Source organism: Epinephelus lanceolatus, chromosome 2 (genome assembly GCF_041903045.1).
Source record: "Epinephelus lanceolatus isolate andai-2023 chromosome 2, ASM4190304v1, whole genome shotgun sequence".
Lineage (NCBI taxonomy): Eukaryota > Metazoa > Chordata > Actinopteri > Perciformes > Serranidae > Epinephelus > Epinephelus lanceolatus.
Genome location: NC_135735.1, coordinates 46,601,679 through 46,673,767, shown reverse-complemented (window position 1 = coordinate 46,673,767; position 72,089 = coordinate 46,601,679). Strand labels below are relative to the sequence as shown.

Below are 72,089 nucleotides of genomic sequence, written 5' to 3'. Positions count from 1 at the left end.
TGATGACGGAAAAGGTGATTCATATGAAAGGGACATCATGAAATAAATGAATAGGACGCTTAACAAAGACTTTCAACTTCATAAAAGACCTGAAGATTTTTCTATCTTATGAGATGTTTGAGATTATTGTATTATGGTACTGACAAAGAATAATGTAAAGGGAAAAAAAAAGAGAGCGAATCACTGCCTTGTGTTGGTATGCCCCCACAAACCTGTCAAGTGCAGTTACAGTGTATATCCATGTCTGTGAAAACACTGATGTGTCAAGTTAATTATTGAATCAGAGTATTCCCTCAAAGTGTTCAGATAATGCACTCACAAGAATGTGACAGACAAGGTCACAGTGACCTTTGACCACAAAGTTCTAATCAGTTGACGCAGAGTGGAAATTTGTGCCAAAATTATAAGAGTTTCCTCAAGGTGTTCTTGAGATATTGCTTTCATGAGAATGAGATGAATGCGGTGTCACAGTGACATTGATCTTTGACCACCAAATTGTAATTATTTCATGCTTGAGTCTGAGTGGACTTTTGTGCCAGATTTGAGAAAATTCCCTGAAGGCCCTCTTGAGATATCACATTTACGAGAATGAGATGGATGCAAGGTCACAGTGACATTGACCTTTGACCACCAAATTGTAATCAGTTTATCTTTGAGTCCAAGTGGATGTTTGCGCAAAACTGGAGCAAATCCCCTTGAGGCGTTCTTGAGATATTGTTTTCACAAGAATGAGACAGATGAGATCACAGCGACCTTGACCTTTGACCACCAAAATCTAATTAGTTTGTCCTTAAGTCCACATTCTTGAGATATCATGTTCACAAGAATGGAATGGATGGACGGACGGACAACCTGAAAACATAATGCTTTCAGCTATGGCTATTTACTGGTGCGTAGGCATAATTTTTTTTTTTTTTTAATATTTTCAAACTACTTACACCATAATAATACAACATACTTTCCCTTCAAATCAAATCAAACTTTATTTGTATAGCACTTTTCATACATTAAAAATGCAGCACAAAGTGCTTCACAGAATAAAAACAAACAAAAATAATACATACATATTGAAAACCCGCCCCTCCCACCCCCACATATAAACACACACACACACACACACACACACACACACACACACACACACACACACACACAGAGTCAATATAGTCAATAACATGGCTGGGCACTGAGGAACCAGGTGAGGAAAGAACCACCTATGGGGAGCCATCCACACTGAGAGGCGCCACAGCCGATGGCCACAGGGAACGCCACCACAGAGACCACCCTGACCCAGACAGACTGGGGTGGACTCCACACATGGTGCAGAGCCCCCCAGTCCTCTGGGCCTGAGGGATCTCCAGGGCAACGTCCCCGCGGGCAGACCAGACACACCTCTCAGTGTGGAGGCCCCCCATGAGGAAACACTGGAGCTAAAAACTAAAAAACTAAAAGACTAAAAGGTAATATGATAAGATAAAACAAGTATGAGATAAAATAATGATAAAATGCATAAAAATGTAAGATTAGGAAAAATTAAAGATTTAAAGAATAAAATATTATTAATAATAATAAATAAATAAATAAATGAAGATTTAGAAACTAAAATTCATAAAGATTTAAAAATAAATCATTCAAAAGCATTAGAAAGTAAAAATAACATATAATAGAAGAATTAAAAGAGTAAAAGAAATCAGTTAAAAGCTAAATTAAAAAGGTGAGTCTTGAGCCTCCTTTTAAAAACATCAGCAGTCTCTGCAGTCCTGATGTTCTCCGGCAGGCTGTTCCATAAGTGAGGGCCATAATGGCTGAATGCAGCCTCCCCGTGGGTTTTTGTTCTAACTCTTGGAATGATTAAAAGGCCGGTGCCGGAGGACCTCAGGATCTGCGAGGGTTGATATGATAAAAGCAGGTCAGATAAATAAGATGGCCCAAGACCGTTAAGACATTTAAAAACTAATAAAAGAACCTTAAAAATCGATCCTGAAACACACGGGGAGCCAATGCAGCGATTCTAAAACTGGTGTAATGTGCTCCCGCCCTCTGGTCCTCGTCAGCACTCGTACGGCTGAGTTTTGGAGTAGCTGCAGGTTAGAGGTGGTCTTTTTGGGAAGACCAGAGAGCAGGGCATTACAGTAATCTAAACGACAAGAGATAAAAGCATGCATCAGCACCTCCGTGTTAGCCTGAGAGAGAAACGGGCGGACTCTGGCTATATTCTTATGATAAAAACCTATCTTTGTTACATTTTTGATGTGTGGAATAAAGCTAAGCTCAGAGTCAAAAATGACGCCCAGGTTCTTTACACATTGTGAAGGTTTAAAATCCTGTAGTTTTGGTAAAACTTTCTCTCTCTGGCCTTCAGGACCAATAATTAAAACCTCTGTTTTGTCCTGGTTGAGCTGCAGGAAGTTCACTGCCATCCATGACTTTATATCTAAAACGCAGTTAAAAAGGGTATCAACTGGCCCTGTGTCATCAGGAGACACGGCGATGTACAGCTGTGTGTCATCTGCGTAACTGTGGAAGCTGAAGCCGTGCCTCCTGATGACATCCCCAAGGGGGAGCATGTATAGATTAAAAAGAATTGGACCTAAAATTGACCCTTGGGGCACCCCACACCTAATTTCATGCGTTCTGGAGGAACATGTATCCATACTTACAAAGAAACAACGATCTGTGAGATAAGAGCTGAACCAGTTAAAAACAGTGCAAGAGAGGCCCACCAGGTTTCTGAGTCTGTTTAATAAAATGCGATGGTTTACTGTATTGAAGACGGCGCTTAGATCCAGTAGTACCAAGACTGTGAGTTTTTGTGAATCAACATTCAACCTGATATCATTTAAAATGTTTAAAAGGGCTGTCTCGGTACTGTGGTTTATCCTAAAACCAGATTGATATTTCTCTAAAATACTGTTTCTTTTTAAAAAATCATTTACTTGGTTAAAAACCAGTTTTTCTAAAATCTTACTTAAAAACGGTAAGTTGGATACAGGTCGGTAATTATTAAAAATGTTGGGATCTAAATTACTCTTCTTCAGAAGGGGCTTCACCACCGCTGTTTTGAAGGCAGCGGGGAAGACACCCGTCTGAAGAGAGTAATTCACTATATTTAAAATTTGTTCCTCAAAAAATCCATAAAATGTTTTTAAAAGTGATGTGGGAATCGGATCTAAAAGGCAGGTTGTGGGCTTTACTTGGGAGAAAACTCGACCAAGTGTCCTCGCATCAACCAGGACAAAACTCTCCAGTGTTTCCTCAGGTAAAAGCAATGATCCAGGTGTGTTAAAAATTACATTCTGTTGGGATAAAAGATTGGACCTGATATCATTGATTTTACTTCTGAAGTGGTCTGCAAAGTCCTCGCAGAGGGCAGCTGTTGATATGTTGGATGGTTTATTAAAATTGGTGCTGGTTAAAAGATCGAAGGTCGAGAAAAGAAATTTGGGGTTGTTTTTATGATCGGAAATGAGTTTTGAAAAGTGGGATATTCTTGCCTGTTTGACTGTTTTATTGTAGGATTTGAGTTGTTTGCGTAATATTTCAAAATGAAATGTCAGTTTGGTTTTTCTCCACCTCCTTTCTGCACTCCTGCATTTTCTTTTCAGTCTTTTGATGTTATCATTTCTCCACAGGGGTGTACGTTTTGTTTTTATCATTTTGGTTAAAAGTGGAGCCACTGAGTCAAGTGTTGACTTTAATTTACTGTTAAAATTGTCCACAATAAAATCACAGGGTGCAGGTAAAATTTTAGCAGGAGTGCTCTGTAAAATCTGGATAAAATTTGCAGCCACTTTAGGTTAGTTAGGTAGCATTCCCTCACCGCTCTCACCGGGGCCTCCTGATGGCTAAAACTGGTGATGTTAAAATACGCACAGTAGTGGTCAGACACAGCCAGGTCAACAACAGAGGACACACCCACGGACAGGGCATAGATTAGGACCAGTTTCAGGGTGTGTCCTCTGTTGTGAGTCGGCTGTGTGACGTGCTGTTTCAAATCCATGCAGGTTAAAAGGTTTAAAAATTCTCTGGACATTGGATCCGAGGTATTATCAACATGTAAATTAAAATCACCAGTTATTAAGATTCTGTTATAGGTTGTGTGTACTGATTGATTTTATCACTGAAAAATCAGTGATAAAAGAGGTGGAATGGTGGGGTGGCCTGTAAACTGTGATGCAAAGAATAGGAGGACTGCTAAAGGCATGATACTCAAATGATGAGTAGCTTTTAAAAGAAACTTCAGTAGAGTGCATTGAATTTTTAGTGACTGAAGCAGTTCCGCCTCCTTTGCCCCCATGGGGCACACTGAACAGCGTGCTGAATGTTAGCCGCTAACATGCGGCTGCCCAGCCTGCTCGGGCGAAGCCCGTCAGCCCTGTAAAAAGAGGACCGGTTCCAAAATAAGTTAAAATTGTCGATAAAAGTGAAACCATAGGTGCTACAGGCAGCCTGGACCCATGAATTGAGGGAGAGGAGCCGACTGAAGCGTTCTGCCCCGCGGGACAGTGTTGGCAGGGGACCACTGATAAAAACCGACTTACCACAGGTTTTGTAAAAGGTTAAAAAGAGCAACAAAATCCATTTTTGTCAGCTCTGATTGCCGTGTCATTTGAGCCCAAATGGAAAATCAGCTGGTTTATGGAGGAAGGAAGTGAATGAAGCAGTTCTGGAAGTTTGTCAACAATGACCGGAACTGTGGCTCCAGGAAAGCAGTGAGTTGTGGTGTTGAAAAAACAAATATTCCTGATGATGCTGTCTCCAAACAACACAGTGGAAGGAGGGAAAAGTGGACGAAGAGGAACACGATGGGGACTGGGGGACCTACATGAGGCAGGTGGACGGTCCATGCTGCGTGACCGGGGGGACAGGAGCTGCAGTGACTCGGCGGTCCCGGCCCCGGTAGGAGCAGCGCCATCCCGGCTGTGGGAGAGGAGTCCTCCGGAGCGTCTCCGTACAGCCTCCTTTAGGAGCCTCCGACGCGCCGCGGAAGCCGATGTCCAGGATGGGAGTCGATGGTCGGGTCCTGCAGCCGCGGCACTCCGGTCCACAGGTGCCAGCGAGGAAGACGCGGATCCATCTGTGCAGGGCGCCGCAGGAGTACCACCGGCCGGCGGAGAGGGAGCCACAGCACCGTTAGATGCCGAGGACGACTCCTCCAAGTGGGGAGCGGCTGGAACAGCACCGGTTGGCGGGGAAGGAGCCGCAGCGGCAGCGTCTGCAGTGCCAGCATCTGGATCTCCGTCCGATGCCAAGGCGCTGTAGCGGTTTGACAGGCTGAAGCGGGGAGGTGAGGCAGGACAGCCAGGGGCTCTCTTACCCCTGCCGACCACCTCCACCCAGGACCACCGGCGACTCGGTGTTGAGCTGGAGGATGGCGGAGGCCAAGCGCTGGGATCCCAGTGCACCGTGTCCTGAAGGGCCGCCGTGAGTGAGGCGATCTGGAGCGACTATTCATGAGCCACCTCCTGAGGGCAGTCAGCATGGAGGATTTGATGTTTAGCTCACCAGAGAGCCGGCGAATGTCCTCTTTCAGGTCAGAAATCTTTGTGTCTGCTTTTACAAGCTGGGGGTCCACATCTGTGTGCATAGATGTAGCCATAGATATAGGCTATCGCTGTGCTGTCAGCTGGCAGAAGTTTTCCCACCTGTCAAGCAGGCTGTGTCTGGCTGTTTAGACCCCTAATGCTTGGACATCCAGTGATTAAAATAACGTCCAATTAAAAGAGATAAATAAAAACAAAAATAAAAACAACTGATGTCCAAGCAGATAGCTTAAAAGTCACTCCAAAGCTAAAATAAATCAGTTTAAAATCACAGGTTAGGGAGAGCACAGACAGGCAGCTACAGACACCGACACATGCACACAGAGCTTATCTTGTGTAACTCCACCATTTCACAAAACTATAGCAAGGTAAAACCAGTGTTAATTTTGTTCACAGAAACTGTTTACCTCTTTTACACCTTTGAATGCATCTGGTATCATTTATACATCATTTCACCCGGGAATTAATATGTGCCTCCAGTGTCCACACGCAGATCCAGTTGAGATCAGACATTTCTGTCCAGCTCAAACAACAAAACACTTGTAGCTGTTATTAACCATTGGCTTAGCCAGTGCTTCATAAGTGGCTTGGTTGCAGATATCAATAGCCAAGTTTCGCTTTCATGCTCTTATCAGAGCAAAGTGAAAGCAGACAGTTGGTCTCGTCTTGATTCCATCCGCGAGTATACTGAATATCGATAAGCTTTTGTTACTGCTGTCTCAATAAGGGTTTAGCTCACTAAGTGGCTAATGGCTTCTACCTTGCTGGTTTGGATCAATTGTGTGTAATTTAGTATCTCCACCCACGTAGTTGTTGTATGTTTGAAAACGCAATTGCATCTACAATTGAATGTGGTCACATTGTTTCCCTTATCACACAAAAATTGGTGGCAGACCAACTAATTTCTCATCTTAACTCAAGTCAGCTCCTACATCCCATGTAACACGGCTTTAGGGCCCACCACTCAAAGAGAAACGGCAACTGCCGACTTTATTGAAAGGGTTAACTCTGTATTTGACAGAGGGGGTGTTGTTGGCGCCATTTTTTTAGATCTTCAAAAAGCCTTTGACAACGTTAATCATACTATCCTTCAGTCTAAATTTGGTCAATTTAATTTTTCTCTGTTTACTTCGAACTGGTTCAAATCATATCTCACTACCCGACCTCAGTGTGTTAAAATACAAAATACAAAATCCACTTTCAAAGATCTTGCTACAGGTGTCCCCCAAGGTTCAATCTTGGGTGCAATCCTTTTCAGCCTGTACATAAACAATCTACCATCTGTGTGCCAAGGCTGTAAGGTTGTTATGTACGCAGATGATATCGTGATTTTTGTACAGGGTAAAGACCACTCTGAGGCTGCTGCTCAGCTTACAAAGGTTATGGTCAACGTTTCAAACTGGTTGAATAACTGTCATTTACATCTTAAAGGCGCTGTATGTAAGAATGTGGCCAAAACGGTTACTGCACTCAAATTCAAAATACTGCCCCGAGTTTTGTCCGCCCCCCCTCCCCTACAGATTCGAGGTTGCTGGACAGCGATTTGTTTGCCCATGGGCGGCTGCCGTGGCAGGGCCGCGTCGCTGCGTCCTTGACCTTCGGTTTTCCAGCGGACCATTCAAGCAAGTCCGGCTTCTCTGCTGCTAACGCTGCTGCCGGGATACAGCTGAGGAGGAGCCGGCTGCTAATGCTATGTACTGGGACACTGCTAATGCTGCTTGCCGTGCTGCTGTAGCTCAGTCGTAACTGTAACTGATGCTGAGACTCTACTGACTGTGTGACTGGTAGATGGCGGTGGGTGGCGCAACAGGCCAAAACACAAATTCAAAACATAAACATGATTTGCAGACTGTAAAAAAAAATTTTTAGATGCAGATATTCTGGCTGTACTATTGCTGTCGGTGAGATCAGTATGTTATGTGGTGAGGAGGAGAAGGATCCACCAAAAAAAACAGAAATCAACTTATATCACCAGACACACGTGGCAGACACACACTCAGTGAAGTAACCCACTCCCAGGAACACAGCAGACAAGACAGAAGGGTGCCAACACCAGATCACCAACACGGCCACCACCGGCCTCCAGCCACTGAAAAGAAGGGAAGATAAAACATATTAATGGGGTTGCAACAAAAACACAAAGCAAAATCTAACAAAATTATAATTAAAGGGGCAGGGCACAAACTTAAACTTAACAAAATATATCAACCAATAACTACCCAATTCGGATTCAAACAAATATAGCCCAAACGAAAAAGAAATAAGGCTAAAGAACAGAAAAACAAAACAATTTCCTAATTGCATCAAGGACCTTTCAAATTAATTCAATTAATTAGCAAATGAGTTACCCAAACAGACCGAATCAAGTTCAACCCAAACAAAACATACAAATAAACCTATACAAATAACCAAAAATAATGGTGTAAACCCACGCTTTCACACATGCATTCCATATAAATAGAGAACCGTGCCCCGGCGTGCGGCCGAGCAAGTGCCCGCACCGGACGTTGAAACAGTCACCAAGGGTCTATTTTGTTGAAGCAGAGCTACAAAGCGGTTTATAAGACCGCCGCGTGGCGCAGTGCCATAAAAGCGAAGCCGCAGCAGAGACACACCACAGACGCGGTGGAGGCAAAGCAGCAGCCACAGCGGAGACAAACAGCAGACAAAACAGCAGAAGCAGGGGAGACAGCAGCAGCCGCAGTGGAGACAAAGCAGCAGCGCCCCAATAAGCTGGTTACAGTAATTCCTAATCAAGAAAAATACTATTAGCAATATTAAGTACACTGATGATGACGCGGTGCACGTTATGCTACACATACATACCTTTTTAGCAGCGATGGACACACACACACACTCACGAGAGGAGGGAGGGAGAGAGGACCCCTGGCAGCCACCAGCATTTACCTGTGACCACACTAGCATTAGCCACCGGATAGCATCAACCATACCGCAGAGAGAGAGGACACCTACCACAGACACACGCAGCAGCGCATACAGGGGGGGCCGGAGCAGCACACAGGCAGTCGTCCTACAACACAACACCAACGCCTTAAGCACATTGAGAGACACAAACAACCAGCGAGGTGAAGCAGCATGCAGCCATACCTGTCTGATCAAATGACCGCTGACCCAGAAGTGACGCAGAGGTGACGGAGGCGCAAAGGAAGAACTGGTGGGTGGACTGCCGCTTTTATACTGGCCCACCTCATCAGCCACCAGCAGCGCTCATTATAAACAGTGGCAAATCACAAAGGATAAACACCTCTATGCTGCTACAGTTATATGAACATTATTCCTTAGTCTCTGTGACATATTAGGAGGATTTTACGACTATTTGCTTTAGATTTCTTACATATAGCTCCTTTAACTCCTCTAAAAATGTTGCTATGTTTTTTGCCAAAACAAACAAATCATACACAGAACCTGATGTTTTAATTTAATCTCTCTAACTCCGCCCGGACGCCGATGTCCTCGCTCCCTCCCTCCTCTGTTAAATGGTATCTCCCAGGCACATTACGTCATCAAACCATGTGATGTTTGGTATTGCCGGATTCAGGAAGCTCTCGACTTTTCAAAAATGACATCGTTTTTCTTTTATTTCTTATGGATTTTGCACCAGAGCAGCCTAAACACACGAAGTCCAAAATCGCGATGAGTGGTGACAAGTCATGTCATGCCGTTTTCCGAGGGGAAAAGTTAAAGGATTACTCACGATCTTAAGTGGAGCTGCGAGTGGAGACTTAGATCTTTTATAAAAGTCTCACTCCTACCACTATTTTTGGCTGAGATATACTGCGTAGAAAGTGGGATCATAACTTTCACGTTTCATATGGCTTTATTTGGTGATATTTTATGATGTTTCTGTGTCATAAACAACATCAGCGATCACAATCACACCTGATTTCAATAAGGTACAATATTTTAAGCTGGCTGAGTGTTGTTTGATCACTGATAGTACTGTTTTGAAGCGGAGTGAGGGCTCTTGTCTTGTGGAGCTCCGCCTGGATCTTTTCATGGAAAAAACACTGTAGAATGGTCATACTTTGAGCAATTTTCTTCAAATTTGAGACAAAAGTTCATTGATAGTGTTCCTACAGCCCCACAGTGTCATTTACCTGCTCAGATGAAGCCACAGACAGTTATTCATCCTGAAAATCTGTTTTTTAGGCAAACATTTTTAGACTTTAGAGGCCCATTACTCTGTCTCTGTATCACCTAGAGTGTTCAGACGCTACAGTCATTTTAATTTGAGTATGTCATTTTAGGCGATTTCGCTACAAAATGGGGGTGGAGTGCAAGAGGTTTAACCAGAGAATTCAAATTGTAAACGAATACAAATATCTTGGTATTAGGTTGGACTGTAATCTCACTTTTAAACTCAAATTTACACTTGCAAACTTCAGGCATCTCAGAAATCATATGGCTACAGAAACTGCAAAAATGTACATGTTTTCTCTTATAATATCTCATATTAATTACTGTTAACCCTGGGCCACTGCAAACTCCACTACTCTAAATTCGGTCATATCCTTACATAAACAAGCTCTCAAAGTTCTGGATAAAAAATCAAGATCGTTTCATCATTACACAATCCTCAATAAATATAGGCTTCTAACCTGGAACAATCTTGTCATTTTCAAAAACTGCTGCCTAATATACAAAATCTGTCACAGCCTAGCTCAGCCTCCACTCTGCAGCCTTGTGCAATTTAGATCACCTGCAACAAATGTCACCAGAGGGGCAGCTAGAGGAGATTGTGAGATTCCCTTCAGGAAAACTTAATTCGGCCAATCAGTTTTTACCTATAGGGCAGGTAATGAGTGGAATACAATCCCACAACACATAAGAGAGTCCACCTCATACAGATCATTTAAAAAAAATATTATATTCAAGTATTATATTTATTTGTAATGTTGCTGTTTTTCTAAAATATTGTACCTTGTTGCCATATTAAACCTATAACATTTATTTCTTTTTACTGTAATTTGTTGCTTTTATTACCAGGTCATTTAGCCATGTTCCTTCTGGCAGGGGGACTGCCAATGGAAATTAGCTTTTTGGCTATAAATGTTTATTAATGTACATTGTCCCTCTATAACAAATAAAGGTAAATGAAAAAAAAAAAACCCAAAGCAGATACTTGGTCTTCTCTTGATTCCATCCGCGAGTATATTGAATATCCATAAGCTTTTGTTACTGCTGTCTCACTAGTGGTTTAGCTCACTAACTGGCAGTTGGCTTCTACCTTGCTGGTTTGGATCAATTGTACGTAATTATGTATCTTCATCCACGTAGTTGTTGTATGTTTGAAAACGCAATTGCATCTTCACTTGTGTTGAATGTGGTCATATTGTGGACATTGAAAATGTGTCACCACAGGCAGTTTTTAGTCTGCTTGAAGTAGAACATATGTAGCACTTAAGGAAAACCTTGCAGGGTCAAAAAGTGTGTTATGTTGCTATTTCAAGCTGTACTTAAAAGTACTAAAAAGATATATTATGATAATAAAATATATTAGGGTAAAGTTTCCCCTCAGTAACCTTGAAGGGACATACTGGTGTTGTCATGTTAGAGACAAACTTTGTAAACCCAACAATCAGGGGCGAAAATCCCATTTCATAGCTGGGGGGACAATAAACAGTAAAATTTTAGAGAATAATTCCAGGGGGGGCATGGAAAAAAAGTTGTAGCCTGTCTTTTATACAGCATCTTTTACTGCAATTTGACGCTTTAATCTTCTCTCTATCTCTCCAACAGGCAGAGTGAATGTCTATACTAACTAAACTAAAACTAAAACTAAACATTTCCTGAAATGAAACTGGTAAAGTGGTTTATAAACAGTGTGCTGTGAGATCAGCCGCTGCGCACCTCACAACCGTGCGTAATAGTCGCGCGTAATGACCGCTCCGCGTCTGCACGTCTTTGATGTTTGTCTCACTAACAGGTGGAGAGCCTACAGACAGGTTCCCATATGAGCTGCTCCACCACAACCGTGCGTAACAGTCGCGCGTAATGACCGCTCCTCGTCTGCACGTCTTTCGTGTTTGTCTCACTGACAGGTGGAGAGCCTACAGACAGGTACCCATTGCTCCGCCACTGACTGCTCTTGTCCTGTCCTCTCTATCACTAAACTCTGAGCTTAATCATTAGCTTTTAGCTTAGCAACACTCGTAACTGAGTAGGCTTTTGAACAATGCAGGAGAAATGTTGCAGACAGTTTATATTATCAGCCTGGGCCTGGGGCTGGTTGTAACAGTAAATGGGATGTGTTGTAACTTGTGAAAGTTAAACTGTGTCTGTGTGAGTGAACATCTTACCCTGCGATGCGTGACGTGGACAGCGGTTCCAGCCACATGCTGCTACTGCTGCCAAGCAGCCCCGCCCGTTGGAAAGAGTGTGGGATATACCACTACTAGGAATGGGAGGGGGGGACTCAATCTTTTAAGATTTAAATAGCACATTATTGCGTGATTATAATGAGCACTGCTTACATTGTGCTTTTAATAAATACTACTGCATTGTTCAAAAATTAATTGTGTCTCAAATGATTCTAGGGGGGTACAGCTTTACTGAAGGGGGATTCATGTCCCCCCGTCCCCCCCGGGATTTCCGCCCCTGCCAACAATGTAGATCACTTTATACAAAGCACTGGTTTCCTAGCTGGTAAACTCACTTTGGTTTCATTTAAATTCAGTACAGAATGAAAATCTGCTTTTCAAAAATGTCCAATAAGATTATAAGCCTTATTGGTAATTGTATTGCCTTTATATTTTTGTCAAAATATCACTCACAAGTTCTCCAGAAATACTGAGAGACATGGTGCTGTTACTTAGACATCTGTCTATATGTTGCATGTGCTACTCTAAATCTGTCTGTGAGATGAATAAAATGACTTAAGTAGCACACATGCAGTCCAGTGCTGCGCTGCATGTGTGGGTGACAGAGCTGCTTAATTGTGTCAGGTGAGCGTTTGTTTCCTAGTTTGTCTGTTAGGTGGATCATAGCACACTGCTGTTCCTCTTGGTAGTTGTAGTCTAATGTGTGACACTGAGACCATGCCTGCATGCAGGTGACAGATGTGTTTTTTAAAAAATGCAGTGACAACACAGACATCTTATATACAAAACATATAAAACATGGACAAAATGTCTCTCACTCCTTCCCTCCCTCAGCCTCTATGTGCATAAATAAGATTAATAGCCTAAATAAATGAAATCTTTTTAACTCCCCACATGAAGAGTTTTAATCGTTCCAAACTACAATGGATTTAGGCCTTGATACTTGAAAGTTAACATACAGCCCTGCTATTTATTTTATACAATTTGTTATTTACATGTTGAGCAGCTGTGTATTTTCAAACAGGGAAAAAAATCCCAGTCTTTGCATTTTGTTTTGATCACAGTCTGCTTTTAAAAAAGTGCTTGTGAGATCCTACATGTGTTATTGACTTGCAACTGAATATGTAGTCCATTATGTAGAAAATGCAGAGATATTATATATTGCTATTCAGCCTTAAAAACACTGAGATAAGGATTTTTGTCCATATCGCCCAGCCCTAATAATAAGTATGCTAGGTATGTGTATGTGGCTCAAAGGTAGAGTGGGTCGTCCACCAATTGGAAGATCAAAGGTTCAATGCCCGGCATGTTGAAGTATCCTTGAGCAAGATACTAAACCCCAAATTGCTCCTGGTGATGCTTCCATCGTTGTGTGAGTGTGTTAAAAACAGGAGGTGGCACCTTGTATGGTAGCCTCGGCCACCAGTGTATGAATGTGTGTGTGAATCGGTGAATGTGACTTGTAGTGTAAAAAGCGCTTTGAGTGGTCAGATGACTAGAAAGGCACTATACAAATGCAGGTCCATTTACCATTTAGTGTATAATCACCTGAAAATAAGAATCATTGTGTTGTCATCACCTTAGAATGAGCTGTTTACATCTACATAGTGAGCAAGATTGCCTTGTTGCTTTGCCATGTTTTATTAATCCAAAACGGACAAATCAAACACTGGCTTTAGATAGGGCTATTTGTGTTTCTGTGTTTTTCCATCAGCCACTGTAGTTAGCAGCCCCTCAGTGAATCACCAGGTCAGTTTGTTTTGGAGAGGGGGAGTCCTCTGCTGATAATTTGGCTTCCAGCAAAAACCTCCTGAACATCTGAATCTTAATTTATCAGAGAGAAAAGGTAAGCACACATTAGCAGGTGCTGGGCTAGCAGCATGTCTGCAAAATGTTGAATATTTATATATTATATTTATTAATTATTTGGTCAAAAAGGATCATTACAGGTTCACCACATAGCAAAAAATATGTCAGTCAGATTTGCTGTGAAATGTACATACAATCTAGAATACTGCCATTTTATTTAGTGAGGCATCCATAACAATATGTTCTCTAGAATTTCAATATTTCACTCAGTTTGAATGCAATGGGGCTTCAATCAGTCAGTGGAACAGAATGTGCTACATTTCAACAGAGCTAAAAGAAATGTGTAATCGAACTCTGAAGCTACTGAAGGGAATTTAAAGGGATTATGGGAACATACGGGCTCAGAGTGAGACATGTAAGGTTTAAACAGTATAGGGGATTTCTCATTTACAGTTCAAACAAAAAGCCATTTGAGAAAACAGAGGCTTTAATCACACTGTAATGTGCGCTGCTGTTATAAAGTATATTTTCTGTGGAAGCAGGCAGATCAGTGGCGGGTGTCAGGTAATACAGAATAAAAAGTTGATTATAAAATTCTGCATGTAGCAGGAATACTCTAATTTAATGTCAAATTAATCATCTTCATTACATTTCAACAATATCCCTGACAACATGGCCTTGTGGAAAGGATACAGCGCTACTTCAATAATAACTTAAACACTGAATTGTGTTCCTTTTCTTCCAGCTCCCCCACTGAGAGCCGTTTTCTTAATGAAAGTTCCAACAATGCACAAAGATGTCCCATTATTTTTATGTATATGTACAGAGAAAATCTTCTCTTGAATCTTTCATCCTCACCTTTCTGCAAAGGAAGGAAACAATAATCAGGACGGGAAGCACTATCGAGACTCAGTGCTTCATTCACAACTCAGCCGTCCTCTTGGTGAGTAGAAAAACACAATTTATTCAACAATTTATTCAACTCACTCAGGAGAGAGTCTTATCTGCGAGGCAGAATAAAAGGGAATTAATGAGATGCGCACACACACTGAGTGCCGCAGTGATGAGCTCCAATCAGCTGGCTTGGACCTCTCTGATGTAGCTGCTTTCCATTCCTGTATTCCTCCTTCTGACCATATTCACAGCAGCTTTAAATCCAGCCATAATCTACATCTTTTGAGTTTCTATTAAACAGTGTCATATTTTAGTCATGAGATATTAATTACACTGTAAATTATTTACTGATTAAAATGGCTCAAGAGTTTAGTCAAATTGAATTTGAGTTTTCTGCTTTTGATCTCTAAGCATGTTAATGGTATATCATCCTCTTGAGAAGCTGCTGTGGCTAACGTGTTAGCAAACAGTGGTTTGTTCACACATCTAGCAGCCACATGATCATCCTGTTGGAGTTGTGTTTGTGTCCAACCAGTGAATGTAAGTCCAATATTTTTTGTCTTTTTGGGGCTATGACCCAGTCATTTAAAAATTACTTACAAAATTAAGTATGGTAAAAGACATCAACAGTAGTTTAACAGTAACTTGAATTGTTGCATTAGTAACACATAAGCTCTAGACAGCGAGTATATTGGCTAGCTTGGTTAGCAGTGGGATCCCAGGAAGTGAAGTTTTCAGTGACAACTGGCTGAAAGCTCTTTAAAGCTGCCGAGTTAGTAAGAATTCTCTGGATTTTTTTTACTTTATGTGACTCCTTTCACTTTATATATATATATATAGAGAGAGAGAGACAGACAGACAGACAGACAGATAGATATATACAAAAATGTTGATTAGTGTAGGTTTAGGCTGTAAATGGACAGTTTGTTTTGGTGTTGGAGGAAACAGGTTGTCCCACTGTCACCATGATGAATTCTTCACAGATAATGTGGGCTGAGATTCACACTGGGTTTTTAAACAGAGGATTTAATCTCGGCTGTAATTAAACCAAGAAAAATCAGTATGCATTAGATTTAAATTCATTTGAGTGACACAGTAGAGTAATAATCTTGCCTCTGATTGCATTTTTTCGTATTTTCCATTACCTGTCTGACATTGTCTGACACTAATATAACAACAATCAAAAGAAAATGAAAAACACTGACGCATTCATGATCCTCTCCTCTGTTTCTTTTTACTTCATGTGCTGTGTTTGGATTGCCTCTTATGGGTAAATGAGGAGTTTATGGAAACACTGTTTTATCCCAGCTGCATCAGATAGAGTTTAATGTGAACATGCAGCCACCTTATCAGCATACATCACAGAATGAAGCTGTGACAGAGAACAGCGTCCTCTGAGCCGCCTCAATTCACATTCATCCTGTTTGCTCAACTTAAATTCCAGCCTTATCAGTGGACGCCGGTGAGAAATCTTCCCCATGTGGAGTAACAAATTGGAAAAAGATTGAAATCCAGCGCCCTCCTCAACAGCACCAATAAATGAGTCCAAGGAAAGTTGTTGGACTTGACAAATATACTAAACAGAGAGGAAGATTTCTGACTTCTATTAAACTGAATATGTGCTTCACTCAATATTTAACTGTCAGCAACTCTGATCATTGTGGTAAACATTTTTGGGGCCTGTGATGGCAGATGGCATTTTTTTCCTTAGCGCCAGCATCAGAGCCTTTTTTGTGCAGCTGTTCTAAGGGTTCCTACTTGAAAATCTCTTAAATTTTCAGAAAAGTGCTGGTGATGGCTCTCCCGCTTCTATAGGTAGGCTACTGTTTATTGTCACAACAAAGACAGAAAAGCTCATTTTTTGGGAGCAGATCAGACGGCAGACACTAAGTGGTGAGTGTTGTGCTTTGATCACCCTTCGCTTTGTAAGCTTGTTGTTGACTGTGTAGTCAACCCTTTGGTAATGTGGCAAAAATTAGCTACCTAGCTAATGTTGGTGTCAAGATATTTTTGTCACAGAAACAAACCCATGCATGATGATTCACATATAAAATGTCCAAACGCCAAACTAAAATAAAGCCAACATCTAAGTGCCAAAAACTGCAGTTCTTCTAATGACCACTTGAGCCTGGCTCCAGAAACCAGTCAGTCCCCCCAGATCCCCATGTTAAAATGTTAAACTTAACAGCAGAAATAAACATGTTTACAGCCTGGTATAAAAAAACTATTTTGGTCTCTATAGCAAATTTCGCAGTATGTATGTATATATAGTACAGTTCCAATCTGGTTTCCACCCACGTCACAGCACAGAGACAGCTCTCCTAAAAATCATCCAACAACCTCTTGATGGCAGCTGACTACTAACCATCCTCATCCTCCTTGACCTGAGTGCAGCCTTCAACACCATCTCCCACACCATCCTCCTCGACAGGCTAGCAACTATTGGTATATCTGACACACCCTGGACTGGTTCAAATGCTATCTCTCTGGACGCACTCAGTTCATTCAGTTGAAAACCTTAACATCCCAACCATCTCTCCTCTCCTCAGGTGTTCCCTAAGGCTCTGTCCTCGGTCCCATCCTGTTTATCATCTATCTCCTCCCTCTTGGTCATGTATTCCGTAAATACAATATCCATTTCCACTGTTACGTGGATGACATTCAACTCTACATTTCCACCAAACCCACCTCCACCTTCCCGCCCTCCTCCCTCTGTGACTGTTTGCAGGAAATCAAATCCTGGTTTTCTTCAAATTTCCTAAAACTCAACAGTGACAAAACCGAGGTTCTCCTCGTTGGCTCTAAATCCACCCTCACTAACACTCCCAGTTTCACCATCACCATTTACAACTCCTCTGTTTCTCCTTTCCCTCAGGTTAAGAGACTGGGTGTCATCCTTGACAGCACTCTGTCGTTCCAAACCCACATCAATAACATTATCCAATCAGCATTATCCATTATCCAATTAATTGTCTCCGTCCGTCCCTCACCCCAAACGGCGCTGCCATCCTGGTCCGCACTCCGTCTGGATTACTGCAACTCCCATCTCTTTGGTCTCCCCCACAAAGCTATCCATAAGCTCCATTTGGTCCAGAACTCTGCTACCCATATCATAACCAGAACTCCATCCATCAACCACATCACACCCATCCTACAACAACTTCACTGGCTTCCAGTCAAATACTGCATGGACTTTAAAATTCTGCTCCACACTTTCAAGGCCATCCATAACCTCGCTCCCCCATACCTCTCTGATCTCCTCCACATCAACACTCCCTCCCGGTCACTCAGGTCGGCCTCTTCCATCAGCCTCATTGTGCCTTCTGCCCGTCTGTCCGCCATGGGGTCCAGAGCCTTCAACCACTCTGCCCCCCGCCTCTGGAAGTCCCTTCCTCCCGACATCAGGAACATTGACTCATTATCCACTTTCAAATACCGCCTGAAAACCCACCTTTTTAAACAGGCCTATTCCACTTAATTGCCGTTGCTCTGCTGCAGATTTCACATTTTTACTGTTGATGTCTGAGTCTTTTACCCCTTTTAAGTTTTACTGTCTGTTACTTTCTGTAAGGTGACCTTGAGTGCCTTGAAAGGTTCCTTTAAATAAAATGTATTATTATTATTATTATCATTATTATTATTATTATCATCATTATTATTGTTATTATTGTTTTCTAAATCTAACCATGTGCTTTTGTTGCCCAGACTTCAGGAAAAAAGCATAAAAGAAGTTTTAAGTTTATTTTAAAAAAGACAGATGCATCTAACGAACAGAAACTGTACATTTCCTGTGAAAATGGAAGTGTATTTTGAAAAGACACAATGCATGCAAAACGCATAAATTGACACTCTGTCCCAGAACGTAAAAGACAGATAGAGGTGGGTACCTAACGTGTCATATTTTGCCATTTAGGTCCACCAATAAAGTGGCAGTATTTGACAAGTTGGGATTAGAATGCATTGGGTCATTTCTGGCTCCAAAAAAAGAAGACTGCAATAACTGAAGCCTCAAAACATGAGAAATATTCTGTTTTCTCACATTGCAGATTTCAGATGTTATGTGAAATATTCACGTGAAATAGTGTTCAGCTGACAGTGAGTGAGCAGTTGTTAATATCAGTGATGTTTATGTTTTGTTACCTCTTACTGTTCTTCTCAGTTTGGCTTTGTTTGATACTTCAGCTCCAGTCACATGCACTATGGATATGTGTGTGTGTGTGTGTGTGTGTGTGTGTGTGTGTGTGTGTGTGTGTGTGTGTGAACCACCTGTTCCTCTCCTCTGAGGCTCTGAGGCAGTGGCGTGCACAGACTTTTTGAAGGGCAGGGGCAAAAAGAAAAAAAAGGGCACTTTAGCACGCATTTTGGCTCCCAAGAGGGCACTTTAGTGCGCGTTTTGGCTCCCAGGAGGACACATTAGCGCACATTTTGGCTCCCAAGAGGGCACTTTAGCGCGCGTTTTGGCTCCCAGGAGGGCACTTTAGCGAGCGTTTTTCAACAATTGGGCCACGAGGGGGTGTGACCGCCCCCCTTGCCCCCCCCCCCCCCCCCCGTGCACACCACTGCTCTGAGGCCAGGTTGACCCAAGATATGGATGAACAGATCACGAGTGGTTCTGATCTAACCACTCTGTTGTCTTTTACCCCTCTTCCACCAAATTATCTCTGCTTCTTGGATGGATTCCATTCGGGAGTCTTGGAGCATTGTTATCTAGCAAACCAGCTCGTGTTTTCACCAGTTTTGAGTGAAACCATTGTTAATAGGATGTGTCATCAACAGATGGTGTTGCACAATGCACAGTGGAGGTAAACAGTGGTAGCAAGATAGCGGATTGCATTGACTACCTGCAAGCTTTAGTTCCTGTATTACAGATATTTTATCCCAAAAACAAGCATGGACCAACTATTAATGATAAGACGATGTAGAAGGCTATTACGCACTCTCTTTCCAACCTGTAGAATACGTCACACCCACTGATGTCATTACAATTCGCACTTCAGATCAAGGAATACCTCCTGTTGTTTTTTTTTTTGTTGTTGTTTTGGGTTGTGAACCAACTTTTTGCATCCGAACTAGGGCTGCACGATATATCATTTGAACATCGCCATCACGATATGCGCATGTGCGATAGTCACATCGCAGGACATGCAATGTTTTCTCGTGACGCATTATATGATGGTACTAGGGTTGGGTACCGTTCATAATTGAACCGATATGGTACCGGTACCGGTATCTGGAATTCGGTACCGGTACCAAACGGTACCTTATTTCGGTACTTTTTAAAGTCTAAACTTCTCAGTTTCAACATTTTATTGAGAACATTTAGGAACAGTGCTGCATGTTAACTTTTGTCTGCACATGCATTTATTTTGAAAATTCAATAAAAAGATTTAAATAGAAATAAATATAACATTTAGGACCAGATCAACAGGTCAACGTCACAACAAACAAGTGCAACAAGGTTTAGGAGGTGAAGCAAGACCTCTCTCTTCCTCAATAAACCAAAAAGGTATTGCACAACTTTTTGAAAGGGTGAAAGGAGTCACCTCTGCCGCTCTCGCTGTGACACAGGGCGCAGGGGCTGAGCGTGGGACAGGGCGACCTACCCAATAAAACAAAGGTATAACAGTTCACCTTATAAAACAACGATATAACAGTTCACGTTAAACATGATGACTCTCGAGCTGAGCCAAAGCACATTATTAATGATAACGTCATAACACTAGCTTAGCTATAGCCAAGCGCTAACTAGTTAGCTAGCTTAGCTAACATGATAAGCCAAGACAAAAAAGTTTGTTATTTCCAACAACTTATTCACCTAGTTGGTTAGCTAATAATTACCTGAACGTGTCGATGATGAGGTGGATTCATCACTCGGGACACTCGCTCCTTGACTGGCCTCAGGGGGGGTGCCAGACCCGCTGCTGCTTCTAGCGGCGCTGCTGCTAGTAACATTATAGCAACGTTGGTAGCTGACAGTGACGATGCAGCTGCAGCCGTCCCTCTCCAGCCGTCAAACACGGTGCACTCCTACGCTTTTAAATAAATGCTGTGTTTGACCAGGTGCTTCCTTAAATTGGAAGTGTTTCCCCTGCCTGCCTTGCACATTGCGTCGCAAATATTGCAGCGAGCACTGTCTCTGTCGACTGCCGTGAAGTGCAGCCAGACTTTGAACCGCTTTCGGCTCGCCATTGTTGCTGAGTCTGAGGTGCAAGTCATGCACTCTCGCTCCGCCTCCACCTCAGGTACCGAAATTTGGCACTGATTCATTTTAAATGAATCGGTACTCAGTAGTACTGACGTGAATCAGTACCAAGTACAAAAAGTACCAGGTTTCAGTACCCAACCCTAGATGGTACTCACCAATTATCCCCGGTCGTCTTTCACGACGTGTGTGATGTCATCGGGTTATTCTTGTCCTATTTTTATCACTTTTACTATTATTTGAGTCACTGTGTCTGTTCATGTGCCAGCTGAAATGTTGTTGTAGTCACCTAAAAAGCATCAGCAGACGGCAGGAGCTCTATTAGAAGTACCATACGCAAACGTGCAAGTCACTGTATCCTCCACAACAAGTTCCTACAAATGTTTCTCAATAAAAGCCTATTTAGGAAATGGAGGGATTCTCTCAGCCGAGGTTATAAGGGGCTTTTAATTTGAAATAAATTCAGGAAGTGTTGACTTTGAAATGATGTCGCGATGCATTAAAGGGAAATTTCGGTTTATTTCAACTCGTCTCCTATCGTCCTAATTTTGTTTCAAGTCACTAGTGACACAGAAATAATAGTTAGCATGTTAGCTGTTAGCCTAGATACAGCCGTAGTGTCAGACCTGTTAAAACATAATTGAACGGGCATCCTTTCAAGTGCAAAGTTAGTCCACTAAACAAGCTCTTTCTCCACAAAGACCGCCTCATATCGTTAGGATAAATGTCAGAGAACATATAGAAAACGACATGTAAACATGTTGTCTTACCTTGCCGGTGTGCTGCCATGTTTGTTGTTTACCATTTGGCTAAGGCTGCAACCGGTCCCATTCCTTGCAACAGAGGTATTCCTCTTCTGTGGGCATTGGGGTACAGCATTCACAGGTAATGTTACACCACCAATCTCCAGAGCTAAATCCTTCCAGCAGCCTCTGTCGTCCTCTTACCTGCTGCGCCTCTCTCTCTCTCCTCCTCCGTTCTTCAATTTCACAAAGCTCTTCGTCAGTGTATTCTGGCTCAAATAAATAAGGTACAAGAACTGGGACAGACTGTTGGTGGAAAAGGGAATCTATATTATAGGTTTTTAACCAACTGGCATTTACTGTACAGAGAAGACTGATGAGAATGAGAGGTACAGTACGTTGTTGTGGCTACACTTTGATATTTGAGTCCAACTAAAAACATCTGAAATACAGCAAATAAAGACTGAAAGTCTTCAGGCACATCAGTAGGTCTGTCAGACTATAATCTGCCAGTAAACACAACAGAGATAGATGACAAATGAAGAGACAACTTTTCTGTTCTGTGTAAGCATCGACAGGAAGTCATACTGTTAGTTGTTTCTGATCCTTTTGGTTTGTGACCCCTTAAAACAAATCAGTGTCTGATCACAAGTTATTGCCCTAGTGTGAACATGAGCTGAGAGCAGTGGTTTTGTGAGTCACCATATTTAACCTCTCTAACTCCGCCCGGACGCCGATGTCCGCGCTCCCTCCCTCCTCTGTTAAATGGTATCTCACAGGCACACTATGTCATCAAACCATGTGATGTTTGGTATTGCCGGATTCAGGAAGCTCTCGAATTTTCAAAAATGACATCGTTTTTCTTTTATTTCTTATGGATTTCAGACCAGAGCAGCCTAAACACACAAAGTCCAAAATCGCAATGAGTGGTGACAAGTCATGTCATGCCGTTTTACGAGCGGAAAGGTTAAAGGGAGCTGCAAGTGGAGATTTAGATCTTTTATAAAAGGTAAGAGTCTCACTCCTACCACTATTTTTGGCTGAGATATACCACGTAGAAAGTGGGATCATAATTTTCACGTTTCATATGGCTTTATTTGGTGATAAGAAGCTGGCTGAATGTTGTTTGATCACTGATAGTACTGTTTTGAAGCCGAGTGACCGACTTGTCATGTGGAGCTCCGCCTGGATCTTTGCATGGAAAAAACACTGTAGAATGGTCATACTTTGTGCAGTCTTCTTCAAATTTGAAACAAATGTTCATTGATAGTGTGCCTACAGCCCCACAGTGTCATTTACCTGCTCAGATGAAGCCACAGACAGTTATTCATCCTGAAAATCCTGAAAATTTTATTTTATTTTAGGCAAAATTTCAGCGCGGTTCAGACGCTACAGTCGTTTTAATTTGGGTATGTCATTTTAGGCGTTTTCGCTACAAAATGGGGGTGGAGTGCTTAATGCAACAGTCAGCAAAGTACAGCTGTAATCAGTTTTGCATTTGAACATAAACCAAAGTATTGGTCAAATTAAAATTGTGACCTAATGATGGCGCTAGACGGAAAATCACTAGGAAGCATCACAATTATTAATTTCATGAAAATCAACCCAATATTTGATGAAATATTTCAACCAACACTGACATTCCTATAGCCACATTGCTAGCATGACTAAAAGTAACCAAAATTATTAGGATTCATCCCCTCTGCACCACTACAATCTAAATCTATTTGTATGGTAATCCTTCTGATATCTGTTAATATGTTTCTCTTTGAAACAAAATAGAAAAGCCAATACTACGCTGACATCCCTGCACAGGAGCAAGAGATGGACAAGTGGTTTGCTGTGGAGTAATCCTGGGATTACTCCACAGCAAACCACTCCTCTCTCCAGGAGAAGAAGAAGTTCAAGTATCTTAGGGTCTTGTTCATGAGTGAAGGTAAAATGGAGCTTGATGTGGACAGGCGTTTGGTGCAGCATCAGCAGTGATGCAGGCATTGTCATGGTGAGGAGGGAGCTGAGCTAGAAGGCAAAGCTCTTGATTTACCAGTTCATCTATGTTCCGACCCTCATCAATGGACATGAGATTTGGGTAATGACCGAAAGAATGAGTCCATGGATAGAAGTAACTGAAAGGAGTTTCCTCTGGAGGGTGCCTGGGTGCAGCCTTAGAGATGGTGTAAGGAGCTCAGACATCTAGAGGAAGCTGAGAGTAGAGCCACATCTCCTTTGCGTTGAAAGGGGCCAGTTGAGGTGGTTTGGGAATCTGATAACGATGCCTCCTGGTTGCCTCCTGTTAAATGTTTTCATCCAATTGGTGCGATTCCACTAAGATTCAGAGTACACAACCCAGTCTCAGTCAACATCACCGAATACTGGTGCTTGGTCATTGACTTCCAGCGTCATACCTCAATGATAAAAGCCGTCCTTTCACGTCAACGTGATAAGCAGTCAGTCGCAGTCATTGTTAAACGGTGCCTGGCAGCAGCAGGGGAAATGCGCAGGACAACAACATAAGTTAAACCCTTCCCTGCCATTGACAAGATTTTCCATCATTTATGACATCACTTTTGCAAGATGGGGGCGCTGTTACACAACTTGTGAAATAGAACAGCACCGCCTTGTCCAAAAACCAAGGAAGATCTGCTGGAAACCAGAAGAAGATGTTGTTTACGGAAATGTAGCAGCCTGTAAACTGCATGAAAATACCAGCACTGATGGAAAAGTTTACAGTTGCGCAAGCCGTGGAGATGTTGATGCAAAACAATTCCTGTTTTTTTAATTTTGACAAAGAGGCAAACAAGTTTGGTGGGACGAAACAGGATCTCCATGACCGTGACAGTGACACACGGACAAAATGACCACAGAGGAGAGGGAGACAACAGAACACTGAACGATCACTGAATGTGAAAGTGTTCTTCTATACCAAAAAGAAAATATTATTTTCATTATCATTATTATTATTTTCATTTATACAATTCAAACGTACGTAAGGAAATGGGGAAAAAACTAAAAATGTAATTGTGAAATTGATTTTATACTTGAAAATCACATTTTTCTCAGCTTTTCGTCTGAAAGATTTTATGCAGCCTCCCAAATTCAAGATAAAAAAGGTATGGAATAAGATAGAATAAAATTAATTCAATTTAATTCAATGTTTTTTGTGTTTGAAAAGAGAAAGTCTCTTCTTTAGTTTCATGTATATACTTTATACATGTTCATAGAAAAATTATTCTGTGGGTCTTGAAAGATTAGTGAATATGATCAAAAATGCTGCTGGTGGCTGGCAGCTTAAAAGTTATACTCTGGTGGGGAAAGTGTTAAAGGGACGCAAATCTAAGTAGGATGGGTGGGAGTGGTTGTGGATGGATGCAACAACCACCAACTTTCATCCAGGAGGCCAGTGTTCACTTTCCGTAAGATTGTAAAGCCAAACCCTGTTCTTTTTTCTTGAACCAAACCACATGCGGGTGTTGGCTAAATTTAACCATGTGTGTTTGTTGTTGAAGGAAAAAAACGCCAATTTGAGGTGTTGTACCCACATAATGCGTATATTTTGCAAGAGACTGTGTGCAAACTGTACATTTGCTGTGAAAATGGAAGTGTATTTTGAAAATGGACAATGCATGTAACAGGCAGTAGTTGACAGGGTGTCCCACATGTCAACAACTAACACACCCAGGATACCTTGTACATCATATGTCGACATGGAAAGTCCATGACCAAATGTCAATATGTGACGAGGTCGTAGTGAGGATGTTTTGGAGTATACTGAATAGGCAGTTACTTCTTCTCAGTCCTCCAGAGAATTTTAATCCAGTCACTTCCTTCCTTTTTTTATAGACCAACCTCATAAATGCCTGTTACCTTCATCTCAGACTGCAGACCAGCTGTCATTATAAGTTCAGAGAGGGAACAATATTCATATTGTGCCAAAATCTGCATGTTGTGAGAATTAGTGGATTATTGCATTACTACAATGAATATGCCCTTTATTGCTGCAGATTGCCTATATAAAGATCATTACCCCATTTCCTACTGACAGGCACTGTCATTTTCTTTTAACTGTGTGTCTTCTTCTTGCACGTAAATCTAACCAAACAGAAGCATAACAGCAAACATTCATATGAAGCAGTTTTTTTTGTAGCTGCCATGTGTAACAGTTTGGTGAGCAAAACTTAAAGCTTCAGATGAAAAATAGTGTGTCCTGTGTCCTCTAGAATGAATGTGGTTAAAAGGGTTTTTCACTCAATAATTCAGTTCTTCTTTTCCTAGAAAATGTTTCACTCATAGAACCTCAAAAGCTCTCGAGGATGAAAGGCAACATTTTCTGAAAGCAAGGCACTTTCTGTTCTCTTTTTTCACAATATTGGCTTTTTAAATGAAAAGTAGGTGACTGTAAAGTCTAATTAATCACCTTAAAGCCTCGCAGACAAACAGTGTGCTGTTTAAATAATTGATCACAGATCTGGAGTTTCGAAGTTACCGTGTCTATGACCAGCAGCTCTGCAAGATTTGTTGGAGTCTGTGGTTGATCCTGCGTGTAGCTGAGTTAATGCATCAGGCGATTTACACATTATAACTTCAAAAGAGAAGCAGAACATATGGAGGCAACAAAAACAGAACACTGATAGCTCAGAGGACAGCTGCTTCCTTTACTTTGACCTCTGAAAGTGTTTGAACTCACTTTGATAGATATACATATATATGTGTGTATATATATATATATATATATATATATATAGATATATATATATCTATATATATATATATATATATATATATATACATACATACATGTGTGTACATATACATACATATATATATATTTAAGCAATATCACACTGGAGCTCGTGATGTTATACCGGTATATCGTCACTGCTGTGATTCGGTCACAGAAGACAATCACAGCCGTGACGATATATGAGTATAACATCACGAGCTCGAGTGTGATATTGCTTTTATACAACAGTTCAACAGTTAAATAAGCAAGGCTGATTAAGAAATGTTGAAAAACTGAGGGCAAAATAGATAATTTAAGCATTTTATTTGTCTTCCGCCAACAAAAATAGTTCCCTCAGGACTCCGCTGTCACTGTTGCTATGTAACGCAGACATGGTGCGCCAGGCACTTACACTTTATACACATTTATCTGCACATTTCCATTAATTGTGCAGCCGGTGAAATAAGTCTCTGGTGACTGCATGGTGGATTGTCACTTCACAGGCACAGCCGACTCTGCCTTCTGATCTGACAGTATGTTGCTCCATCGTTTCCTGCTCTCCATGGATGGCTTCCAGTAGCATTTTAACAAGCTCTCAGACCTGCAAGACAAAAGGTATATTTAGGGCCCGACTCCTAATTAGAAGACTAACTGTACACATAGGCTACATTAAAACAACATCATACCTGTGCCCACTCACTGTCATGATCTCCCTAGCTTCAAGACCTGCATCTGACAGCTTCTGTATGGCAGTCGCCCTGAGGCTGTGATTGGTGTAGATGGCTGTTGTCCCCACCTCTTTACACATCTTCGGCAACATCTGTGCGAGTGAGTTTATTCCCAGTGGAGTTTTAGTGTACCAGATATTGTCTGTGTGAGCTGCTGTCATCCTGGGCTTCAGATAAAGGGCATTTGCATCTGGTGGAAGTTTGTTTAAATACTTTTCCAGGGATGCAACGCAACTGCTGACCTAACTGACACTAACCGTCAGTTTTGATTTGATTGTTGAATGCAATCAGCTGTGAGGCGGAGTGATACATACACAGTTAAATAACTGTGATGTTGTACTCCAATATCGTCACGGTTTTACTGTCTCTCGACCAATCAGATTGCAGGGCTGGAACTAACTGTTGTGTAAATATATACATATATATATATATATATACACACATATGATGACATTACAAAAGGTCACTGTGTGAGTGCAGTTAATCAGAAGTTCCACTAATTGCCTCAACATGCAATCTTCATTAACAGTATCTGTAAACGTTAATATGTTACCATGAATAACCTGAACTATGAGTGTTCAAACCTTCAGGCTTTAGATGAACTTTTTCTGTACATGTGCATGGCTTGTGAGGCAGGAAGTGCACCATTATTCCAGGAAAATCATGTGAGTTGCTTGCAATGACCTTTTCCTTGTTTTAATGATTGATTCTCAGTGGAGCTTTGCATTGCAGAATAATCATGGATGAAACAAACGCTAGTGGCTCTGTGAGGCTGTACTATTCATTTTAAACTAACCTGTATGAGCAGCTGTAGAATCTGTAGTCCTGTTGGAATCATAGACTGTAGAAATAACAGACATAGCTACCATGACAACTATTTTGAAACCCTGAGTGTGGCATTACAGCCATCGACATCTTGGGTTTTTTTGGAGCCAGAAATGACCACATTTGGGTGAGAGGCTGGCGCTGTGGAAGAGTGAGGGGTGGATGACTGTTGTTTTTGCAAAGTACTCTATAAATAAAGATTATTATAATTATTATTATTATTATTATTATATGTTCTTGGTTGGTTTAGGACAGAAATATGCGGTCTGAACTGCACTCTACTGTTGAGACCATGAATTTCTGTAGAGAGTTCCATGATAACACTTGTAAAGATGTTCCACTCTAAACCACCATATTTGAGTTATATGCCTGCTATAATACTTGTATACTAAAATATACTTTTAGAGACTTTTTTTAAGAGTTATTGACAAACTAAGGGAGAGGCACAGTTTCCATCAACAGATCAATCTCATCACTCTGATGTAAAATAACATCAATCAAACTCGATATAATGAGCTAATTAACTGATAAAAAAAGAAAAGATGCCTTTAGGGATATTTACCTCAGAAATCCTCTCAAAGCCCTGTTTTTCACAAACTCTTCTTCAAATGCATCAAAAACAGAGTTGCTGGATGCTGCAGGGTTACAGATCACTGTGGGAAGAATAAAGTCTGTGGCTTTCTTATATATTTTTTTCAAACAGTTCAATTGATTACACAGTAAAGCTTGTGTTAAATTAACTTGCAGGTAGAATAATCAATCAGGTCTGACACCCCTTCTTATACAGTACAGTATGTGCAGCAGAAAATGATTTTCACATTTACTGATCTCAAACCAACTCAATAGGACGATCAATGGAGGTGGATGAATTGTAAGTGAGGAGTAATTTCACACTCCACTTCCACTTGGTCTTGATGGTTACATCCTGTCATGTAACATGTGGAGGAGGTGAGAGATCTGCTGCAGATGGATACATTATTATATTACATTTCCTGCCATTAATGAAAGAATCCCCTACAATAAGTCCTGCTGTGGTGTAATTTTGAGCCCACTGTGTTCAGACAAAGTAAAATCAGCTTATTTATGAGAGCTGAAACTCACCAAATTTAACAAAATTGATCAAAGTGAAACTCAACTGTTAAATATTAACTGTATTTGAAAAAACATGATTTAATAAGCATCTTATCGTTCATCACATTTCTGTGTACAATAAATCCAACACTTGCAGTAGTATGAGCATTTGCCATCACCATCCATTCCATCAATTCATCAGTGATGTGCTTGACTCTCATACTGTTTAACCAATCAGTGTGTTGAAGCCTGATTTTGGTTGGTGCCTGCTGAGCTTCACTGTTGTGAACTGTACCACTGTTTGATTATGAAAAAGGGTGTGTATCTGGAAGGATCCAATGGTACAGAAGTTCATGGCTCTGTCACATATCCAGGGGTGGACTGGGACAAAAAGTTGGCCCAGGCATTTTGGTCCAGACTGACCCACCACACTCAATCCAAAATGTAAGTTATATATGATATGATGAAAAGGTGTTGGTTTCTTTCAACATTTCAGTTTCATTTTGAGTTCTGTGGCACTTTTTTGAGCGTCAAGCACCTTATTTCCTATATTCTGGTGAATTTTTATGCACTGGATTTGTGCCTTCTTTTTACATCCATTTATTGTGGAAATGTAATATATATAAATATATGTCTGTATATATATATATATATATATATATATATATATATATATATATACACACACACACACACAGAGGGTCACAGCCCTAAGTGCTCTAATTACCACTGGCACCACTGTTGCCTTTACTCCCTACATCTTTTCTAGCTCCTCTTTTAGCCCTGGGTATTTTTACAGCTTCTTGTGTTCCTTCTTCCTGATATTGCAGTCGCCCAGGATTGCTACATTGATCACCTCTGCCTTCTTCTATTGTTTGTCGATCAACACAATGTCCGGTTGGTTAGCCATCACCAGTTTGTCAGTCTGGATCTGGAAGTCTTAGCTCGGTCATTCTCCACCACCTTAGGAGGTGTCTTCCATTGTGACCTTGGGACCTCCAGCCCATACTCAGTGCAGATATTCCTCTGCACTATGCCAGCCACTTGGTTATGGTGTTCCATGTGCGCTGTTCCTGCCTGCATCTTACACCCTGCTATTATGTGCTGATCTGTCTCAGGAGCATCTTTGCACAGCCTGCACCTGTGGTCCTGTTTGCTGTGGTCGACCCCTGCTTCTATTGACTTATGGCTAAGCCACACCCCCTCCACTCACTTGGACAAAATATCAACATTCAGTGACCCGACGCTATGGTAAGTGTCACAGTACGCTGCATTTTGCAGGAGGCAATTGATGATTTTTGGAGACATAATCAGATGTCATTGAGAAGTAACCAAAAGGGCCTCAACTACGCACTGGAGGGATATTCATCATTTTATTGTTGAGAAGGTCGATGAAAAGCTTAAATTACAAGCCAAAATTTACAGGTCCCAGTGTAAGCGTGATAAACCACATGTTGTTCCACTGAAGTTAAGATTTTTGGCTCAGAATATGAGAAAAAACAGCCTTTATACCATCTTTACCAAGAGTGTCTCTTCGTTAGTTTGGTGCTACAGTATTTACATTGAATCATTCAGCGTAACGTTTACCAACCTTTGTTATCTCTGCGATTGCAGAAAAGTTAATGAAGCTAAGCTCCAGAAGTTAACGTTAGCTTAACTAGAGCCCTTTGGACAACAGCTAACAATGATGTGCGATCACCAAAGTACAAAAACTAGAAAAAAATAGGCTAATGAACTCCCTAGGAGCTAGGAGCTAACGTTAGGCTAATGTTAGGCTAACTTTAGCTAACGTGAGCTAGAGATGTTAAAGATAACCTTATATTTCTTTCCAGCAAAGTGACAATATGTTGCCTCAAACACGATGTTGACTTACCTTAGACAGACAGATGTAGACATCCTTGTTAATCTTATTCACGTTGAGTTGATGTTGTGGTCTAACGTTACCGCACAACTTTATCCAAAGGAGACACTTTTCTCGGTTGAGATGTGGTTTAGGAAAGTGTAAAAAATACACCCCGTTTCCCAGCCTCTCAGGATACCTTGTGTCGGAGTTGCAAGTACCCCATGCACACCGTTTGACCATTTTTAAACTTCAAATCTCAGAAAAAGCCCAAAAAAACAAACAAAACTGACTTTCTGTAATGCATTTCAATGTACGTCCAGGCAGAGAATGTCCGAGTGTATGGGAATGGCTATATGCACTGTGATTGGCTCATTGCATTTGAGGGCAGGGCTTAGCCATAGGTCAGTTGATCTTGTACTAAGTGCCTGTTCTTGTGCTGCCATGATTAGTGCTTCTATGCTGTCTTTCAGTCCAGCCTTTTCCAGCCACTAGTAGGATTTCTTGATGTCGGCCACTTCGTCAATCTGTCGGTGGTACATACCATGTAGGGGCTTGTCCTGCCATGATGGGTCATCCTCCTCTTCTGCATTCTCGGGTTTCTGCTGCCTGAGGTATTCATTTAGCAGCTCATCTTTGGGAGCCATCTTCCCCATTCATGGATCTTGGTTGTTTCATCCTGGACAGTGGCTCTGACACTCACCAGTCATCAGCCCCCCTTGTTTCACTTAGTGTACAATCTCAGGGTGCTGGACTTGGGATGAAACCCTCCATGCATTGTGGATAGCTTCCTTGTCTTGATATCAGTGGTCTCTATCTCCTCCTTTGGACAGTTTATTATACCTTTATTATATCTGATGACTGGCAGGGCATACATGTTGATGGCTCAGACCTTGTTCTTTCCGTTCAGCCAGCTTCTCAGGATCCACCATACTCTGTGTAGGTACTTGGCTGTGGCTGAGTTCTTTGCGGCCTCCTCATGATTCCCATTTGCCTGCGGGACACTAAGGTATTTGTAGCTGTCCTGAACATCTGCATTACTGCCTTCTGGTAGCTGAATGTCTGAATGACATTCCAATGTCATTGCTGTAGATCCCGGTGAGGTGGATCACTGAGTTAATGTCTTGGTCACTCCTGGTATACAGCTTGATGTCATCCATGAAGAGGAGGTGACTGATGGTCACTCCACTTCGGAACCGGTATCCATTCTTTGTGATGAGTTGGCATCTGACAACAATCTTTTATGGCAGTTCCTAACTAGGTTTGCACACATCTCTTGAAGGATCTTAACCCAGTCTTCCATGGCAAATTGTTACATTTCATTCAAATTGTGTGGTTTTCAAGCATGGACATTAACCTTGAGCTCCTGCCACAGATTCTTGATAGGATTGAGATCTGGGCTCTGACAGGGCCATTCCAGGACTTAATTTTGGTGTCCTTCAAAAAGTTTTGGACCAATTTGGGTGTATGCTTCAGGTCATTGTCTTGCTGGGTGAACCAGCAGCAACCTAAAGCTAGACTGGAAGCAGATTTCTTCATCTTCAAATCTTCAAAATGTCAACATAATCTTCCTCCCTTATGATCTCATGCACCCGAACAAGGTGCCCTGTGCCTGCAGCAGCCCCACAGCATTATGCTCCCACCCCCATGTTTAACTGTGGCAACTGTGTTTTTAAGGTTTAAGGAATCTTCCTTTTTTGCCAGACAAAAGCAACATTCATGCGCCCAAACAGCTTAGTTTAGTCTCTTAAGACCAAAAGACAGACTTCCAAAACTTATGCCCATTTTTCAAATGTTCACGGGCAAACTTCAGTCTGGCTTTGATGTGCCACTGTGTGAGCAATGGAGTTTTTCCTGGACAATGACCTTGAAGCCCACCATGATGAAGAGCCCTCACAACAGTCTTCCTTGAAACATTAAGTCCAGGAGAGGCCAGTTCAGCAACAATCTTCTTGGCAGAGACCCAGGGATTGTTGTTGACATCTTGCACTATATTCCTTCCAAATGTTTTGAAATCTTGCACTTTCGACCATGCCCAGGTTTGTTTCTAACAGAATTTGTCTCCTTGTGCTCTGCAATGATGCAACATACAGCTGTTCTAGACACTGTGAAATGCTTGGAAATGGCAGTGTGGCTTTTCCCCCTTATGATGAGCATCCACTCTCTTCTTTCTGACTTCTAGACTGATTTCTTTACTTTTTGGAATGATGAAATTACTTTGTACCAAGAATTTAAGAGCAGTCCCTCTCACTCAAGTGTTTAAGTGCCACTAGCCATGTTCATTTGAGTCCCTAAAGTAAACTCAATTCTGATTGTTTCCTCAGGTGTGGTTTGAAAGCTGATTGATTGGCCAGGTCTGTTTGGAAAGCAAAAACACCGGGGGCTAATAATTTTGACTACCTCAATTTTCATTTGTTATAATGCCAGTCTGAGGATTTATTTTACATTCCAAAATGTACCAAATAGGAGCCTTAACACTGATGAATGTTTTACTATGTAAAATTTTATGAATGATGCAAACATTGGGCAGAATTCTAGGGAAATGATCTGTAGTTCCTTAGGGGCTTATAATTTTATAGTAATAGAGATAAATATATTACAACACTCTACTATTCCTGCTGCTACTTGTGTCACTCAGCATGCACACACACAGACGTTTATTTAGTTCAACAGGCATGACAACATCCATGTTACAAAGACTATCACATTTTTGTTGAACTTCACATAGGCGTATATTATGACCTGGTAATGTTGATTCGCATAACCATAGTAACTCTCCTGTCTGCATGGTCAAGGCAAGAGAGAAGAGGCAGAGGCGAGACTAAAGGTGTTAGAAGTATTTTTCTGACCCTTGTGTTTTGTATTATCCATTTTGCCACAATTTTTGTTTGATTCGTTTGTTGGATTTTGTTTAATGAAGGGACGGAGCCCAAAGGGGGAGGGGGTTTAAAAATGTGTTTGGGCCAGCCTCGTGTCAATTTTAAAAATATATTAATAGGCTGGACAACATGTGTTATTGGCCAGTTTTTGGAAATATGCTTGTTTATATGTGTCCAGTAGGATTCATACTATGACAGGAGGTGAACATTTAACAGGAAAATGGTGAAAGTTTTGTGATCTTCCAATCTTACTTCAAGGGGCAGTGTGTAAGATTTAGGGAGATTTAATGGTGTCTGGCAGTTGGGATTGTAGATTTCAACCAGCTGAAAGTTCTCCTGATAAGAATTCATTCCATGTTCATCCGTCAGGAGGGTTTTACCAGGAGCCGAATTATGTGTGTGTTGGGTTTGTCCATTTTAGGCTCCTGTAGAAACATGGTGGTGCAACATGACAATCCCTCTATACATTCTATGGTAACAAAAACACATCAATTCTTATTTTCAGGTGATTATACTCAAAAGAAAACATACTTATTTTATATACAGTATATTCCATTTCTGCCAATAAATCCCTACATACTGGACCTTTAAGTTAAAAAAATTCTCAAGCACAGCAGAAAATATGACGATACCAGGTTATCAAACTAATATTGTGATTGTTTCAACACATTCTCTCTCCAACCTCATCACATATTGATGCTTGGCCATGGCCTTTCAATATCGACATATGACGTGCAAGGTATGTCTGGGTCCGTTTGTTGTTGACGTTCTAGGCGTCATATCAACTTAGCCTGCACTGTGTGTTTTCAAAATACACTTCTGCTTTCACAGGAAATGTACAGATTGCATACAGTCTCTTTCAAAATGAACACACTACACTACATCAGTACAGCTCCATGAACACCAAGCCAAATTCCTTGTATGTGAAAACCTACTTGACAATTGATTCTGATTCTGATTCTGATTCTGAATTGATGTATTTTTTCCTTCAACAACACTCGCACGTGGTTGGATTTGGGATAAAAGAACAGGATTTGGTTTTATGGGAAGCAAACACTGGACTCCGGGTGAAAGTTGGTGGTTGTTGGACCCATCCACCACCCCTCCCTTCTGCCCTACTTGGACTTTTCACTCCCTTAACTTACATTGTTTTCCAGTTACATTTCCCCCTGACGCTGCAGGGTGCCGTTAAACAATAACGGCAACCAACCATGAATCATGCCAACAGGGGCGGACTGGGACTAAAAAACAGCCCTGGACTTTGACTCGGCCCAGCCCACAACAACCGGTGCGCATGCGGTATGCGCTTCCTTCTTTTTTAATTTGATTGCCGGCCGGCCGGCCGGCTCATAGATATCTATGGGCCGGCTGGCATCCAATTTAAAGGCTGCCACCTAGCGGGCTAGACATGGAACAGTAGATTATCAGGGAGAAAAAAAAACAAGAAAAAAAAAAGTGATGACTGCGTAGCGGCCGCCGGCCGTCCTGGAGTACCGGCTGTTCTGTGATTCTCCAGAACCTCCAGATGGCCAGTCCGCCCCTGCATGCCAACAAGGACAGCTTTTTTCGTCAGTGTCTCACACCAGAAGTCACTGCCCAAGAGCCGCTATTCAACAACTTCAGAATGAGACTGGGTTGATTGTTTACATTCTGATGTAGTCCGTAACTTAACAGTTAGCTGTTTTGGCCATGCACTACCTCTTGCAAGTATTGTCTCTTGCTTGTTTAAGTGTTTGTATGGTAACCAAGCTTCTCCTGAAAATCACAATAAAAGGCCTTTGAGATCCACACAGAAGCTGTTCTAAGGCTTTCATTCATATCAAATTTAGACAAATGATGTCAATATAAGCATCAATAAACAAATAAAAATCTGACATTTTTTTGTTTTGTGTACGAGAGGCTAACTTTCAGAGCTAGAATAAAGCAAGATGTTTTAAAGGTAAATATAGCTACATACAGTTTACTACACTGTTCAGCATGTCCCCCTGTTGCACTACATTTACACTCTACCTCTGTTCTCCCTATGTGACTGTCAAGCTCGGATGCAAATTGTTCGGTCGCAGCAGCTTTGTATCAGTATTGGGAGGATTTCTGCTGTAATAGTCATGTATATTTGTGTTGTCTGTAAGCGCCTCCAGCAGTCACATCATCCTCTATCCTCTCCCATTATATCCCAGTGTTTCTTTGACTGGCGTGAGCAGAGGAGTGAGAAGACAACTTTGATGTTCAATGAAGCGCTCCACTTCAAAGTTCTGCACTGCAGGATTAGCCAAGGAAGGAGATTACTGTAATTGGGGACTGTAGAGGTGGAACAAAAGGTTCTTCTCTCTGTCAGAGAGGTGAATGTTGTACAGTGAAGACACACACGCATAGTTACAGTGGAGGATTTTAAAGGGGAAACCCACTCAATAACGTGCATTTCCATTAGAGTGCGGCATGGGCCGCATATACTAAAGCACTAAGTTTGTGTCACACAGTTGTTATGGTTACAGGCTATTTAACAGGCCGGGCATGCGCAGTGTGTGCTCAGCGGAGAGGGAGACCTCCGTGTTTGAGACGGGAGCGGGAGATGGAAAGTCCGCTTCCAGCGAGGGGAAAGGGAGAAATAAAACAAAATAAGATAAAATAGGAGACACCTGTCTCCCTCTTTTATTTTATTTTCAGCGTTTAATCAAGGCGGAGGCTGGCAGCGGGAGGTCCGAGGCTTCCAGCGAGGAGAGCGGTAGAAACAAACAGCCAGTGTGTGTCTGTGTGTGTTATGTTCAGGTGTTGTCACGTAAATAACAGTGCCCAAGCATGAATGCAAATAAGTATTTTTTATTACATTGCTGTGGTTAATTTGAGGTAATAGTGTTACTGTAGAAATCAGAGAATCACTTTTTGTTGTTATATATTTTCAGGGAAATGATACAAGCTCTAAATCTGAAATACACACCACACACAAATGTGTATTTTCATCTAATACTGTGCAACAGTTAGAATAAAATTTTTGTATTTGTATGATTGCATTTGTGTTTATTATATACTTGTTTAAGTATAGCAAGTATAATGAATATAATGTAGGAATCGGTAAGAGGAATCAGTAAGGAATCGGAATCGTTAAAATCCTAACGATTCCCAACCCTAACAGCAACAGACGTTTTTTTTTATGTTTTCCTGGATGAGTTATAGCTGATACAATACTCCGTCAAGATGACCGTTCTCAGTGTGCACTGTAGTCTGTATTGGAGCCATAATGAGACTGTGGATGAGCCTGCAGATGTGGAGGACGCTTAGCAGCAGCTGGAGAACATTCTGTGCTGTTTATCTATGATAGATGAGCAGCATAGTGGCTTCATGGTTAGAGCTGTTGTCCATGTTTGGGCTCAAACCAGACGTGTGGACTTTGCATGCTTGTCCTGAAAAAGAAGAAAAAAGGTCATAAGAAGTTCCACCTGAGCACAGACCCTGCAAAAAAACCAAACCAAATTCAGTGAAGGGACACACAGTTATCACAAAGGGACACAAAAAACACTGCCAAGCATATGCATAATGTTAAAAGGGGCATTAATAGTGACAACAGACAACAGCTAATGAGACAGATATTTTTCTGAGGGCTAGGTAGAGACCAAACCAGAGCTATAAAAAATAAACTCTTACTGAAATGTTAGGCATTTCTGTTTCTTTGTCTTAAATTACAGTAAACTGAATCATTTTGGTGGTTTGGACTGTTGGTTGGATATTATCACAGTAACACTGGTATTTTACTGGTATTGGCATTTTTACTGAGGTAAATAATCTCCACCTCTGCAGCCCAGTATCATAAAAATTTCATGATTTATGTCGACACGAGACGAGAGGCGATGAGAGGAGACGTCACGCCATGTCACGTCATGTGTGTTTGACTCGTACACCACCGCCTCTTTACTCCCAATGCAGACTAGGTCATTCTTCTCTGTATAAAGTCACGTGATTATAGCCTCCTGGCTCACAATTACATGGGTTATATATGAATTATGATTACTTTTAGTACAGAACAGCCTGCACAAAAACATCCAGTGAAGCTGACTGTTTTGCTCCTGCTTTTTCTGTTACGTGATGAACAAGACAAGACCTCATCAGCGCTGAGGCGCTTCCTGTAAACAGTCCTTTCTCTTCACGATGTGAACACTCACTGTGGCATTTATTAACTGGACTTAATCACTGCTGCTGGGAAAGAGAAAGAGGAGGAGGACGGGTAAAACCTCACAGTGACATCACAACAACAATGCATTGTAGTTAGGAATAACAGAATTATCTCCTCGTTACCACTCTGTTTTGGAGACGCTCACTGTTTGTGCAGCGAGCTGTTGAGGTGGCAAATGGGTAATGATTTCTGATTGTCGGACTCGCTGTAGAGATTATGGACTGAGTTACTGGATGAATTCCTAAGTGATTTTGTGCTGCTTGGCTTCTCCCTCAATGGAGTGTTCATCTGTAAATATTCACAGAGAGCCAGGTACACTGTAGAGGTTCAGATTTATCCCTCATCATCAGTAACAGCTCACTGATGCAGAGAGAAGCTGATTCAATAAATCCAGTGTTGGAGATGACACACATTACTGGAACACTCCATAATATTGATCCTGTACTGAATGTGAAGTAAAGGATGCTGTTCTTACTCATGGAAAATAATGAGGTGGCAATCAAGTTCTTCTGCCCTATTTCTGTCAGAGTACATCCTGTGTAAAGCACATATTATTATCATAATGTAGTGTTGCACCCAGTTTCAGCTTCCCTTTTCCTCATTTGAAGATTGTAAAACAAGCTGTGCACAGAAGGAGACAGGAGAGAAGATTCAGGGTTTAACCCAACTGAACACCTCTCTGTATGAGAGGCTCTCTGACAAGAAGCACTAAAGCCGAAGGCTTCAACACTTGGTGTTTGGTTTATTCAACACATTTTCACTCCTGGTCAGTGGTCCATCATGTCAAAATATGACACACTAGGTACCCTTCTAAATCAGTTTTGGATGTTAAGCGATTGTGTGCCAATTTACGGTCATTACATGCATTGTCACATTTCACTGTTTTCACAGGAAATGTACAATTTCTCAGTCCCTCCAGGATCTCGTGGCAAAAAACCTTGAATTTGTGGCCCTAAACCCTTGAATTTGTGGCAAATTTTGTCAAAAAATGGAATAAAATTTGTGGCATTTTTATGTGATTTTTTTACAGGAAATTGCAGCAAATGACAAAAGATATATAAAATATGATTTTTTTTTAACTTACTAACTAACAAAAATAAGTCATGTAATCACTTGCTATAATAACCATACTGACTATTACAAAAATAGCTGCAAATGTTTTTTTATAGTTTTCTTCTTTAGTTTTATTTAATTAGTTTCAAAACATGGACTCCAATAATGTTGCAAAAAATCTATCCTAATCCTAGTGAATATTGTAGCTAGCTCTCAAACCACACAATGTGACTGTAAAACAACATGTAAGCTACATCTTCTGTAAACATACCATTTTAATACATTCAACACATATTGTATGCATTTAAACAGTGCAAATTCTTATGTCAGTAATGAGCGTTTCTCCATACTGCAATGCCATTAACGCATTTGATGATGCGTCTGATGACGTTTCTGGTCGGCCGGAAAATTTCATCAAAGTCTGTTTATTAGATTTTGAAATACAAACAAATATCTGCTCACCAGTCTGTAATCTCTCCTGTTGCTGACTTCTGCAAACTAGCTGCTAGCTAGCCACATTGAGGTGAACATTGAGGAGAGATGGAGAGGAATGAGCACCAGCTGAACTAGCATCCTGCTAGCCATTGTACAGACATTGGAAAAAAACTGCACAACCTCTGTGCCACATCAGTTTCCAATGGGATATCAGGAACTGTAATATCCTTTGATTCACCGAAACCTGGCTAAGTCCACCATTTAGCAATGAGCTCTTTTTCTATTTGCCAATCTGACATAGCAGAGGATTCTGGCGAAAGAAAGAGAGAAGGCATGTTTATGGTGAATAAGGACTGGTGTGATGGGAATGAGAGGTGTTGTGCTGTTACTGCTGTGTATCACATAGACCATTCAGAGGACAGTTTAATTAGTCCACAACCATGGACCAGAAACCATGGATTACCAGAACTATCCAAAAACATGGACAACAGCGGCCAACAATGTAAGAAGATGTAAAAAAGAACTGAATTACAGTGCACAATGGGATCTCATTTCACTGGAGTTGTACCTCATATAATTGTATGAGACAAATAAATGATTGATTGATTGGTATTAAAATAACTTGAAACAGCAGGCTCTCGGGTGGAAGTCCAGAGTTTCTTATGTGGACTTTCTCGAAGTGTCAACAAATGCTGCTGCATGTTGAATCCCATATCACTGTGTGGTTTTATTTATATTTGTTTGTATTTCAAAATCTAATAAACAGACTTTGATGAAATTTACTGCACACATTTTTGTTCCCAAGTGGATAAACCACTTTAATTTTAATGGCTATACCACCACCGTCAATGGTAAAATCATTAGGGTTTTTGTTTTTTGTTTTTTACATAAAAGCACTGTTTCACACACTTTTGTGCGTCTAGCAGCTGCTAGTGGTTTGCAAACACTTGAAGAGTAACTTTATTCAGATTTATACAGCATCAAAACCTTTTTTCTGGAATGACAACAACTCAAACCTGTGTTCTACAAGTGAAAGAAGTGGCACTTAACAGCCTAAAAATATCCCGTATGATTAAAGGTTGGTGTGACAATGTTTGTTTTGGTTTGTTTTGTTTTACAGTTTATTATAGAAGAATTTTCAAATGAGACATATAATGAAGTAGCCTGATTTTGATGAAATATCACTATTTTAAGCTTCAATTTGGTTCGTCAGTTTCTGGCTATGATGGTGGGATTCTGGCTTTTTTTTTTTATATAATGTCTTTGCAACCCCCCGGCAGGTTTGGGGGTTCAGATGGTATTTTAAATCAATATAAATGCAGTTACTTATATTGTATGTCAATCCTCTAAGCCAAAGTAAAACATAAAAATCCTTTCCCAGTGCTTCAAAATTATTTGACATATGTCCCCCATTTTTGCACCACCCCCTCACCTCATATAAATGAACAGTCCCTAAGTATTTTGATGTAGTTTCTGATAAATGAGATCTTTGAAAAGAAACCTTCAGAGATTTCTATTACTGTTATCAATCTGGGCACAGGATGAATATACATTAAAGCGATTCTTTATTTAAGTCATTGAATCAAAAAGCCAAAAGAGTGTCTCAAAACAAGAGTACAAATGTGACACAGCTTGAGAGTCACTTCTGAAACATTAAGTTCTCCCTCTCCACTGTCACAGGTGACTGGGTGCAAACGTCTTCCAGTGTAATGACAGCATTAGACGAGATGCATCCTGCAGGGGCGGCTGCCTGGTTATTGAGGTGTGACAGTAACACAGTCTGAACAGCCTACAGGCTTCAGTGGAATCACTTAGTGGAGCTGTTGTCACCCTGGCCTGTGATCCTGTCCTGTGTGTGTGCGTGTGTGTGTGTGTGTCTGCTTAAAGCATCTGAGTAGTGTAGAGTGAGATTTCCCTCCAAGCCTGTTTGAGATTCATAGCTTTAGAATTGGACTCTAAAGTGCCGGGCGGCCACTTTTTAAAAGCAGGCACAAATTCTGGCGCCTGTCTGGCGTTTATCCTCTGGAGACCCACTTAAAAGTTTGGGCTTTTCAAAGTTTGGCATCCAAAATCAGCCACAAGAACAGAAGCTGAAGGACAGACAGCGTCTTCATTAGAGACCTCCGGGTGTTACCTGAGAACCATGCAAAGCAGAGAGGAAGCGCCTTGGCCTTGGTGAACATTATATCTGCAATTCATTAAAACCAAACTCTGATAAACTTTTTGTTCTTATGTGGTTTGCATACTTTGTAAAACTTTCAGTGTAAAAATAAGTAAAACTATGTTCTTAAATACCTCCTCCTGTTAACAGCACAGTGAGGATGGAATGAAAAGAAATTCCTGAGAAACAGTATTCAAGGTTCACTTGCATTTACAAAACGGCTCTCTGTTGTGTTTCAGGGTCAGCCATGATTGGCTAGCTGCATCCTTGGAAAGCAACACAGAAGAAAGAAAAGTGGACATGGTTCTGTTCAGCAACTCAAGACAGGCCATCTGAGCTTCACAAGGTGAATCTGCAAGCTTATTTTTATTGAAATGGAAATCAGGGGCATTTGACAGTTTGATTTGTGTACATGTAGAGTTTGTGTTTTTCAGCCACTATTGAAGTGAGTTCAGGTGTCTCCCCAGGTCATTTGTAAGCTTAGGCTGGTACAGGAGTTTGCAGCAAGAATCTTTCAAAGAGTACATTATTGCACACTGATGACCTCCGCATGTCTTTTGTGACTGCTTTTGCCCTCTCGTGTGTGAACATCTGAGTGTGTGCAGGTCCTTCATGATGTTTGGCTCATTGGCCTGTGCTGCCTCTGAGCAAATCACTAACTTCTGCCTCCCTATTAAAAGGAAGCATAACACCAGCAACACTATATTTTTAAGACTAGAAGAATGAAGTGGTTCCAGACTACTGAATCACCACCCACATCTCAGGTCTGGTGCTGTTCTCATTGACGGCTGATCACCCAGCTGGAGAAACAATTGATCAATCAGAGCATTGTAGGTGATGACATCATCTTCCTGTGCCAGACTCAGAAAAAAAGTGTTCAAAAAAAATATGAAATGTACACATTTACAGGTTGTTGTCAGTTGTCTTACAGAAATAACACCCCTGAAACTGACGTATTTAACAATGTCAGACTGATTAATTAACTAAAAACAAAATGGTTATTCAGTCTGATTACCAGGAATGCACAGCCTGTAAATGTCACAACTTAAGCTTCATCTAGATTTGCCCACATCCTGTGTTGATTTCCACAGTGCCAAATGGAGATTATTCTACACTGTGGTAGGGTGCATGCTGAGACACTGATGTGTATTATAAACTATATAAATTCTGAGAGAAAGGTCGCTCTGCAAAATAAAATGCGGCCCTCAAGCAGTGATGAGGTGTCCAACAGATTCACCAGGTGATTCTGGAGCTGCAGAGTCACTTCAAGATCTACTTTTTGATGAAGGACTGCAGTTTATGGAACTGAGCATTATAAAGTGAGGGTCAAATTCACAAAACAAGAATGAAAAGATTGTTCACAATTCTTTCTCCCACTTGTAGATACAACCTTAAAGGTCTATTGAATGGGGCTAAATGGAATACACAATTATGTTTTCATTAGTGTATAATCACTGGAAACTAAAAATCATTGAGTTTTTGTTACCTTAGAATGAGCCGTTTATGTCTACATACGGACTGGGTCCTCCTTCACAGAGTCTGTCATGTTGTTTCTTCAGTAGCACAGAATGGACTAACCAAACACTGGCTTTAGATAAGGCCATTCACAGTTTTGTGCTGGCCACTGTAGTTCTCCTACATGCTTGGCACATGGGAGTTTTAGTTGGATGTAATCTGCAACTTCATCACCAGGTGCCACTTAGTCTTTACAAGGGAAATTGAGACCAGTGGTATAAAAATAGTCTATGCAGGCAATAGGGTTTCACTGGGGCCCATGGGATAGGCCTGTAGAAAGAACGAGACCTCAGCAATGTGTTGTGTGGAGAACAAGCCCACATGAGTTATTAAGGCCCTGCCTACACAAATATATACAAGCTTGCTTGTTTTTCTTTCTTGTTTGTTTTTCAGTTAATGTTTTGGCTTAGGTTTTTGGTTAATTCGGCAGCTTTTGTGACTTAAGCAAATATTGCAGGTCAGAGATTTTATGTAATATATGGTGCTTGTGATGGATACTACTGTAAAGTTGAAGGTGTGGTCTAGCTCCTGAGGGGAGTCGTGGGAAATGCTGAGGCTGGTCCTGGCATTCCTACATGCTCTAGTAAATATGCGCTTGTTTTCACCATGTGCTGCTGAACCCAACACTTTTCGTCTCGCATATGTTTTTGTATCTGCGTTGGTGTAGTCTCACCACCAGACAATCAGAGATCTCCGCCTTCTGATAGTCTGGGGACACTCCTTTCTAAAGTGTGTTTAACACACCGGCGAAAACGGCCGGCAACAAAGCCACGCCTCTTGCATTTTTGAAAAGGACACGCCTTCTCGGAAATGTGCGCTCCTCCTTTTCTCGTCCGCAAGGAAACAAACACACAGAGAGCTTGAAAATGGATGCCGAGAGATTTAACTCCGTTTTATCAAACGTGTGCTCATCCGTAAAGAAAATATTTTTCCAGCGGATGTCTTAGTTACAACATGATTGAGCTAACTGGAGTAGTGTCATGTCGTATCCGACAACGGGAGGCTTTTAACAGATGATGTCCTGATGTTAGCTTTGCTGCTGCTGTTAGCTGTCCCTGTCAGCTGCAGCCACTGATGCTTTCTAGACATCGTGATTTCCCAAAACTGAATAAATACCACACATAGCAACACAAAACTGCTTTGCTAGCTCAATCATGTTGTGACTAAGATATCTGCTGGAAAAGATATTTTTTTCACGGACCGTTTAATGAGTTATTACCTATTACAGACACTGCTAACGGCTAACAGGGCTAACAGCTAACGGTTAGCCCAGCTAAACCTGCACACAGAAATAGTAATGTTTGTTCAATCATTGTGTTTATAGACTTTACAAACATCGGATTAGTCAAAACAGTGATACAGTGATGTGAAAAATGTGATATAGGCTATATATATAGCTAAAAGCTCTGCTGGTTTTCTACCCGAAAGTATTTGTAAACAACAAGGCGATTCCCTTTATAGTCCAGCTGGACGGATGAGTCATGGCCTTGTAAAAGATTATGTTTGTTTCTTTTAGTTGGCGAGAATGTGTCGACGCAAACGCCACTAACTTTGATGGCATTTTCTGCGAGCATGGCTGAGCCATTTTGTACCGCTACATGTGTTTCTAGTCGGACTATGTTTACAAGCACAAGAGTTCAGTGAGCCACCGAAGGACCGCCCTGCAGATTTACTATTGGTTCTGCAACGTAGGGAGTTTTTTTAAACACAAAATCAGGGAGAAAGTCATCAGTCTTTAGTTAAGCAAAGCGTCTAAAGACTGACTTGTGAGTCTAGCTTTGGTGTCTCTCTTGCTTTTTATTTCTGTGTTATATAAAATTTGTGTTGTATTCTGTTAAATCTTAGTTAATCAATAAATAAAAAATTTGATCACAAAAAAAACCAAATATATACATTTTCGAAAATGTATATTTTCCCCATCTGTTTAAAAATAAATTCTGTCAGTGTGATCATTTTACGAAATATCTGTCCACACTAGAACTCAAAAATGCCCCTTCTACACTGTTCAAAGTGGGAATATCGGCTGTTATGCCACCTTGCTGTGCTGTATATGAGGTACGATCATGGAATGGGGGTCAGAGTTGTCTTGCCTTTATTCCACAAGGGGAGGTAGTAACAGCGCCGAAACACTGTCTGTTTAACAGGACAGCTGGCAGGACGGGTGTGTTGTTTTAATGTGCTATGCATGCGGCCCATTATGGGAGACTTAAAAAGTACCTGTTGGCAGTTAGCGGCTAATGTGAACGGCTGGAATTAGCAGATCGCGGGATCATAATGTCACGCAATAATCTGCAGAAACCCTGGAGGTATAAAGACATCAACAAACAAAGAAAAGATTTCGCTGCCTGCCGGACATTGACCACTGTAGGCCATGTCGTGATTTTTCTTTTGATTTTGTGATGTTGATGTAGCGATGTGAAATACGATCCTGAGTTTTTATGGGTGTTTTATTTTGAAAATTGACTGAATACTCTCGTCTTTTCTGGTCTGATTTCCCGTTTGACTCATTTGGTCTGTGCAAACTGATGCACCGTTGTGCAGCGCCCGTCAAAATTAGACCTGGCACGTATTTTTTGCTCAGCGGAGCGCCGAGCCGCTTCTAGGCCGCGGCTAGGACACGGCGCAGCGCTTGTGGTTTCTGGCATTACTTCACAGATAAGAAATTTGTAAAAACAATAAATCTCTGTATCCTGACTTCATATGAGTAGAGAAAAACTCAATGTTTATGCAGTGTAAAATGTCATAGGCTTATGCTTATAATGTTAGCATGTTGTAGGCCTATTTATGGGGAAAATGTGTTAAGTAAAAGACAGCTGCTTGTTGGTGAACCTTGTGAGTTTTATTGGAACTGAATTTTGTAATGTTACCTTTTGTTAAATGTTGCTGTTGTTCTTGGCTTCATGGCTACCCACTAGACTACTTTATATAATGTCAAATGTCGTTTGTCACAATTAAGCCATGTTGATCAATCAAACTTTAAAGCTCTTCACAGAAACCCCACCGCTGACTAGTGTTTTGGAGGTGTAACTGCAGAGCAACACAGACACACCACCGCACACGTATAAATGCTCACACTGGTATAGGCCAGCTACAGCGTAAGCTCTGCATTTTCACAAGCATTTAGAACAATGTCAAGTTTCATACTAAACATGAGGTTGTAATATATTTTTTTAATGGTCAGCATGTTCAGACAAAAATAAAAGTTGGTTTGCAGAAGCCTTAACTCTTCCTGTGTGTGTCTGATCAGTGAGTATGACCTGAAGATGGACGGCACTGATTCCACAACTCTCTTCTCACAGACAGCTGTGTTGCTCTGCAGCCTGAACGCTGCCAATCATTATTCACTGAAGCACATCTCATGACATGAAGCACTGAGACAAAATCAATTTGAGAATTGAAAGCCACTTTTTTTCTTTTTGGTCTTGTGTGAAATATTATTGGAAACTGACCTAGTACACAGCTATTGAGGCACTTTATTTTGGGCTTCAGTCAGATTAATTTCATTGCTGTCCTGGTCTCTCTCTGTGTGGGAAGCTGCTGATGGATTTTGTGCTTCCTCACAAACACTGACAGTTTGTATTGCTCAGCCTGCAGCCCAAGGCACTGTGCATGTTGCAAGCGATGCACTTATTATGTGCATCTTAATATAAGACACTAAGATTCCCATCTCTCCTCAGCTTTTATTTCTTATTTCTTGTAGCCTACTCACATTTCTCTTCTTGAATTGTAATTCTTTCCGGCTAATGGTTTGTATGTTGGCAGTCCAGCTCTAATTTAACTGAGTGAAATCTTAAATGCAAAATGATTAAGAAGAAAGGAGCCTCCATACAGACTGTTATTATTCCCAACAGATGAAAAAAATGAGTTATTGATTCCGAAAATGATCATCCAATATTCTCTGAAGAAAGGTCAATTGAAGTGTCTGTGGAGGTCAGCAGAAGGAAAACAGTAACAGAGCTTTTGAAATATGTTATTAAATGACCTTCACTTCTGAATTTATACAGTATACCAAATTTATTAGTATTAATAATACTTCTGTACTGTATCTCCAGATTATGAACTCTTGAGCCACTGCTTACCATGATAAGACTACATGAATTAATTACTGTTTACAGTATTCCAAATTGTGACTTTTCTGCTATTATTAGATTATATGTATACAGTTTGATCTGTGCATTCAATTATATTCATCAGTGTAAAAATACTCCAATACAAGTAAAGGTCCATGATTCAAAATCCGCCAAAGAAAAGTAGTATTTTCAGAAAAGTGTATTCAAAGTCAACTACTAATCTAAAATCAGCCTTGTTTTTTTACGTCTTTTTACATCTTTGGCTGCTGCTTTACAATTCTCCGGGTTTCCAGATGGTTCTGGTAATCCATGGTTTCTGGCTGTGGAACAATTTAAAGGTGCTGTATGTAAGAATGTGGCCAAAACGGTTACTGCACTTGAGTTTGCTGGACAGCGGCACGCTGGAGACTGATTTGTTTGCCCACGGGCGGCTGCCGTGGCAGGGCCCCGTCGCCGCGTCCTTGATCTTCGATTTTCCAGCGGACCATTCGAGCAGGTCCGGCTTCTCAGCTGCTAACGCTGCTGCCGGGATACAGCTGAGGAGGAGCCGGCTGCTAATGCTATACCGGGACACTGCTAATGCTGCTTGTCGTGCTGCTGTAGCTCAGTCGTAACCAGAGTTGGGTATATCGCGTTACAAAGTAACGCGTTAGAGTACTTTGATTACTTTTTGCAGTAACGAGTAACCTAACGCATTAGTTTGCTGTTTGAGTAATCAAATACTTGAGTACATTTTCAAACAAGACATTAGTTACTTCCGTTACTTTTAGAACGCTGGTTCTTCAGCTCCAAAACAGCAATGGCGGTTGTTTGGTTGTAATAACGGAGATAACATTAAACCTATCAGTCTGAAAGAAGCCACGGAGCTTGTAGCTTGCTACGTGGTCGGAGAAATGCTGCCGTTGTCTACAGTGGAGTCTAAATAGGTGGAGTAGGACTCGCTGACAGACATATTTCAGACTCAGGACTTGAATTATGCCTGGTACACGCTACATGACTTTACTGCCCATTCTGAAAGTCACTATGTCACATTACATGACTGTGGAGTCATAAAATCGTGCCCTGACTTAGCCAACAGACATGACACACTACACGATGGTACTCACCAATTATCCCCGGTTGTCTCTCAAGGCGTGTGTGACGTCATCAGGTTATTCTTGTCCTATTGTTTATTACTTTCACTATTTGAGTCACACATAAACTGTCAAGCTACTGTATCTTCCACAGGAAGTTTCGACAAATGTTTCAGAATAAAAGCCTATTTAGAAAATGGAGGGATTCTCTCAGCCGAGGTTATAAGGGGCTTTTAATTTGAAACAAGTGTTGAGTTTGAAATGACGGTGCGATATGTTAACTTTACAAAAACAACGGAGCGGTAAATATATAAACACACAGAGGGATTAATAAATAACGGACCGTCTATAATGTAGTTTGTTTCAAATGAAGCTGGGAGCCTCTGCAGTTGTGGTGAGTAAAAGCCCCGCCACTATTTGTTAATGTTATTACTTTATGTCCGACCGTGAGGATGTACCATTGTTTGCTAGCTTGATGCTAATGACAGTAACGTTAACTCAGCGGGTTGACAAAGTGCCTCTGCTGTTTCACACCATCATTTCCCCCTTTTACTCCGTGTGGTAACATCCCTAGAGGAAATATTAAAAACGCTGGGGTGTTGTTGTCATACAGTTGTCTACGGCAGCAGATCGTTCTGTGCTTCTACTGGTCAAAGTGACAGCTGTGATGGGAGAATTGGATCTCAGTGAAGGGCAAGTGGTCCATAACTTTAATTTTGGAGACAAAAAAATGTAGGCTTAGCGTCCTGTGGTCCATTGCCCATTAGGAAATGTAGAATACTCAAAAGTACTTTAAAAGTGCTTGAGTTACTTTTCTCAGGGAGTAACGTTAGAAGTACTTTTAAAGTAATTGAGTTACTTTACTCAGGGAGTAACGCAGTAAAGTAACTGGTTACTTTTTTTAAAAAGTAACGCAGTAACGTACTTTGATTACTTTTAAAGTAACCCTTACCCAACACTGGTCGTAACTGTAACTGATGCTGAGATGCAAATTCAAAACATAAACATGATTTGCGGACTGTAAAAATGTTGTTTAAATGCAAATATTCTGGCTGTACCATTGTTGTCAGTGAGATCAGTATGTTATATGAACATTATTCCTTAGTCTCTGTGACACTGTGACATATTAGGATGATTTTACGACTATTTGCTTTAGATTTCTTACATATAGCTCCAGCCTCAACAAGACTGCCGCACAGAGACAGAGCGCAAAGCGTCTGAAAGCCACGCCCCCAAAGGGGAAACAAGGCCCACTTTCCCCTCACACTTTCCCCCTCCGTTTCCAGCCTGTTGAGTTTTCCCTAAGTCCAAATGCTGAAAAGTTGCTGTGTGGTGGGCTGCACGGCCAATAAAAACCCAGAGCTTAGCTTCTATCACCTGCCGAGCAGAAAAACGAAACCTTGTAGAAGACACAAGTGGATACAGGCAATAAAATGTGAGGCTTCAACAGGGAAGAAATTGTGGGATCCTGACACTCGGTATGCCTATGTGTGCAGCAAACACTTTGTCAAACCCTCCAAATGAATTTTTTAGAGTAACAGTTAACTGTATTTATGTATGTTAAGCTAAAGCATTGAAAGTATGAATGCAACTTATGTTATAATTGTGCCCAGCGCTCCGCGATTCAAGCAGTCCATTCCAGTGGTCCGCTCTAGCGGACTATCAATCTACCAATCTACCAGCATGTAGAGGCTTGTCTCAAAACAACAATGTGTGCCGATAGTAGGAGCAGGCTGACGGCTGAGCACGCCAAAATGCTCATCTTCTTAAAAAAGTATCTCCACATCATGCTCGGACTGCAGTAAGGGGACAATGTGGAGATGGGGGAGTAGCGGTCGATTTAGTTAACTGACTGATTTCTGCTCATGTTTTTTCCAAGACGAGCAACGTAAGGAGAAGGGACACTGAGGTAGACCGGCAATATTAGGTTTATCAATATACCATTGCCTCTCTGGTAGGCATAGTGTGCTAAAATAATCCTTTGCCATCTTATTATTAGCTAATTATTAGCTAGCTATAGCTAATAATTTTAGCTAGCTAGCTAGCAATTAAGTCGTGGAGACTTGAAGGCGCAGCTGCAGAGGCAGAATGACAGCGAACAAGCGAAGAAGCGGAGGGGAAAGCGGGCCTCGTTTCCCCTCTGGGGGCGTGGCTTTCAGATTATGACGCGTTGTGCTCTGTCTCTATGGTCCCACCTCCCGAACACAGGCAGCACCCCACTGCAGCCAGCTCTGAAGATCCACAGCAGGACCAGGACAACACCTCTCTTTTCCACTGTCACACCAGTCCTAATTTAGTGTAAAGCTCTCAGCTCCTCTCCTTCTCTCCCCAGAATCCTCTGCTAGTTTTTGATATCCCATTGAAAACTGATGCCGCACTTAGGTCATCCAGTTTATCTCCAATGTCTGCATAATGGCTAGCAGCATGCTAGTTCAGCTGGTGCTCATTCTCCTCCATCTTTTCCTCAATGTTTTGTGGTGTTTACATTTGAAACCTCGACTTGGCTAGCTAGTAGCTAGCTAGCAGAAGGTTAAAGGTTTTTGAATGGAATTTTCCTTTATTAGAATCAAGGATCAAAGGACACAGGTTGTCTTATGCTGTACAAATTGTAAAGCTACTTGAGGCAGGTGGGTTTTGAGCAAAGATTTGAAGGAGTTTAAGTCTGTACAGTTGTGGATGTGTTGGGGGAGAGAGTTCCAGAGGGAGGGGGCAGCAGTGGAGAAGGCACTGTCCCCCAGGTTTTGTGCTTGGTCCTGTGTGGTAGAGAGAGGAGATTTGCATCAGAGGAGCGGAGACTGTGGGAGGGGGTGTGACGGTGCAACAGGTCAGTGAGGTAAGATGGGGCCTGGTTATGGAGAGCTTTGAAGGTGAGGAGAAGGACTTTGAACTGAATGCGTTGAGGAATTGGGAGCCAGTGGAGGTTCTGAAGGACGGGTCTGATATGGTTGCAGGAGCCAGACTGGGTGAAGAGATGGGCAGCAGAGTTCTGGATGTACTGTGGTTTATTGAGGACTTACGAAGATGAACCGTACAGAATGCTATTGCAGTAGTCGAGTCTGGATGTGATGAATGCGTGAATCAGAGTTTCTGCAGTGGAGAAGGTGAGTGAGCTATGTTTTTAGATGGAAGAAAGTGGTTTTGGTGATATGATTAATGTGCAGCTCAAATGAAAGGTTTCTGTCGAAAGTGACTGAGGTTGCGTAGATGTGGAGATGGAGAAAGTGTAGAATTTGCAACATTAAGGTTGAAATTATGGATGGTTTTATTAAGAGAACTGGGGCCAATTATGATCATGTCTGATTTGTCACAGCTGAGTTGTAGAAAGTTCATTTACATCCAGGATTTTATGTCAGTGAGGCAATTTTCAAGTGTGGAGCAGATTGCTGTAATGATGGATTTGGTGGCGATGTAGATCTGGACGTCGTCGGCATAGCAGTGGAAATGGAGGCCATATCGGCAGATGATGTTACCAAGTGGGAGGATGTAAAGGATGAAAAGGAGAGGACCAAGCACAGAACCCTGGGGGACGCCTTGGGACAGAGGAGCAGTGGAGGAGGTGCAGTTATTGATATGGATGAATTGTTGTCTGTTGGAGAGATATGATCTGAACCAGGAGATAGCCGTGCCAGTGATGATGTAACAGGTTTTAAGACGAGAGAGGAGGGTGGAGTGGTTAATCGTGTCAAATGCAGCAGTGAGGTCGAGCATGATGAGGATGTTCAGGTGTCCAGAGTCGGCGGAGAGGAGAGGTCGTTGGTGACCTTGAGAAGAGCTGTTTCAGTGCTGTGTTTTGACCAGAATCTTGATTGAAATGTCTCAAATAGGTCGTTGGCGCTGAGGTGGGTTTTGAGGTGAGTGGCAACAATATGCTCCAGGATTTTTGACAGAAAGGGGAGGTTGGAGATGGACCGGAAGTTGGTTATGATGTCAGGACTGAGTCCAGGTTTTTTGGGGTGACAGCAGATCTGGGACGAAAGGAGGCATTGATGGTTCTGGAGATGAGTGGGGAGATAGAAGGGAGACAGAACTTAACAAGTGTGGAAGGGATTGGGTCGTGAACTGATGTAGAGTTACTCATACCTGTAGTGGCTTTTGTGAGTGGGGCAGAGTGTGTGAAGGAGACAGTTTTAGTTTTGATGGGGGCCAACTGATTTAGGCAGGAGGAGTGGGTGGTGTCATAATAGTGGACAAGGTCAGTGGGGTCATCGGAGAATGGGGGAGGGGAGGTAGATATTATGCTGGTGAGTGAGGCTGAGAGAGCTGAGGGAGTGATGGATTTGAGATTTCTGAAGGATATTGTGCGTTTTACTTTAGGAGTGGGGATGGGGATATTAATGTCAATAGTGATGGCGAGGTGGTCAGAGATATGGAGGTAGATATTGGAGAGGTGGTGTAATGTTGTTAATGACTTAAACTAAAAACTTCAAATTATAAAAAAGAAATTATTCAAACTAAAGCAGTGGAGGCTGAAATACCTAACACTTAGGGCTCTAGTTTCGCAGACCAGGCGCAGCGGGGGCGCAGCGCACCTGCGCTTCGCCAACTGGGTGTGGCCAGGCGGATTTTGTAAGTTTGGCACACTGTGCGCCCTGGCGCAGCTACTCCTCTTTCCCACCTCCGTCCCTCCTACCGGCGCAAGTTGGAAAGAGGGAGGAGAGAAGGCGTGGAGTGGGTTTTACACACATCACACCAATCAAATGAGCCCCTCTCCTCGCCCTTAAATGCGCCGCGCGAAGGTGTAATGAGAGTTTACTCAATTCGCCATGGCAGAAGAGAGCAGCAGCATCAGACGGCCAAACTCCTCCCAGGAGGAAACTTATGTTTTGGTCCGGGAGGTCCAAGCTCGCAGTGTCCGAATATAGGGAACTTCGAGCAGACCTCCACGGGCTGATGATGCAAAAGTAGCCTGGGAGGAGGTCACCACAATTGTAAATCAATGTCGCTCTCTTTCTCTCTCGCAGTCTCACTCTGTTTCTTTTCTTTTGACTTTTCTAAGATTACAGATGCTGAATATATACTCCCTATCTGATGCTGTGGCTGTTTGTGGTTGGCTGAGAGGGATGTGAACTCATTAGTTTGCAGGCTGTGTTAATCAAATCAGGTTGGGTTTCCATTACGCATGCCAATCGGTGCCAATCCCCTTTGATCTGACATCAGATGTGACGGGACAGTTGATATAGAGATACATTTATGTGCTGATTGCAGATAGTTGCATTGAATAGTGTTCTTTTGGGTATTTATTGCATTGTTAATGTGCCTGACATTCTGGAAACCTGCCTGTGAGGTTTTGGTGACATGTGCGCACTGTCCGCTGGTCAGCCAAACTTCGGCTTACACCGGCTGCGCTCCCCCTGCGCTGACAGTAGACCTGGTTTCAGATGGCGAGCTTTTAGCGCACCTTCGGCTAAGCCTTTTGGCACGAAACTGTCACTGCGCCAAGCTGCATCTGTTGACACCTCCCCCTGCTGCGCCGCCACACCCATCTCAGCGCACCTCAGTCTGCCAAACTACCAAACTGAGTGCGCCTTGGGTTGCGCTGCTCGAAACTACCTCTGCGCGGGGTTCGCCACCCTGCGCTGTGCCGGGAAACTAGAGCCCTTACGGCCAATTTCCACCAGATGCGTGTTGGTTGCATCTCCACTCCAGCACGGCAGCAGAGCCGATAGGATTCAATTCTAGTCAATGTGTGTGTTTCCACCGGCTGCGGCTGTGCTGCGTTCCGGCTCCGTCTCAGCTCCGGCACTCCGGAGCCCTCCGCAACAGATACGTAGGACTTCTATTCGGTTAATTTTCAAAATAGAATACACAGTGTTCACGGCGGATCGTATTTCCCTGCACTACACCTTAAAAACTACATAATGGGCAGAGGCAGGCCTGAAGTCAACAGGTCAGAGGTTTTCAGACGTCATTTCACCCCGTGAACACCATGGACGAGGAGATATTAATCATGGCAGTGCACCAAGATGTCTTCCGGTGGAGCTGCACCGCACTGCACAGCAAACGCAGCCGGTGGGTATTGACGGACGGCGGAGCACGCAGCAGATAACCAGTGCTGCCGTTCCGCAACGGACACGCATCCAGTGGAAATCCGGCATTAGTCTCTAGTATGAGTTGAACCCTGGATACTAGATTCCCCATAATGAAACTCAATCCCTGCCTGGTTAACAGCCATGTCTTATAAACTCCACATCACAAGTTTGTAACTCCAGCTTCTGATTATACATTTTTAATCTCCAGCTGAGTGACTAACAAAAAATCTGTGGACCATACCTTTAATACCGTTTGATGAAAATGAATACTTCATGTAAATTTCATCGGCTTTGAAATATTGTCAGAATTTGGAAAAAGCAAAAAGAAAAATTTGGATTCATAAAGAGTCAGCTGTGTCATTATTTTGCAGATGGAGTTTTATTTGATGCGTCTGACAGCACTCAAACTGAGAACAGTTTAATCTTCAAAATCTCTCTCAAACATCTTTCAGTGTTACATTGTCTCTCTCTACTTATTCTAATCAAATGCATGTTTGTGTGTATGTATGTTAGTGTGCATATATTATTCACAACTTGTAAGGCCCTGTATAGCCAGTGTGCTTGTAATGATGGCTGAGACTGATGGAGAGCAAGCCACACCTGATTAGAGCTTCCCTCTGATGGCAGCAGGATCTCCAGGCTCCATTAGACTCACAGATGCACTGAAACACAGAGCTCAACAGCCTCCACCTCAGAGGCCCTTTAAACAAGCTTCCTGCCAAACATTTCGACTTGATGGCTTCACAAGTTAACTGAGGAAGGCTGACACATTCACTGCAGGAGCCTTCAGAGGGAACTCGTGGAAACTGTTCACATCAGGACCTTGCTAGCTTGATAGCTTCTGTCCACATACCTGTGCCTGTTTTTGTGTACCAGTGGGCACTAAGTTACTCCAAGGGGTTTTGTTGTGTAATGTGTAAACTATTTTCAAGGAACACTCTACAGAAAATCAGTCAGTAATGCTAAATTCACCACTTCTGTGCCATGATTCTGCATCCTCTAAGCTCCACAGCTGCAGCAGAAAAAGCTTATTTAGCCATTTATTAGAAAAAAATGATTTATTGTGTTAATCTGACCAAACTTTTAAAATATATGTAAACATGTTAGTCTGACTGAAATCGTACTGAATCAAATTTCTCAAAGTCGGACTAACACGCCCAGATAATGTGATTAGGAGTTGAATTCCTCCTGCATGTATACAGTCAGTTGAACTGGCCAAGGTGTTCTGCGCAGACTCCAGTTTCTGCCCTGGGCTTTGACCCAGAAGTCAAATAGCATTAAAGGGAAATTTTGGTTTATTTCAACCCGTCTCCTATCGTCCTAAATTTGTTTCAAGTGACTAGTGACATAGAAATAATAGTTAGCATGTTAGCCGTTAGCCTAGATACAGCCGTAGTGTCAGACCTGTTAAAACTTAATTGAACGGGCATCCTTTCAAGTGCAAAGTTAGTCCACTAAACAAGCTTTTTCTCCACAAAGACCGCCTCATATCGTTAGGATAAATGTCAGAGAACAAATGACATGTAAACGTGTTGTCTTACCTTACCGGTGTGGTGCCATGTTTGTTGTTTACCATTTAGCTAACGCTGCAACCGGTCCCATTCCTTGCAGCAGAGGTATTCCTCTTCTGTGGGCACTGGGGCACAGCATTCACAGGTAACGTTACACCACCGATCTCCAGAGCTAAAGCCTTCCAGCAGCCATTCCTCCTCTGGGAGGAGAATGGGACCGGTTGCAGCCTTAGCTAAATGGTAAACAACAAACATGGCACCACACCGGTAAGGTAAGACAACACGTTTACATGTCGTTTTCTATATGTTCTCTGACATTTATCCTAACGATATGAGGCGGTCTTTGTGGAGAAAAAGCTTGTTTAGTGGACTAACTTTGCACTTGAAAGGATGCCCGTTCAATTATGTTTTAACAGGTCTGACGCTACGGCTGTATCTAGGCTAACGGCTAACATGCTTACTATTATTTCTATGTCACTAGTGACTTGAAACAAATTTAGGACGATAGGAGACGGGTTGAAATAAACCGAAATTTCCCTTTAAGTGCGTAATGGAAGAGGAATCCGGTAACAACATGCCAAAACCTACATCTAGAGCTACGCATTTTTGGACCAATGAAATTTACAGAGTTGTGAAGTTGTCCACCATGATACTTGCTGGTCACTAGCTAACCGTAGCTAACTTGTTTTGTTTTTTTTCTCGACTGTTTGATCTGTGATGTAGCAGGTCAACCAGAAAAAGGTCCAATACTAACAAGCTGAAAGAGGGCATATTACCACCTATCGTAGAGGAGTTTGGCATACTTTGCTCAATAAACCAATTCCCCTCCCATGCTTGTATACTGGGACAAGGACAGTAGTCCAATTAAATGGCCTAGTCGAGCTATAACTGTAGCTTGACTTAACTGTTTATGTAAATGTACTGACTGCTTATTTGAAACATACAGATCATACAAATCATTGTAGGTGAGCGGATTGTGATTTTTCTCAGTTTTTACTATGAAATAAGCCATAGGAATTCATTTTAACAGCTGCTTTCTATTAGTATTTCTTGCTGTTCCTCTCGCTAACTGCAGTGGCTTTCCACTGCAAGGAAGTTACCCTACAAATGTCAGTCCGATGTCTTCAACCTGTGATTTGTTTGTTTAATGACATCAGGGCATGGGAGAAGGCGCTGTATGCAATTGCATCATCATCAGCAATCACTGAAGGTTGAATACAATTGTCCTACTGTTGGGGGCTGGTTATTCATCAGTCGTCAGGTGTCTGTAGAGGCTGATCCTTAATCCACAGATTCTTTTGCAATGGGGGCATTTGTGGGTGGCTGTCATGATAGTTTAAGGAGGTGTTTTGTAGGTGGATCTCTTCTTTTCTCTGTTGCCTCTTTTCTTCTGTGACATGGTGAAGGTCTTTCTCCTGCTGTGCTGTGCCTTTATAGACCAACCTGCTCCATGGGTTGCTGTTATGAGCCATCTCCTCCCAATTGTTGAGGTTGAAGTGGAATTCTCTGGGGTGGGTTTTGATGTCTTTGTAGCACTTTTTCTGTCCCTCTTAGGTGTGTTGCCCTTCTTTTAGTTGGCCGTAAAGCATTGATTTGGAGGGCGGATATTTTGCATGTGTTGCTGTTATGAGCCATCTCCTCCCAATTGTTGAGATTGAAGTGGAATTCTCTGGGGTGGGTTTTGGTGTCTTTGTAGCACTTTTTCTGTCCCTCTTAGGTGTGTTGCCCTTCTTTTAGTTGGCCGTAAAGCATTGATTTGGAGGGCGGATATTTTGCATGTGTATAACACGACCTATCCATTGTAACTGGTGCTGGGTGATGGTTGTGGTGAGGCACATGAGGTTGGTGGTACTGCCTCAGGGCTTTCATATGTCTTTTGTAGGTGGTCCAGGAAAGTCAGATCTACCTCTTGATAGATTAGGAGTTTGTCCTTATTCTGGATGTCCTGATTCTCACTCACTTTAGCCTAGCAAAAGCCCCCTGACACACCCTATACAGTGGTAAATATCATCATCATTACCAGCTTTTGTGGAAAGAAGACTGCCAAGGTAGGCGAATTGATAAACATTCTCCAAGACTATGTCGTCTAAACAAATTGTGTGGGCTTGGGAAGGTTTGCCAGTTGCTGGCTGATGTAAAACCGGAGTCTTCTTGATTTTTAGGTCAAGTCTCAGGAGTGAGTAAGCTTTAGCAGAAGCATTCAAGATGCTCCGTTGAGTGAGTGCGTTGTCATCTGCATATTGGAGCTCCATGATGTTTCGAGGTGAGCACCTGTGTACAGAAATATAGCTCAAGAGGAAACCAAAATTTAACCAGTCATGTAGCTTTTATGCCCAATTACAGGTGGTGATGTATCAAATGAGTGAATAAATTTCCACACATCACTGATATGCTTCGTTGCAGGTTTTCCAGTGATATCAGTATGGTTTGGGTGTTAAATAAATACATTATTATATATAAGTATATTAATGACAAAGCTACGGATCAACTTTTACAAAACGTTTAAAAGCTTAAAGACTAGAAGCACAGGGAGAAAGCTAACTTGGCTCTGTCTATAGTTTAAAAAAAATGCACCCATCTGCATTTCTAAAAGATGCAACATATTTTAGAGGCAACATGGTCGGGCTAACACACATTTCATTTATTGCATTTAATTTAATGCTTATTTTGTGAGGACAAATACAGTATACATGACAATTATCCAATGCAGTGTATTAAAGCATTTAAAGCTACTGCTAATTTCCAATGCCTGTCCTTAGAAGACACTGCTGTTATTTGGAGTTCCTCCTGAGGGCTGGGTTATGCTTCAGAAGAACTAGTTTGTACACCACGTTATACGCGTTGAAAGACTTGAGTGTTTATGGGGGTTTAAGTTCAGATGAAAAGCTGCCTGTCATACAGAGGGGGGTTAGTGTCAAACATTTTTATAGAGTTTCTCTGAGAAGAATTAATCAATCAATCGGTATTTGTCACATGGAATTATACAACGTACTGCTACTGTGAAGTGTGATTCCATCAGCTCCTTTAACTTGTGCACTGTAAATTAGTCCTTTTTTTGTCTTCTTACATTAGCCCCTTTTCCACCAACATTTCCAGGAACTTTCATTTCCAGGAATTTATATACCAGGGTAAAAGAATTCCTGGTAATTTATGTGGTTTACGTTTCCACCACACCTCAACGATCCGGAAAATGTATTCAAATCAAGCTGATGACGTAGATGACTCAGCGTGTGCCCTGTATTTGACTCTGCCAGCTTGGCTGGTTACATGCTGGTGTAGAGAGGAGCAGCTGTTTGTCTCAGCCAGCAGCTAAGTTTAAAAGTATTTTAAGGTAAGTGTCAAACTAAGTTAGTCTACATACAGACAGCTGTCCTTTGAGTTTATTAGTAACAATTCGCTATCAGCTGAACTAGCGTGCTGTCCTTGTGTAAAACATATAAGTTAGTGGTGGTTGAGAGACTGTGGACGGAGCATATTGAATATCACTGTCTACATGTTTAAATGTTCATGCTTGCTGAACACATGTATTGATAAAGTATTGGCTTCTTACTCTCTAAGGTTTAATTTCACTTACAGTTACGAGTGTAGCTGCCGTCAACTCATGTAATTTTCGAGTTATCTTCACTTCGTTTCCACCGTGGCTGCTTGGCTGTTCACCAGTTACCGTGTCATGTAGCGTGTGTGTATGTGTGGATGTGTGTGTATGTGGAGGAGTTCAGCGCTGGCACAGAGAGCAGAGGAGAGGCTGCAGGATGATAATGAATTAAACTTAAATGTGTAAAAGTATCCATAAAGGATCCGATACCGTTAGCGCTTACCAATGCTACGGTCTTTGATAATTTAGCCCCGGGGCTAATTTAGTACCAGGTTTTGGTACCCATCCTTAATCAAAACACAAACAAAGTGAAGCTTGTAATTTTGGTGGAAACGCGCCAAGGTTTTTCAAAATCCTGGGTAAATGATAAAAGTTCCTGCGGTGGAAAAGGGGCTATAGTTGGCTACTGTTTAATAATTGTCCATGATTCTGGATGGTAGCTAGAGGGCTGCATTGCTGCTCCTTCCACAACATGAGCAACAGTTCCTCTCTGCAGTTGCTTCTGCACTGCGCAACGTTATAACAGTGATCCGCAGTAATGGGACAGCAGCTCACATTCCCACCATCACATCAGACCTTATTCATTGTAAAGCACATGTCTCCTCTCCGTCTCTTGCCAGAGTTTTCTGCTCCATCAGATCGGCATATAGAAAAAGAGTCTCCTGGTTGAATGGTCAACACATCCTTACTCCAACCTTGTCACATATCATTGTGTGGTCATGGAATTTCCACATCGAGATATGATGTCCAAGATACCCTGGGTGCATTGGTTGTTGACGTTCTGGGATGCCGTGTCAACTTCAGCCTGTTACATGCATTATCTGTTTTCAAACTAAACTTCAATTTTGACAGGAAATGTACAGTTTGCATAGTCTCTTTCAAAATAAAAGCACTACATCGGCACAACACCTCAAATTGACGTTTTTCCTTTTCAACAACACGCTCACATGGTTAAGTATATGTAAAACAATCAACAACTTTGGAGTCCAGGATTTAGCTGGAGTCCAGGATTTAGCTGGAGTCCAGGATTTAGCCAACTGTTGGTGAATCAAAGGATATTATAGTTCCTGATATTCTGTTAGAAACTGATGCGGCAATGGTTAGCAGCATGCTAGTTCAACTGTTGCCCATCCTCTCCATGTTTCCTCAGTGTTTACTAATGTTTACATTTGAAAACTTCAATGTGGCTAGCTAGCAGCTAGAAGAAGAGAGTTTCCAGACTGGTGAGATTATTTCCTCATCGCAATCAGAGTCTCGCAGCTACACGCCACCAAAACAGACATAAGAACCTAAATTCAGCTCAAATTTAGCAGAACTGACAGAGAAGCGAGTGGAAATGTCTGCACCTACGTCATATTTCACACTGTGAAAAAGTGCTGGAGAGGTAAAAAGAAAAAAAAACAACAAACACTGCTTACTTTCTCACTTCAATACACCTGGCCAATCATTGCTTGAGGTGAGTGTGAATGTCAGATTGCTGGTTTTGGAAAAACATAAATTGGTCACAGAAACGGCCAAGACCACTGATGAAATATACATCTTGACTCAGCCTGCAAAAAATAAATCTAAAATCCCACTGCTTCACTAAGCTCAAGCTAAAACTGCCCTGAGGTTTTGGCAACCACCATTAACTGATACACCTAGGCTAATGGTATTACTCCAACTATGTGATACACTTACACACTGAGGGCCCTATTTAGATGGTCTAAAGCAGACGGCGGCGGGCGCATAATCCATGTTGCAAGTGTTATTAAAATATTAGAAACACGTCTTAATGGTCAGTCATTAATCAGAAGGATCTAATCGCAGTAATAATGATCATCATGATTTGTAATAATGACAAATGAAATTGTGAAATCCCCGTAGATCTGGTTCTGACGGGCTTTCACCTCCCGCACGAGGAGATCCGTCTCCTCAGCTGTAAAACGCTAACTCTTTCCAGTTGGTAGGTCCGCCATCTAACTAGCTCTCCAATCGCGCCTCTTTTAAAGGGAATGAAAGGTGACACTCTGATTGGCTTATTGAATGATACACCCAAAACACACCCATGACTAATTCACAGAGTAAGTCCAACCCTTTTAGACTCTCCGCCATGGCACACAGTCTAAAAACACGCTGTCTAACTAGCAAGTGACTGGGACATGCCCATGCCCCGCACGCCTGGCGCTTTGCGTTTTAGACCATCTAAATAGGGCCCTGAGTGTTCATGGTCTGCTTTCATTTTTTGTCTTTCTGCTGTTTATTGCAACCACAACTTGTCCTCAGATGAAATGTGTGTTTCAATGGCTTCCAACAAATTCTGGGTTCTTCTCCAACTTTATTTTCAGCACAAACAAGTGCTGAAAGCTGTGCGGGCTCTGAGTTTGTTTTGGTGTCCAAATATCTCAGAGAAATTCAGGTGCACAGCAAAACTGCACCAGTCCATTCTCTGGCTGCTATGTCTTTGTGTGTCTCTGCAACAGGTGTTGTTATGTGAGTGGACTGGAAATATGCAATTTGTTAGTGTTCTCTGAAAACACTGACTGGGATTCAGTTCAAGATGCAGCGGCTTGTTTGATGCTGTTTTATTTTCAGCTATTGGAGCTGGACAGAGCTGTCTCTTCCATTCACTTTTATTTCTGGATCCAACTGCCTTGTTGGTTTTCTGTCCTATCAGGTGGTTATTTGCATTCACCTGGCATCCCAACTGTAAATCAGTTGCGTGGAGCTCGGGAACCATGATTGAGAATGGCTGCTCTTCTCCAATCCTTTTTCTTCTTCTTCTTTAAACTTGTCACGTCAGCATGAATATGTATCAGGAGAGTAACACAGTTTGTAGAATACATTTAATGCAAAAATATATATTTACAATGCATGTCAACGTCTCAGAAGAAGACAGAGAAACACCAAAGCGGCAGGTACTGAGGACGTCTCATCAACTGGAGTTAACAGCTCTGACAGACCTGTTTAGTGGGAGCTACCCTTGCTCTTATTTCAATACTGGGAAGACAGAGAAAGCAGCAGAGTTTGTCCTGGCAGAGCTGCCTTTGTTATTGTGTCCCGGCCGAGTGGTCAAGGGTGACTGACAGCTGTTTTGGTGAAAGGGGCCGAGTTTCAATTAGCTTCTCCCTCAGGAGGAGAGAGGCTGCTCATCTGCAGCACCGAGCACAGAAACCTGCCAAAACCACTTTCATCTGTGCGGGTCCAAAAAGAACAGGAAAAAAACACACAAAAACTCTACATTTACTCTGTAAAAAATGTACTTCATTACTCCGTTTTAGTGCCCAAAGGCTTCCCAGCGGCTGTTGGTGTTTTTGTTTTTTTTAACTTTTGGCCCATTTCCCAAAACTGTCTTGAGGGTAAGATGATCAGCTCATAGACTTAAAATGAGTTAGGATAGCCTGAAAGGACATTCAGAAACTGTCCATTCTGGCTGTAAAATGATCTCCTCCTCATGCAACTAAACTGTAACAGATGTGTATACAAGGAGTAATTTGATTCTTTAGCTGATTGAGGGGGTCCACTTTCAGCTACACTTAACTACAGTTAAGGGAACACTTAAATTACACATCAGATCTTGACAAAACAGCCATTACTGTTGTACATTGTATAATTTTTTGAGAACAAAATAGCATCAGTGGAAACCAAAATCACTCCAAAATCAAAGTAAAATATTGAAATCACAGGCTGATAAAACTTGCGTGAATTTTATCGTGGCAACTCATAATGTGACTGAGTCACCAGCCCTACATGCCTGTATGTACTCCCAACAAAGCATAGGCAGGCTCCTGATGAGTCAGGGGATGGTGTCCTGGGATATCACCTCCCAGACCCTGATCAGGGCATCAGTAAGCTTCTGGACAGTCTGTGGCGGTACTTGGCAGTGTCGGATGCACCGATACATATTGTCCCACAGGTGCTCAATTGAATTTAGGTCAGGGGAACGAGAACCAGCAGGCATCAGTGCCTTTGACTGGGCCATTAGAGGACGTCGGGCCCTCATGCCACCTTTATGAAATCTGTTTCTGACAGTTTGGTCAGAAACATGCACACCAGTAGCCTGCTGGAGGTCATTTTGTAGGGCTCTGGCAGTGCTCCTCCTGTTCCTCCTCACACAGAGGGGCAGATACTGGTCCTGCTGCTGGGTTGATGCCCTTCTATGGCCATGTTCAGCTTTGCTCATATAATGGCCTGACTCCTGGTATCTCCTCCATGCCCTTCAGACTGTGCTGGGAGACACAGCAAACCTTCTTGCAACCGCACATATAGATGTGCCATCTTGGAGGAGCTGGACTACCTGTGCTGCCTGATTGGTCTACAGACACTGACTCATGCTACCAGTCATGACAAGGACACAAGCAAAACACAAAACTAGAGAAGAATCAGTCAGGAAGGATAAAGAAAGAGCAACTGTCTGTGGCCACCACTTGTAAAACCATTCTCTTTTGGTGGGTTGTGTCCACTTGCGTTTTCTAAATGGACAGATTGATATCTCTGAAGTTTATTGACTTGGTGTTATACTATGATGATTAAGAGCTCCCTTATGTTTTTTGAGCAGTGTATTTTCTATACTGTTGCGAAGCCACCCCAAATATATTGATACATTTATAAAGACAACAAAAATGTCTATGCTACAAAAGGCAACCACTCACGCCACCACCTGAAATAATCATTTGCAAATGCAATCATAATCATAAACAAACTTAACAAACTGACATACTGGTTCTATTATTACAGTGGACTTCTGTTCTGAGTGTGGTTTGTTGCTCGACTGCTGTGGGTAGCTAGCTGCAGTCTATATCAAATGCTATCTCTATTTGATTACTTTCAAATCAATTCAAAAGTGGAAAACTAGAATGTAATATCAGTCATATGTAGGCAATATCACTGATGATTGTTATAGTTTTTGTTGAGTGTTAGTATGTCACTAAAAAGTTTACAAGAAAGTCATCGTGTATGCCCTTTTCCTAGGTGGCCCTCAATCATATGCTGCCTTCCTAAAATGGCACACAGTTATCAAAACATTTTTTGTTTCAAAGATATATATATGTATATATATATATATATATATATATATATATATATATATATATATATATTTATTTATTTTTTGTCATTTTTTGTTGTGTTTTGTTTTTTGTTAGCAATTTAACAGATTTCTCTTCACTTCACTCTCCTTTGAGCTGCTGAAAGCTGCAGGAGTGAAAAGTTAATAAAAGCTTTGTAAAAAAAAAGCTGTGATTATCAAAAAACAGCGTGCAGCACTAGAGGCTGGGCGGGGCTTTACGTAGGGGTCTGGCACACACAGGGCATTTGTCCTCAGTATGTGACATGCAGCAGGCACTCATCTCTCACTGTGCTTGTGTGATTAAAGAAACGTTCGCACTGACAGGCTCACTCTCTATGCTCACACTTTGTTGTTAACTATATATTAAGTATCTCACGACACGAGACGCTACGACGAGTTTAACGGAGCTTCACGTTACTCACTGAGACTGAAAAACCTGACGCCAATGCATCTTGGCTCATTTGCATACTAAATAGTGACTGGGTGTTTACTGGGGGGAGGGTCTCTGCCGAGTGCAGACAGTTACGTTAGATCACACACAGCCGGCACACAGCACGGAGTGGAGTGGAGAGAGATGAGAAAAGTTTTCAGTTTTGTGCCGTTTTCGGCGGATTTGATTTGAGGGGGCAAGACATTTGTTTAAGGAGGCATTGCCCCCTCTTGCCCCTGCGTACAACCGGCCTCGGTTCAAATGGAGCTCAAACTAAAAAAATTATGCTTTTGATCAATGTCTGTTTGTGTTTGACCAAATACAAAGTTTGGATGATGTTCAGTCAAGGTGAATTATTACAAGCAGCAGATACACAAAAGCTCATGACAAATTAACTACATTAACGAGCACTTGAGCAATACTTAGAGAATGACTCTTTTGTCGCTCATAGTGTGAACACAGCATGAGTCAGCAACTGCAGCTGATATATGAATATAGTGGAGCAGGAGTATAAAGAAGCAGAAAATGGAAAAAGCCGAGTAAAGTAGGGGTAACTAAAAATTATACTACAGTAGCAACACTTGATGAAATGTACTTAGTTCATTTCTACTGCTTCATTTTACTAATGCAAAATCTGTGGTCCTTTAGTAAATGATGACAAATAAATATTGACTCTTTGTAGCTGAGACAGTTTCCATCTCATCTTGAAATGAATCTGAAAATGATTTAGGAAGTTTTTCACTGCTGGAAAGATGGTCTTTTCCTAAAACTAGGATGCAGTAGAAAGATGCAATAGGTAGAAAACCAACAACTGCCAGAATGCACTGCACCACACCGAACCAATAAAGGCTCCCCCTGGTGCAACACATTCTCACTCCGACCTTGTCACATATCCACGTTTGGTCATGGATCCTGGGTGTGTTGGTTGTTGACGTTCTGCCTATTTCAGCCTGTTACATGCATTGTCTGTTTTCAAATACGCTTCTGTTTTCACAGGAAATGTACAGTTTGCATACAGTCTATTTTAAAACAAACGCACTACATCAGTACAACACTGTGAATAGACATTTTTTCCCTTCAGCAACAAAGGCATGTGGCTGGGTTTAGGCAACAAAAGCACATGGTTGGGTTTAGAATAAAAGAACAGGGTTTGGCTTTACAATCTTATGGGAATTGAACACCAGCCTCCTGGGTGGAAGTCAGTGGTCACCCAAGAACATACTTTTGAGGACAGGTTAGCCTGCATTGGTAAGATGCTCTCTATACATAATGCTGGACCCTCAGTGAGGTCTGTTTCCAGTGTATTAATAATACATTTGCATGTGGACTAACGTGCCCCATTCTTTGATGTATCTCCAACAGCTATTCTCCTCCCTAAGACCCAGCCTTGACACTTTTCATGGGGTCCAGTAGTTCCTATCTATTATTCTAAATGAAATGAATCATGTCTGCATGTCTCGGGCTATGGAGCGCCATGACTGCTGTCATCCAAGCTGATGAATAGATGCTCCAAGATCCTTTTCCCATGTGAGCTTAACACCCTCATAGTTTGAGGACTTATGTTTTCTAGGCTCGTTATAAAACATAGATGCTTGTTCACCATTTCTCCTGAATGCAAGTAACATCTTATCTTCCTATTTGCTGTTGTTATACAACTCCTTATTTGGATAAACTTCCAAAAATCCTTCCTGGGTACATTAAATTTAGACACCAACTGTTCAAAGGAGTGGAGATGTTTTTCATTAAGTAGGTCTTCTGTTAACATTATTCCTGCTCCTACCCAATGTTCCCATAGATTTTTTAAAATGAATTTTTGATGAATTATCATACCAAACTGATGATCCTTTAGTATAATAGGGGTTTATGTTACATATCTGATTGGTTGGTCATTTTTCTACTCAAACCAGGCAAAAATAAGCCACATAGTGGACCAAAAACATAATGCTTCTAGGATCCTGGCTCACTGAGTGTAGAGGGTAATTTTGTTTCTTTTTTTTTTCTTTTTTGTAACAGTTTGTAGCTCAGTAGACCTGGCGTGAGAAACAGTAAGTAGCTTTTTACTGATATTACTTCAAACATTTTCACAAAGAAGAGAAATGATCAGAGGACTGGGGAGGGGAGACCAAGGAGGAAAATGCAACACAGGTTAAATAAAGAAAGTGGAGAGGATGGAGAGGAGTAGACGATGGAGCTTAATGAACATTTTGGTGTGCTATCTTGTTTCCCTCCCTCCACCCATCGCTCTCATCATGGTGTGTGGTCGGTGAAACCACCTGCAGCCCGGATTAAAGAGGCCTCCCTCTACCTGCTGGATGCGGCGCTGTGTGTTTTGATTTACTGCCCGCTGTGTGTGATGTATAGTGTGTGTGTGTGTGTGTGTGTGTGTGTGTGTGTTTGTCTTTGTATGTGCACGGTGGTTGTGTGTGTTTTTTGTGTGCATGTGTGTGTAGGTGTTAAGGAATGAGAGAGCAGATGGAGGCAGATGGCAACTCCTACTGCTGCAGTAAAATGGCATCTCATTACAGCTCTGCCAGTTTAATCTGCTACCAATAAAAAAATATTCTTTAATAAAATAAGAGAAATAAGGCGGGGGTACTGCGGGAACAGGTGGTGGTGGTGGTGGTATGGTGGAGGAGGGGGCAATGACAGGATAACAAGAAGCAGACTGAACAGGGAGCGGAGCCGTCTGTGGAAAATATTCTGTGGTTACCGCGTGGAGTCGAAGTTTATTTCTACTCATATAGATTCATAGTTTAAAGTTTTATTTCAGCAATAATATCACTATTACTTACCACAGAAACTGGATCATTTTAGGCATCAATACAAAAAGCAGAATGCAGTCTGTTAAAGTTTAAAATTATAAATCCACTGCTCTTAAAGTTCCATATGCAACATTCAGAGCATGGATATAGCAGCAAACCACTATTTGCTATGTAAATATATGGTGGAGTAATGATACTCTGGGCAGAGGATGAAGTCAGCTCCCTCCGTGTGTGCTGTAGGGGAGACGGGGGACAGTTGCAACACAAGCACACACACCAGGGGCAATTGCTCTGACACAACAAGGGAGGCTGAACTTCCCCTAAAATTTCATAGAAGAAATGGTCAAATATGCACTATTGAATTTACATTAAAATAAGAGTTTACATTGCATTAAACGTGCGCTAGGATGTGTTTCACATCATGACTATGATGTTCAAACGTCAGCTGTTTATCACCAGTTTTCAAACGCGACCTCCCTGTCATATATTCTCGTGTCAGCACGGTGGATGCGGAGCCTCCAAGCATTCCTATGAGACAGCGCTGAGCAGGTTTTTTTCATGCAGCAAAGCGCAACGGTCATTGGATAAATGCGATAAAATAGTCACTTCCAGGGAGGCTCAGCTTCCGTGGGACCAAATGGAGTGGTAGGCCATAGAGGACGCTCGGTGTATGCTTGACGATTGGAGGAATTGTCTAAAAGGCTGAATCCTTTTGTGATTGACAGTGCTTTTGAAATACACACCGGCATCGTCGCATTTTGAGCTCAGTTCTTTGAGGATATTTGCGAGTGGAGTCTTCTGACAGAGTTCCATCCAGAGTTCCTTATTTCCATAAGCGATATAACTCATTTTCTCCATTTGTACAGTACAGTTCAGTTGTTTAAACCCATCTGAAAATCTTTGAGGTGTGTTTTGCTGTGGTTCTGTGGCATGAGTGTGGTTGAAATACAGCTTCAAATAAATGTTAAAGTGAGCTTCCCCTGTTTAAAAGACAAGCAGCCGCCACTGACACACACAGATTTTGCTCTGACTTCACTGTGTTGTCCTGGTGATTGCCACCTGGCTTTAGCCAATCAAATTGTGGGCATCACAGAATCAGAAAGAAGACGAGATGGAAGAGCTGATAGTGTTGGTGTCTGAATACCTGGAATTATGGCGTTAGCAGCCCATGAGGACAGCAAGAACAAAAACTGGGTCTTGGATAACATTTCCTCCAAACTTCAGATGACTGGTAAATTGTCCAAACATGTACAAATCTTTGGTAATATCAGTGATTTCAGTTGTCTTGTTACAGTATGCAGCTACACGCTAGATTACACTTCTGCCAGCACCCGCCTGTAATCACAGCCACGGACCATGGCAAAAGCTGCTGCTTTTAAAAACGCTTTACCTTTTGGTAGAATGCTTTTGCAGGTAGGCAGCTGACAGGGCAGGTACCACACGGTGGTGTGAAAGCAGCTTAAGTGACATGGTTAGCATGTGTCAAGGTCAGTGTTTCTAGCCAGCACATAAAGCTCTGTCATGGCTGATAGGGTGGGGACAACAACTTGTTGCAACTGTCCATTGTCCTTTGTTTGTCATGCAGTGAATAAATCATCTAAAAGTAGAAATTGTATTCTATTTGTTTCAGTGTGACAAAAGTGAGGAAGATGGTAACTAGCATGAGGGTTCCCCACAAACAAAACTCAAAAAGTGTTATTTGATAAATATTATTAAATAAATTAATAATACTTTGATATTTCTGTATACAAAAATAATAGGCTATTATAATACTATTGTACAGCGATGCATATTTTCAGAATACTATGCATATAGAGACAAAAAAACACAAGTCAATTACTGATTTTTTTTTTTTTAACATGTTGCATCAGTCCCTGTGTCATGTTGCCAGTTTTACCCAGGTTTGGGGTCACCTGCAACACCTGACATCTTCCAATCAAATAAAAAAAAAAACTGCTAACAATATGTAATACATAAGAATATTTAAGTGGTATGGGTCATTAGCAGACAAATTATAAGTTTAATATATAAAAATTTGGTTGGTCTCTGAGTTACTGAGAGAACTGCATTAAGTGTTGCAACCATCCCTAGTCTCCCCTAATCTGAGCATCTGTGTTGTCTCTGTTGTTTGTTGTTGCTGTGCATTTGTATCCCACTGGCTACCTTATAGTGCACTGTGCTCCTACCGAGGTTACTGCTGATATTGGCCTCACTGAAGCATAGTGCCCACCCTCCGTTTCACCCCTGATTAAGAATGTTAGCTCTGTCAGTACTGCTGGCAAATTTGTGAATCCTAGGAGGGTGAAGGAATGGCTCACTGTACTCTACCTTACTCTGCCTCTGACTGGCTTACCCTGACATCCTTACCCTAACCTTAATCAGTCCCACTCCTCTTGCCGAAACCTGACTAATCCTAATAAATGAAGGCAACGTGTATTAGCCAGTCATAGGCGGAGTAGGGCGGGTTATTCCTTCACTGTCCTAGGATTCACAAATGTGCATACTGTTGCCATTGTTTAGCACTATTTATGGAAATAGCACCGTTGCTGAAACTGTTATTTCTTCATTTGTGATCATCATTGAATAAGTACTAAATCGATTAGCCAATAAATCAGTTAACTAACAGACAGAAACATCAGTTTTGACCATCGATAAATTATTGAAGTTACTGATCAAGTGAAAATGGAAAACAAAATATGAAGATTTACTGATTAATATAGACCAAATCACAATGTTTATTAACAATAATTTGCAGGCATGGGTGCATTATGAGACAATGGCCCCGAGCACAGGTACGCAAAAGGCTCCACCACCTCTCCTACACTGGAGCAAGACATACAGACTTTGTAGTGGTTTGGCCTCTCACTTTTGTAGTTATTTTGTTTCTCGTTGCAATTACTTTATATCTCTTTGTGGTGTTTTTGTGTCTCCCTGTGGTCATACTGAGTCCCAACCAGTTTGGCATGTGTTAATTTAAGTGAGATTTTGTAGGTGAATGCTTCTCTTCTGGGCCTGTACCCGGTAGGTCTGTTCAGTATTCTAGCTGTGCTTTCGGATATAAAACCCCCACATCACGTACGTACAGTAAAATGGCACTGAGCAAATATTGTCTTAACTGCCAGCTGAAAAAGGGCCAGCCAAAAAAACGTGTACGCTATATTTAGAATATTTTCACCACTTCATGTTGCATTGAGACAGCCCTTTACGATGGGGAATTGACAATGTGGTCTTATTCTAAATCTTAAAATATTGTAACTTGTCAATGCCATTCACATCTACATATTAAGCACGAGGTATCCTCCACCATTTGTTGTTGATATTCTGGGATGCCTGTCAATTTACCCCTGTTAAATGCATTGTGTCTTTTCTAAATACACTTTCGTTTTCACAGTAAAGTCTTTTTCAAAATAAGCTTACAACATGATATTTATGTTTATTTCTTTGTGCAACACAAGTACATGGTTAAGTTTAGAAAAACCATCTTGGTTTGGTTCTACATTCATATGGGAAGCAACAGCCGCCTCATGGGAAAACGTCCGGGGTTTGTTGCATCCATCAACCATCCCTCCTGGGACTTTTATTTTATATCGTTACTGGCAGTGTTTCTGACGCCATTCGGTGGTGTAAAATAATGCCACAAAAGGTACCATCCAAGCAACTGGCAGCATATCATAACACTGACACAGTGTATCATACCCAGCTTTCAGTGTCTCATGCTGAAATCCGTAACTAAGTGGTGGTACTTGATGAGTTCAAAATGAGACCAGGCTGGAAACTAAGCTGTTACATCAAAGCAGCTGGATTTAATTGATAAAAACATTCATTTTACTTAGCAGAACACTGAGTTGCTGGTCTACTGTGGTCTTGATTAGTTAGTGTGTAAGGTAAAGCAGAAAAAACATTCCAAATATCGCTTACATTTAAACTGATAATGATGTTTTTAGGTGGCTAAAATACGTGTTTTCCACAGCAGTACATTGCTTAGCTTCTGTGCCAGTAGATCTGGTTTATCAAAGACGATAGCAAAGCAATACAGTACATAACATAAGCAAAGCAGAAATGTCAGCGAGGTTGGACCACAGTGTTTAACTATAATTCTTTGAACGTTACAGTTAAAGCTGAAAATGAGAACAGAAATTTTAAAAAAGTCACCGCAATTGTAATCAATTGCCAGTTGTCTACCTGAAAGTGACTGGACTTGTTTGCACGCTGTCACAGTGATTCTGTCTATATTGATAAAAATTGAATATCTTAGTGTTTTGAACTGTTGGTTGAACTAAATAAGCAACTTTAAGATGTCACTTTGGGGTCTCAGAAGCACTGTCGTTGATTTTTTGACATTTAAGTTGCAGTCTGACATTGAATAGTTGTAGAGGGGCCATATGTTGGCATCAGCTCTCCTGTTTTTTTTTTAAAGAAATTCATCTTTTACTGAAGGTAAAAAGAAGTTTGTTACACCTTTGTTAGACTCTTCCTCCTGGTTGACCTTCTCGTTTTACATCGGAAGATGATTCTGCTGGAGCGGCTCCCTGGGCCCCCGCAATCACACAGTAATGGAGGTCGGAGCAGACTGGAGCCGTCCTCCCAGGTCTTTATTACAGCTTCACTTTGGAAAGTCACACCCGAGTAACCGTTCACCTCTGCTGCT

At 41.6% G+C, this 72,089-nt stretch overlaps 1 pseudogene; it reads right to left on the bottom strand.

Annotated features, from left to right (window-relative positions):
- Positions 1 to 20,126: 20,126 nt before the first annotated feature.
- LOC144465053 (uncharacterized) lies at positions 20,127 to 31,363 on the bottom strand (annotated as a pseudogene).
- Positions 31,364 to 72,089: the final 40,726 nt, after the last annotated feature.